The 69,375-nt window shown below is 56.5% G+C and overlaps 1 protein-coding gene and 1 long non-coding RNA gene across 5 annotated transcripts; one reads left to right on the top strand and one right to left on the bottom strand.

The window, feature by feature from the left end:
- Positions 1–18,088: 18,088 nt before the first annotated feature.
- Positions 18,089–21,511, bottom strand: LOC123851994 (uncharacterized). The gene is made up of 4 exons (XR_006792764.3): positions 20,745–21,511; positions 20,367–20,652; positions 20,173–20,269; positions 18,089–19,878 (listed from the first exon to the last, which is right to left on the bottom strand). It is a non-coding gene; the product is annotated as an uncharacterized LOC123851994 (long non-coding RNA).
- A 262-nt stretch (positions 21,512–21,773) lies between these two features.
- On the top strand, positions 21,774–54,339 carry ZNF496 (zinc finger protein 496). 4 transcript variants are annotated; one of them, XM_045890007.3, is made up of 9 exons: positions 21,782–22,168; positions 23,582–23,697; positions 24,020–24,446; positions 24,786–24,969; positions 26,623–26,696; positions 44,141–44,273; positions 44,684–44,791; positions 45,531–45,644; positions 50,824–54,339. In XM_045890007.3, exons 3-9 carry the CDS (start codon positions 24,057–24,059, stop codon positions 51,573–51,575), a joined length of 1,755 nt encoding a protein of 584 aa, XP_045745963.2. In that variant the 5' UTR covers positions 21,782–22,168; positions 23,582–23,697; positions 24,020–24,056; the 3' UTR covers positions 51,576–54,339. The 4 variants fall into 4 exon arrangements, with proteins under 4 accessions (XP_045745981.2, XP_045745963.2, XP_045745953.2 ...); XM_045889997.3 differs by having other exon boundaries at positions 21,782–22,173; XM_045890016.3 differs by lacking the exon at positions 21,782–22,168 and adding an exon at positions 22,196–22,610.
- The last annotated feature ends 15,036 nt before the right edge of the window (positions 54,340–69,375 follow it).

Below are 69,375 nucleotides of genomic sequence, written 5' to 3'. Positions count from 1 at the left end.
CTGGTCTTCTCTTCAAGAACCCGAAGGAGAACTGCGGAAGAGAACGGTGGTGAACACACACCCTTGGTGCGAGCACGTTCCCGCCGCTTGGCCCTGCACGCGGGGCTGCTCTGGGGGCACTGGGCTATCCTTCCTATGCAAACTCCACGTCCTGATGCACTCCATGGGTGAAAAGCACTCCTGCTGTCTTTCCTTATAATCCAACAGTGCTTAGTGGTTCAGGTGGTGCAGTTGGGGCTGCGCAGGGCCTGGAGGATACGTTGTCTTCAGCCATTAGTAGGGAGCCCACAGAGGTCGCTGCAGGGAGGAGAGCCTCCGTCCTGGGACCCACAGATGCAAATCCGGGTGCTGCCTGTGTCCCTCTACCTCCCCCTGCCTCTCAGCCCCGTCAGCTCTGCCTTGCTCCGTTCTCCTGCCTGAGCTCTCTGCTCCAGGACTCGAGGAAGGTGCTCCTTCCTTCCAGCTTTAACCAGATAGGAGGAATACAGACACAAATTTGCTGAGCACCCACAAACCCCTGGATCTGGTAGCTCAGCAAAAGACTTAAAAGGGGGGGGCAGGGGGTGGAGAGAGACTTTCCAGTGTTAAGAAATTGGTTAATCTTGTGCAGTGTTGGTGGAACTGTAAATTAGTACACCCACTAGGGAAAACAGTGGGGAAGTTCCTCAAAAACTTAAAAAGTAGAACTACCATATGAGCTAGCAATTCTGCTTCTGGGTATATATCCAAAGGAAATGAAATTAGTGCTGAAGATGTCAGGACCCCAAATTCATTGCAGCATTATGCACAGTAGCCGGGGTGTGGAAACAACCTAAGTGTCCATCAACGGATGAGTGGATGAAGAAAATGCGGTATCTCTCCCTCTCCTCTCTCGTTCTCTGTCTCTCTCTCATATATATACATATATGACCTTTTGTGAGAAAAACGCCCTGTGGGTGCAAAAGCAGCCAGTCCTGAAATCCGAGTCCTACACATCTCCCACGCAGCTCCCTTCCCCAAGAGCGCACCTGTTTCCAGAAGGGACGGGATGTGACTCCTCCAGGCAGCCCTCCCAGGGGTATGTATGTATATATGTTTTTAATATATAATATATATAGTATTGTATACAATAAAAGTGTATATATTGTATATATATTTTTAATATATAATATATAGTATTGTATGCAATATAATTGTATATATTGTATATATATATTTTAATATATAATATATAGTAGTGTATACAATATAATTGTATATATTGTATATATTTTTAATATATAATATATATTGTATTGTATGCAATATAATTGTATATATTGTATATATTTTAATATATAATATATATTGTATTGTATGCAATATAATTGTATATATTGTATATATATTTTTAATATATAATATATATTGTATTGTATGCAATATAATTGTATATATTGTATATATATATTTTTAATATATAATATATATAGTATTGTATACAATATAATTGTATATATTTTTAATATATAATATATATTGTATTGTATGCAATATAATTGTATATATTGTACATATTTTTAATATATAATACATATTGTGTTGTATGCAATATAATTATATATATGTATTTTTAATATATAATATGTATATTTAAAAAGGGTAATCCTGCCATTTGCAACAACATAGACCTTGAGGGCTTTATGCTAAGTGAAATAGGTCAGACTGAAAAAGATTAGTACTGTCCAACCTCACTTGTGTGTGCAATTAAAAAAAAGCCAAAAAACCATGCAGAAGGAGATCCAATTTGTGGCTACCGGAGGCAGGGGGTGCGGGAGAACTGGATGAAGGTGGGCCAGGGCACAACCTTCCAGGCTCCCCATTACACAATAAATAAGTACCACTGATGGGACGTACATTATGACGACTAGAGTTACCACAGCTCGATGGGACGCTTGGTGTTGCTAGGAGAGTAAATCGTAAAAGTTCTCATCCCAAGGGGGAAAAAAATTCTGTTTTCTGTTTTGTATGTATATGCGGTGATGCATGTTCAGCGACCTCTCTTGGCAGTCATTTCGTGATACCGAAGTCCTCGTGCTGTCCACCCTAAACGTCTGTGGGGCGGTATGTCAAGGGCGCCTCAGTAACACGGAAAAAGAACGGAACCGGTTAATGGCGCTCACCACAGTAATAGGACAAGAGCATGAAAGCAATCACTCCGTCGTCTCCAGGAAAGCTAGCGATACACTTAATAAAGTTCAGTGCCTTTATTGATGTGTTTTATTGATCGATTGCTGATTTGTAAACACTCCTTACGGCAACAGTCACAGGACCAAGTACATGCCGTGATGATGAGCATCTCTCTCGCCCCGGTTACAGATGGCATTGATAGGTCGGAGTCCCAACTCGCAGAAGGTGCTCAGTCATAACGCTAGTTGCAGAAGTAGGGAGTTAAGACAAGGTCGTACCTGAAGAGAGTGGACCCTTAGTCCTTAGACAGAGGGAGAGGACAATGTGAGGACCCGGACACAGGGACAGCCATGGGAGAATGCAGGCAGAGCACCTGCAGGCCAAGGGGCGCCAAGCGTTGCCGGCAAACACCAGCATTTAGAAGCAGCAAGGAAGGGCTCTGCCCTGGGTGTCCGAGTGCGTCGCCCTGTCAACACCGTGATTTCAGATTTGCCCGGCCCTTGGAACAAATAGACAATAAATTTCTACCTGTCCATTCATGTGGTTAGTGGTGCTTTGTTAGGACGGTCCTAGCAAACTGATACGACTCCCGAAAGTCGACCTCACGCAGAATGGAAAAACTCGTAGTGTCTTCGTCACACGTGGGAGCAGGACCAGTCCACCCACGGGTATTTTTAACCCTGGCCCGGAGGTGGCGACCTGCACAGTCAGGTCAGAGAAAAATGAGCAGTATAAGGACCAAACAGGAACATCGCATTGTCATTCTTTCCAGACCATGTGATGGTTTCCTGAGGAAATCTAATTTCCTTGCCCGAGAGGTAACTCAGAAATTGTTGAGAGCACTAGGCAAGTTAAAACTTGCCTCTGAACCCAAAACTGCAGAAATCAGTACATTCCATGTATCAAAACAAATTAGAGGTAAAAAGGAAGAAAACATATTTATAACAGCAAACAAAAAGAACAAACACCAAACAGGCGAATGGTGTTTAAGATGTGAGCCAGGGGCACGTGGGTGACTCAGTGGGTGAAGCCTGCACTCTTGTTTTCGGCTCAGGTCACGACCTCGTGGGTGGTGCGATCGAGCCCCATCGGTCTGCGTTCAGTGGGGAGCCGGCTTGAGATTCTCTCGAAAATAAATGAAATGTATTAAAATAAAAATTGACTGAAATAAATAAAAAGCTTTAAAAAGAAAGAAATGCACAAGCACTTTGTATCTTCATGTGTATGTTCGTTTCAGTTTTATTTACGATGGACCCACCCTATAATTCTAATAAAAGGTGAATGGTTAAAACTCACGGCACATCTAGGTAACAAAATGTTTATAGCTATTAAAACTCAGACTTAAGTGTCCAGGGACATGCTCATTTTGTACCAGTAAGGAGAGCGTTTATATTAACTAATATAAACTCAACTACTTGAAAAGCTATGCAAGACTTTAGAGGACTGTTTGGCAATATTGTGATAAAAGTGACCTCTGGGGAAGACATTTTTAATAATGAATTTTTTTCTGTTCTTTTACACTTTTCTATACTTTCCAACTTGTCTAAAATGAGCATATGTCATTTTTTCAATATAAAGTTAAGGGGAGAAAAAAGAAAGCAATGTGCAGGGACTATATGAAGAGACATCATGGGGCGTAGAGGGGCATCAGAGAAAACTTGAGCCCCACCCTCGGCTAGCAGGACTCAGTACCCTGAACCCACCACTCTCCCCTAGTCAATCTACAGGCCTCCAAGGCTCCACAGGCCCGTGCGTGCCTGAGAAAATGCTCACGTCCCCAGAAGGTCGAGGGATCAGCGGAGATCAACGGGGCCCACCAGAAAGGGATAGGGCAGCGCGGTCCACACCCATGTGCTTGTGCTCGGGTCGGAACTCACACAGCCCGGGGAGTGCTCCCAGCTCCCTGGGACTTCCTGCTGTCATGGGTGCAACAGGAAACACTCTAGAGAGGCTTCCTGATGTGTCCCAGCTGCTTGAACATACGACGCTTTCATACCCCCTCCTCTGTGTTGCGGACCCACTGGCGTTCCTCCCAAATTCCTGTGCTGAAGTCCTAACCCCCAGGACCTCTGAATGTGACCATATTTGGAGATAGGGTCTTTGTTTTTTTTCGGGGGGGGGGGAGTGTATACTTTGAGGGAAGAGGGAATACCGTAATTTATTTTTCTTATGTTCGGTTATCCACTAGACCATGTGGTGATCCACGATCCATTGTTTTCGTATAACACCCAGTGCTCCATGCAGTACGTGCCCTCCTTAATACCCATCACCGGGCTAACCAATCCCCCCTCCCCCCTCCCCTCTAAAACCCTGTTTGTGTCTCAGAGTCCATTCTCTTATGGTTCATCTCTCCCTCCAATTCCCCCCCCCCATTTTTCCCTTCTTTCTCCTAATGTCCTCCATGTTATTCCTTATGTTCCACAAATAAGTGAAACCATATGCTAATTGACTTTCTCTGCTTGACTTATTTCACTTAGCATAATCTCCTCCAGTCCCACCCATGATGATGCAAAAGTTGGGTATTCATCTTTTCTGATGGATAAGTAATATTCCATTGTATATATGGACCACATCTTCTTTATCCTTTCATCTGTTGAAGGGCACCTCGGCTCCTTCCACAGTTTGGCTATTGCGGACATTGATGCTATGAATGTTGGGGTGCATATGGCCCTTCTTTTCACTACATCTGTGTCTTTGGGGTAAATACCCAGGAGTGCAATTGCCGGTTAATAGGGTAGCTCTATTTTTAATTTTTTGAGGCACCTCCACACTGTTTTCCAAAGTGCCTGCAACCACCTTGCATTCCCACCAACAGTGGAAGAGGGCTCGCCTTGGAGATAGGGTCTTTGGAGAGGTAATACAGTTAAATTAGGTCACTTGAATTGGTCCTGATCCAATGTGACTGATGTCCTTACATGAAGAGATTAGGACACCCACTCGCACAGAGGGATGGCCGTGGGAGCCCAAAATGGTGATCAACACGCCGAGGAGAGAGGCCTCAGCAGAAGCTAGCCCTGCCCACATCGTGAGCTCAGACTTCAGCCTCCACAACTGTGGAAACACAAATTTCTATGGTTCTGTTACGGCCGCCCCAGCAAATTCACGCACACCACCACCTGCTTGCCTTCCTGCACCATCCCCGTGTTCACAGAGGGGGTGCAGGGCGCTAGGAGCAGACCGTACCAGTATTTTAGGACGAATGTATGTCTTGAGGCAGAACCTGGCCCACTCACTAAGTGCTGGTGATGCTCCTCAGCCCTCGGGATGACTGGACACACTCACCCCACTGCCCGGCTCGGGCTCCGGGGGGCCCTGTGGGCGCGTGGGAAGCACACGCAGGACAAGGCTGGGCTTGATGATTCGGCTGGTGAGTGGACACACCAGCCGCGATGACGTTCGGATATGTGACCAGAGCCCCGCCCGGTCCCCATGGCCCTCACCCCACACCCCAAATATCCGACAAGAGAGCTCGGGGCGGGGTGCCTCACAGCAGAGCGCTCGGCCTACGTGTGGCTGAGTGGCTCCGTGTGTGGTGCTCCGCTCCCTGCAGAAGGCCACACGCCGCACAACCGGGGACGGGCGGCCTGGCCGTGGGGACGATCACAAGGCTTCCGGTCGGACTCACATGAGCTGTGTGCAAGCCAGTTGTGGACTGAGGCCTCAGCTGGAGCTCTAGCCCCGTGGGAGGGTGTTGGGAGCTGGGGCTCTGGGACACGACTCCTGTTAGATGAGGTCACGGGGTGGAGCCTCAGGCTGGAGTCAGGGTCCTCACAGGAACAGGAAGACAGACCTCCCCTGTGTCTTCATGAGCACCAAGAGGCCGTGGGAGAACACTGCCCGGGAGACATCAGAATGAAACAGCCCTGTCGGCCCCGATGGCAGACATACAGCCCCCAGAACGGCGACCTGTAACCTCTGCCGTAGAACCTGCCCGGCCGTGGTCCTTACAGCGGCCCAAGGTCACCAGTTCGAACACGGCCTGTGTCTCCACAGCCTGGTGGAAGCACAGCCCTGCAATCCCCCCCAGCGCCCCCCAGCAGTGCTCGAGCTTTACCTCCATCATAGACACTCGCGGCAGCTACCTCACATGGTTACCCCTGGACACCCACTCTTCTGGAATGACCCAGAGGAAGCGAGCGTGGAAGAGGCGCCTACTCGGCAGGTGAGACGGGCTTGCCTCCCCGGTTTCTCCGCTTTCCTTCATTCCCAACTATTGGAGCACGTCTGAATGCTCGTCGCACCCGACGGCCCCAGGAGGCAGCCCCGAGGTCTGCAAATACAACCACAGGGTCAGCATCCGTTGACTTACATGCGTTGGTTTAAAAGGACTCAGGTTTGGGGCACCTGGTTGGCTCTCTTGCAAGAGCATGCAACTCTTGATCACAGGATCATGAGTCTGAGCCCCCTGCCTGGTGCAGAGATTACTAAAAAATAAAGAAAGAAGTAAACTTTCAAAAAAATAAAAAATGAGGGGTGCCTGGGTGGCTCAGTCAGTGAAGCGTCTGCCTTCAGCTCAGGTCATGATCCTGGGGTCCTGGGGTCAAGCCCCACATCGGGCTCCCTGCTCAATGGGGAGTCTGCTTCTCCTTGTGCTTTTGTCCCTACCCCCTGCTCATTCTCTCTCTCTCTCAAATAAATAAAATCTTTCAAAAAAATAAATGAATAAAAAATAAAATAAAATAAAGATGGAGAAACCTAAAACTAAAAAGGGGCTTGGTGCCAGTCAAGACAGATTTAAACAAGAGAAAAGGACTCAGTTTCTTCTTTCTCAGTAATTTCAGGATCATCCAGGAAGACTGTGTGTGAGGATGCTGAAAACAGCTAACATCGCCCTATTTAATCCTTCACTTCCACTCACCAATTCCCCGCTAACTCGCTTCTCACCAATTCCCCGCTAACTCGCTTCTCACCAATTCCCCGCTAACTCGGTTCTGACAGATACCCAGAGTAGGTGCCAATCTCACCGGCTCGCTGCTCGGTCCCACACGTCTCATGACAGCTCCTAGATTCAAAGGTTTCTGTGCCCACTGCCCACCTCAAGCTCAGACCTTTCTAGAATGACTCACAGAACTCAGAAAAGAAACTTTGCCAGTTTATCATAAAGGATACAACTCAGTAACGGCCCGATACAGGCCGCACACAGACAAGGTATTAGGGTTGGGGCAGGGGACGGAGCCTCCGTGCCCTCTGTGGGCACGTCATCGTCCTGCCACGGCTCCGTGTTCGCCCTTCTGAAAGCTCTCTGAACCCCCTCACCTGGGGGTATTTACGGAGGTGCCATTATACATGCATGAATGATTAAATGCCTGGGCATATTGGTGATTGAACTCAATTTCCAGCCCTCTCCCCTCCCGGGAGGTCTGAGGATGGGGCTGAAGGTTCCAATGCTCTAATCACATGATGGGTTTGTCCACCAACCAGCCCCCAACCCAGGGCAATGCAGGGGCCCCACCTAGAGGCCCCTCAGTAGCTTAAACTCAGGCATGTTCAAAAGGGGCTTGTTGGGAATGGCCAAAGGTGATCCTCTGACCCATCTCACTCCATAAATCCAAGGGTTCTAGAAATTCTGTGTCAGGAGCCAGGGACAAAGACCAAATATATATTTATTACCAGACACTCACAGCCACCCTGTGTGGCATGCACTCTGGAGGATCGACACCTCCACTCTGTCACCGAGGACACCGAAGCCCGGGGATGATCACAGCGGACACTACACCACCAGCTCCATGAGGCAGAAGACCGCACTCCAAACCAGGGTGTGGAGCCCCCCGTGAGCCGTACCCAGTGGGTGAGGTACCACGCTGCAGCCCAGAGTCCGGGCATCCGTTTGTGTCTCGCATCCTGTAGCACAGCCATTCGGTGTTTCATTCCCACAGGAACCCTGTTTGCTACTCTCACTGGACAAGTGAGCCCACGGCGGGGCAGAGGAGGTCGAGGACATGCAGGAGCGTGCACCCCGCCAGTGGCAGCCCTGCGGCTGATCTGCGCCCGCTGCAAACACTCCCCTCAACCGCCCTCTCGGAGCCTCCTGGATGGGAATTTGTCTCAGAGCTCTCGGTCACCACACCTCCAAGGATCTTTTTCAGTTCGACAGTATTCTCCCCCTACTTCAGTTGGAAACGGTCATCCCCAATCAGCTTCACAGTTCCCAGGTTCTAAACCTTGTATTTGACAAAAGAGCCATAAAGGGTTTTGGTGTTTTTTTTAAGATTTTGTTTATTTGACAGCAGGAGAGCACAAGCAGGGGGAGCGGCAGAGGGAGAGGGAGAAGCAGGCTTCCCGCCGAGCAGGGAGCCCGATGTGGGGCTCGATCCCAGGACCCTGGGATCAGGACCCGAGTGGAAGGCTGACGCTTAACTGACTGAACCACCCAGGCGCCCCAAAAGATGCCATAAAGTTAAAACGTCAAATGATGCAGGATAGCATTGGTGAAAATATTCTCATTTTATACAACAAATTACTAATATCCAAAATGTGTAAAAACCTGCTACAAATAAGCGAGCAGAAAAGCCATACGGGCTGGCTATTGCCATGTGTGTAACAAGGGGCTTCCAGGAGCAAACCCGGGTTAGATGGCATCTGTGCATCTGGGGTGTGGGTTCCGGCTGTGGGTCTGAGGACTCACTCCCACTCCCACCGCCCACCGCTGGTGGGAGGCTGCGTTCCCGGCCACAAGGCCCTCCCCTAAGACTGGTCCTCTACCGCCGGCCTTCCCGGAGCAAGGATGAGAGAGACTGAGGGGGACCGACAGGATGAAAGCCACAACCCTCTGTCACCTCGTCTTGCCGGGAGCTGCTGAGGGGCACACAGAGGGACCCTGCGGCATGGGGAGGGACCACAGGGTGTGAGCAACAGGGGCCGCCTTCGATGCTGGCTGTCATCGACATAAACACGGTTATCCACAGAGAGAGGAGGAGACGCAAATGGGAACAGAAGGAACCCGAACCCACCTCTCACCTGTCAGATTTGCTGAAACTTTAGAAGTTTGATATTATCCGTCACTGACCACAGTGTAGGCAAATGGTGTGCTTTACACCGCATCTGGGAAGCATACACTGAAGGGACAACTTGTAGGGTGCTTGGCAGGAGGAGGGGGGAGGAGGAGGAGGAGGGGGAGGAGGAGGAGGAGGGGGAGGAGGAGGGGGGAGGAGGAGGGGGAGGGGGGGAGGAGGGGGGAGGAGGAGGGGGAGGGGGGGAGGAGGAGGGGGGAGGAGGGGGAGGAGGAGGGGGAGGAGGAGGGGGAGGAGGAGGGGGAGGAGGAGGGGGGGAGGAGGAGGGGGAGGAGGAGGGGGGGAGTAGGAGGGGGAGGGGGAGGGGGGAGGACGAGGAGGAGGAGGAGCGGGAGGGGGAGGAGGAGCGGGAGGAGGGGGAGGAGGAGCGGGAGGAGGGGGAGGAGCAGAAGGAGGGGAGAGGAGGGGGAGGAGGGGAGGAGGGAGGAGGGGGGAGGAGGGGGAAGGGGGAAAGGAGGAGGAGGAGCGGGAGGGGGAGGAGGAGCGGGAGGAGGGGGAGGAGGAGGGGGAGGAGGGGGAGGAGCGGAAGGAGGGGGGAGGAGGGGGAGGAGGGGGAGGAGGGGGGAGGAGGAGGAGGAGAGGAGGGAGGAGGAGGGGGAGGAGGAGGGAGGAGGAGGGGGGAGGAGGGGGAGGAGGGGGAGGGGAGGAAGGGAGGAGGGAGGAGGGGGAGGGGGAGGAGGGGGAAGAGGAGGGAAGGAGGAGAGAGGAAGGGGAGGGGGAGGAGGGGGAAGAGGGGGAAAGGAGGAGGAGGAGCGGGAGGGGGAGGAGGAGCGGGAGGAGGGGGAGGAGGAGGGAGGGGGAGGGGGAGGAGGAGGGAGGAGGGGAGGAGGAGGAGCGGGAGGGGGAGGAGGAGCTGGAGGAGGGGGAGGAGGGGAGGAGGAGGGGAGAAGGAGGGGAGGAGGGGGGAGGAGGAGCGAGGACTACAGAGGAGGAGGAATGGGAGGACTCCGCAGAGAAGCCCCACCCCGCGCTGCGGGGGCGCTCAGCCGGGCGGCCCGGTGCGCGTGGTTGGCGGGGCGCTCTTGCGTCCGGGGCGCGGGGACCCTGGGAGCCTGGCGCGCGTCCCCCGGCCAGTCGCTGTGGCCGCTCAGATGTGAGGAATCGCGTCAGCACTGGGAAGGGAGCCAGCCCCGGGGTTCCCAGGGTGACCCTTCCCAAATCACCTTCTCGCCGGCAGGCTGGAGAAAGCACAACTTGAACCCGAACGCCAAACGCGGCTCCGGCCCCTTCTCTGCCCTCTGGCGGCGACAGCGAAGTAAACCTGGTGGGCAGTCTTACCTCCGCTACGCTCGGGGTGCACCGGGCGGACTTAGGTTGGACTCCACAGCAGTCCCGCGGGAAACGCTTGACCTTGCAATTTGTATAAGAAATAAAATAAAAACGCCCCGGACCTGCGGCTCCACGCGGGCCACCATTTCACCGCACGTGTGCGCCCCAGCGGGCCAGCTGGGCACGCGGGGTCTGCGCAGCACCCGCGCGTCTGGAGCCCCTCTGCAGCCTGAACCCCCGCGGCACGGAGGCCGCGCCCTTGTCACCCCGCGTTTCGTCCCGCCTTGGAGGACCTGTGGTGCGCATTCCCGGCAGGGCGTGCCCCGATGCGCTGAACGCCTCAGGGTAACCTCCGGCCAAGACTGCGGGGAAGTCACTCGCGGCGACAGGCCGGGGAGGCACGGAGAGGCGGCTCCAGGGGATCTCCCGGGGGAGGCGGGGCGCGCAGTACCCTACTTTTTTTATTTCTAGAGAGTCTTTCAGTCTTCCAGCAAGCCACTTTATTTTTAGAAGAGGGCACGATCGCTGATAGCGCTCGGAGCAGGCATTGTGCAGGGAGCTCGCGAACCACACGCCCCGCTCCACTCCCGCGGGTACGCGCGAGCACGTTGGCCCTCGCGTTCCTGCCGAGCGCACCGCGGCGCAGCCTCCCAGCGCGCGTCAAGTCCCCCGACGGAGTTTGGGCAGATTGGCGCGTGGGGCTTTACAGCCCCTCCGCGCCTGGGGAGCTCGTCTTTTGTTCTACCTTAAAATACAGAGCTGGCCCGGGGCAGGGAGCGGAATGGGTGAGGGCGGCCAAAAGGTGCAAGCTTCCCAGCTACCAAGTAAGTCCTGGGAGCATCCGCACACCGCATTTTTGGAGAAATGGAGACTGACGTGCGGTCGCCCTGTGTCTCCTACTGGGAAGGTTTGAGGGGCGGCCGGGATTCGGGTACAACATAGGTAACCCCACAGACTGCTCTTTAGGAACTCAGGGTTTAATATGGCTACTGTCTTTCACCCTTTCCTAAATTGAAAGCCAAAGAAACTCGTCTCACCCTGTATGCATGTGTGTGCAAACGCGTGAAAATGAGAACAAATGTCCGGGAACGACACGCTGACACAGAGCGAGGAGAAGCAGCCCCCTCCATCATCAGAACTACGTCACCTGCTCCAAGAGTGGAAAAACCACAACAAAATTCCTTACATTCTCCTTGTTCTGAAGGAAGCCCCACTCCTCTCACGCCTCTTTGAAATGTATATTTGGGTCGCTTTTTTGGCGTTTGGCGACGTTTCTGGAAGAGGGAGGAGAGGAAAACGCTGCCCCCCCCCCCGCCCCCGTTAAGCAGAACCCGGGGAGCAGCTGTAGTTAATGAAAGAGGATGGAGGTTCGCACCTGCAGGTGATTCCTCCTCCCACGGGTGCGCCCGAGGAGACTCCGCACGTTCGCAAATGCAAACTCGGCTCCAGGGTTGAGAGCCGCCCGCGCCCCTTCTTGCTTTAACTGGTCGCTAACGGTGCGTCCGAACCCTAGAGCGCCGGGGAGCTTCTAGCCTCCCTTCTTCCTCCGAAGGAGAGTCCCTAGGAACACGATTTGCTTGTAAACTCTATTTAAGCCACCTTCCGCCCCAAACATCCGCATGACAATGCGGTTGTGGGCACGCGTCCCCGAAGCCTCTGCCACGCATCTCTGGGGGAGGGCCGGAGCTACCCGAGGCTCCCATTCCACCACCCCACGGACGGTGCTGGAGGCCGAGCGAGCCCTCACCGCCGAGTCCCGACACCAAAGTAGCGCACTGATGGTGGGTCCAGCCAGCGGCCGAGCCACCCGAGAGAGCCGGGCAGAGACGCAGACGTTACAAACTTGCGCCCACTCCCCGACCCTCGGCTTCCCAGGAAAGGCGCGCGGCCGCGGAGAGGGTCGGCTTCTAGACCCTCCCCTGGGGCCGCCCACCGCTGGTTCCGCCGCGGAGGCCGTGCGCCCCAGGACACAGTGCTGGCAGGTGGGCCCCCGGAAACTCCCGAGCGCGGCGGGGACCTCGGCTGTGACCCGGGCGCACGGCGCAGGAACGGCGCGAAGCCGGGCGCCTCGTGGAGAGGGCAGGGCAGAGGAAGGTCATGGCGGGTCCGGCTGGACACAGGGGGAAGGTTCTGGAATCCTAGAAAGACCAGGTGGAAACGGTCCCGGAAGAGAGCCTGGACATCGGAAGTCAAAGGCACTGTGTATCCCCAGAAATTCCTCGACGTTTTCCGGGCCTTGGTTTCAACAATTCAGGAATTTGGTACTTGGATAGTTGCCGAGGATTTATCATTGCCTTAACTCTGTGTTAGTGGAAGCAGGAAATTAAAAAATAATAATAAAATAAAACTGCTTAAAGAAATGATATCAAAGAGTTGTGGGCGTAAATAACTGATCTTGAGACATGCAGATGGCCGGGGGGGGGGGGGGGGCGGGGGGAGGTGATGCTAAAGATACAAGTAAATTCTAACTTTCCACACGAGAATGTGTAAAGAAAGACAATGAGAATACAAAGGCACATTTAAACTATCCATTCCTGGATTTGGAAACCTGAATCATGGAAGTCATGGGTCACACGGAGTCAGTTCTAGCTGGTGCATCTGTCCCTCCTGCCCCGGGGGTGACCAATCCGCGACCCACCTCCCTTACAGGTGCAGAATTCTAGGCCTTACCATTTCCGGGGAGGCCTGGGAGCCAGACCTTTCTCACTTCCCACAATGCAGGCTTCACAGAAGATGTTACTTACAGGCTAAAGAGGTTTTGGTTCCCAGACATCCCACAGATCTGGGAGAGAATTTTTACGGGACACTGTCTTTCCACAGCCTGTTGGTGGCTGAGACGTACGAGGGGCCCCTTCAGCGACTGCTGGATTCAGACACTGGTAAGAGGCAGCTGTCCTTCCAGCCTTCAAGCCCTGTGCTGACAATTGTGTATTTTCTCGTCAGTGAGCAACCCACACTTCTCTTTCCTGGCCTTTCCCAAAATGCTGCCTGAACCAATACCTGTCAGGATCGTCCTAGCTTTCTGAGAACCCTTCATCAACACCCCATTATATTAAAAGGTGCGTTATCGTCTGTGCCAGTGTTAAAGGGGAAAAAAATTCACGACACTTGTTAAAACACCATAATGCAGCCTATTCAAGGGACGAGAGGGATGGTTACAGGGACCAGGCAGTGGAGTCTTGCAGTGGGGCAGAGAGATCAGGCTCAAGTCTGAATACAACAAGGAAAAGTGGGAATTGATGGCCAAAGAGCAGGGTGAGAGTCAGGGGATAGGAAGTTACTAAGAGGAAACATTAGCAGTCAGGGGGATTCTGGCCACAGCAACATGACCCAAGGGGATTCCTGCAGCAGCGTGATCTGATATCACCTGGGGGACCCCTCATCAGGCATCTCCAGGGTAGTTGCTAAAACTGGACGATGCAGACACGAATGGGGAAGCCCAGAAGCCAGGTCTACTTGAAAACATGCTCAGGAAGCCTGAGAGGAGCTGCGTTGAGGAGAGAATGTTTGCCTATGACAGCCCAGCCTCATTCCACAGAACAGAATGGAAGTGCTCGGAGTGCATCGTGAGGCATGCGCCTTGTCCAGGCTGCAGGCAGAGAAGCCTGGGAAACACTGACCCGCAGAGCGAAACCCACGCTCTTTAGCCTGGTGACCTGGTCTCCGGGTTTCTCGCACAGTTCTGTCCAAACAGCAAGTGTCTTCAGGGGACCTCCCCTTTGTGTTAGCTTCCCAGGACCCCTCCCGCCTACGTTTAAGGGGGTGAGGTCCCCTGATAAACCTAAACCAAACGTCCATGAAGCCCCCTTGGAGCTATTATTGCAGGCCGACCACGGAGGGAAGTCTGAAGCTGGGGGGCCCCATTTGCCACTGACTGCCCACCTGATCCCTTCAAAGTGCACTGAGCCCCTGGTCACCCGCAGGTTCCTTCCTGGCGGCGAACACCTCTGCCGGGTGTGGGGCTTCTGCAGACCATCCTTGGGGGGGGGGGGCGGGAGACGGGGCTCAACAGGGAAGGATTTTGTTCCTCTCCCACAAAGGGGATCACCACCCTCCTCGGCTAATGGCCACGTTTTCCCTTAGTTCATCTTTGTGTGGTGCCTATGGGGTTTTCAGGTCGTCCACTCTGAGTTGATGCCCATAAATGACATCCACAAAGTGCTCTGAATTAATCCAAAGAGGAGAGAGATGGGACAGCCGCTGTGCTGGCAATTAGGTCCCTATTCCGAGGAGACGGCTCTCAGCGAAGACGGACAGGCATGCAGAGATGGCCAGGGGAACAGTTCTCAAGTCTGCCTGGTTAGATGTGGCAGATAAAGGACAGGAGAAAGGTGAAGGGGACAAGTTTCAAGTCACATTGAAGGGTCTCATTTATCCACAAGAGACTGCACAGGAGACTGGAAATAATCATTATAAAGAAGCAAGACTGGACACAGTTCCTAATATGGCAAGTCAAGTTAGTGGGTGTGTGGGGGGGGGTCTTTCCAGGCCTTGGAAGCCCATCAGCCCATCACCTCTGAGAGGAGGATCAGGTCCCACAGGGGGTGGGATCCAGGATGGGTTCTGTGCTCTGAGAGGAGGATCAGGTCCCGCAGGCGATGGGACCCAAGATGGGGTCTGTGCTCTGAGAGGAGGATCAGGTCCCGCAGGGGGTGGGATCCAGGATGGGGTCTGTGCTCTGAGAGGAGGATCAGGTCCCGCAGGGGGTGGGATCCAGGATGGGGTCTGTGCTCTGAGAGGAGGATCAGGTCCTGCAGGGGATGGGATCCAAGATGGGGTCTGTGCTCTGAGAGGAGGATCAGGTCCCGCAGGGGGTGGGATCCAGGATGGGGTCCCTGCTCTGAGAGGAGGATCAGGAGCACAGGGGGTGGGATCCAGGATGGGGTCCGTGCTCTGAGAGGAGGATCAGGAGCACAGGGGGTGGGATCCAGGATGGGGTCTGTGCTCTGAGAGGACGGTCTGGTCCTGCAGAGGGTGGGATCCAGGATGGGGTCCGTGTTCTGAGAGGAGGATCAGGTCACACGGGGGTGGGATCCAGGATGGGGTCCGTGCTCTGAGAGGAGGATCAGGAGCACAGGGGGTGGGATCCAGGATGGGTTCTGTGCTCTGAGAGGAGGATCAGGTCACACAGGGGAGGGATCCAGGATAGGGTCCGTGTTCTGAGAGAAGGATCAGGAGCACAGAGGGTGGGATCCAGGATGGGGTCCGTGCTCTGAGAGGAGGATCAGGAGCACAGGGGGTGGGATCCAGGACGGGGTCTCTGCTCTGATAAGGAGGTCAGGATACACGTAAGAGTGCAGGACTCAGCCTGCACTGGGCCCTCCTATCCTGAAGGAGACTATGTGGTACTTTCGGGCTCCAGCTTCCTGGGATTCCAGGGAGCACTGTGATAAAATGCTGGTGGTTCACCTAGCACATGCAAACAGATCCTGTGCAATGTCTCTGGTCCTCCCTCCACCCTCTCACGCACGCACACCCGTCCCGTGGGGCCCTTGAGCTCTTTCCTCCTCCTGAGCCTCAGGGGCCCAGCCTGAAACTGCAGCATCCTGGGATTCACCTCACTTGAGCAGACAGAAAGGAAGGTCAGAACGGGTGGAAACCTTCTCGGAGCCAAAGGGTGAAAATCAGCGAGGTCCCCGGGAAGACAGACCCAGCAGAGCAGCTGTGTGCCTAGCTGTTCCTCTCCCCTTCCGCCATCCTCCCATCCAAGAACCCCACTCTCTGAGGGCATCCACCCGCGGAAGCGTCCCTGGTGCCCCTCTCCTCCTCCATCCTTGCTGGAACCAACCTCACGGGCCACTTTGCTCTGCCCCGTTGATCAAGCCTCACTCCAACCTCTCCAGCTCCTCCCTCAAGGCACCCCCACAAAACCCTGGTTGCCTGGGTCAATCCGATCATGTCAGACTACAGGCTGGCTGCTGGTGGTCTGGCTGAGTTGGCTCCCGGCGTGCAAGGTGAGCAGGGCACCGCGTCTCCTCCTGCACTCACACCTCCACACCCCCGTGCTCACAGACCGCTCCCAAAACTAAGGCCGGGGAGGTCTCAGTTTTTCTGACCACGAATGAGTTCACGGAACGGGATGGCATGTTTCCCGAGGGACCATGTGGCCTTTCCAGAGGTTCTCATCGGAGCCCCTGAGCACCTCTCCGTGTAGTTCTGAAAGTCCTTTCCCTTTCACAGAAGAAAAAAGAAAGCCCATAAAAATGGAGCAGCCATCTTGCAACAAAATTAAGGAAGCCAAATTCCTTCACTCAGTGGAGTCTCCACGGGACATGACCTCTGCTGAGCTGGGGTGCCACGGCAAGCCCCATGTCCTCGCCTCCCGGGAGCCCGGGAATAAGTCACAGTGATACCTGGCACTGTTATTCCTAGGACTCCTTGCAAAGCTAGAGTGACTGAGCGTCTAGTCCGCCAGGAACCACGATGACCCATGAGCGATAGAGCTTCCCAAACCACACGGAGCTGGACGGTCCCCCGGTGCCTGGTTAACCACGCAGGCTGGGCGTGCAGCCTGGGGGCTTCTGTGTCTAACGAGCTCCCAGGGAATGCAGATGGGGCTGGCCCAGACCCCGTGGGAGGCCGCACATCCTCACATGTCTGTATTTGCTGTAGGAATACGGGCAGCCCGTGTGGAGTAGTGACCGGCTCCCCAGGGCAGACCTGGCTGTGTGCAGACTCCGGGTTGGGGCAGAGCTACGCATCATGCCTCACTGTGCGCAGTTCCCACCCCACGGGGGGCGGAATTCGTCACTTCCTTTGCGATATCCCTGCCACCCTCCCAGTGTGCAAAATGAGCCTGTCCCACCACCTCCTCCTGCACTCAGGCCTCCAGACCCTCCCACTCTTCTCTGTAAGCCCAGGGCCCTGTGTCGGCCGGGGTTCTCCGGGGAAATATCCACGGCGTGTGTGCAGGGGGGCGGCGTGAAGACAGAGAGAGTGATTGATTTAGGGTATGTAGGCAGAGGGATATAGGGGGTGCACGTAGAGATACGCAGGGGGTGCGCATAGAGATACGTAGGGCGCATGCGAAGAGATACGCAGGGAGTGCGTGTAGAGATATTTAGGGTGTGCATGTAGATATTTAGGCTATGCATGTAGACGTATTTAGGGTACATGTGTAGAGATATTTAGGATATGCATGTAGAGATATTTAGGGTACGTGTGTAGATGGAGAGATTTAGAGAGATGGGGGACTGGCTCACAAGATCGTGGAGGCTGAAGCCCATCCACATTACGGGCGGTAAGCTGCTTTACCCAAAGTTTACCGATTTCAATGTTAACCTCATCTGAAACCACCTTTGGGTGGCTCAGGTCATGACCTCAGGGGTCTGAGATGGAGTTCCACGGGCTCGTTGCTCAGCACTCGTGCATCCTCCACTCGTGCGGACGCTCTGTCTCTCTCTCAAACAAAACTTTAAAAATACCTTCCCAGCAAATCTAAACCAGCGTTTGACCACAACCTGGGCACCTGGGCCCGGCCAAGCTGACACCTGGAATAGACCATCACACCTGCTTCTTCTGTTAGTGGACTGTGTCCACCTCGGGCTCCCGGACGGCCACACACCCCCAGCCTGTGAGCCGGGGAGGGGGGTGCCCAGAGGCCACCTTCCCTACTCTCCTCCCCTCGCCGCTCCCCTCGGCCCTGGACCCCAGACCCCTCCCTCCCTCAAGATGGGACCTGGGCTGCCCCCACCCACCTGGGGCCCCGTTTCTCCTCACCTCCCTGCTCACTCCAAACGGTGCTCCAGCCCAGCGGCTCCATGGCCTCCAGTCCGCTCAGGGGCGTCTCTACCCAATCCCAGGCCCGTGTGTACATGCACATGGGCCTGGCAGCGGGACGCACCCCACACAGCCCCCCTCTTCCGTGAATCACACACACAAGGCTCAGTACTGCCCAGGTTCCCACCAGCTGGGGAGGGCCCGCTGTTCCTCCTCCTCTTCCTCCCCCTGGGTGCCCTCCGCACCCCCCACTCTCTTCCCAGTGGGGGAGCTGCCATGGCCCAGTTCGGCCTGCTCTTCTCCACCCCTGCGTGTGCATCCCAGGGTCTCAACTCCTGCTACGTATTGTGAGCCCAGATTCCACCTCCAGCCTCTGCCTTCTCCCCCAAGGGCCATCCCTACCTGTCATTTGGGCCTTTCAGACGCAGCACGTCCTGAAATCCACCCTTGTCTCCCAAGCCCTGTCCAGAAACCTGCTCACTGTTTCCTAGACAAGCCCCTCACTCACCCAGTTCGGACCCAAACCACAGCCCATCCTCTACCATACTACAGGACGCCAGTGGGAAACTGCTGCCGCCCGCCTGGGGCACCTCTAGCAGCCACGGCAGAACAGGCACCTCCTGCCCGTGTCTTCCCCGACCGCGTCACACAGCCCCTGCCTCTTCGGTGTCCCTCCAATCCGTTCGGCACAGCGACCGCGGGAAGACGAGGTCCCTGCAGCCCGGCCCCTACTGGACTTGCTGAGTTGAAGGGCGGTCGCTCTGTTCCAGTGCCCTGCTCTCCCTGTTCCCTCTGCTGGAACGCTCTTCCCCACACCCCTGTGCTCTGCTCGTCAGAAGAGCTGCTGAGCCCTCCCCCTGCTCTCCGTCCCAAAGTCTCCTCAGGCAGCTCCTTCCAGTCCTCACCCTGTTGTACTGTACGCCTTTCATCTTCATGGCATCTCTGACCAGCACTTTATTTACTACCCGATGTCCCTGCAGGCCTCCAGAAGGGAAGCCAGGGTCTTCTGTCCACCGCGGTGTCTGCAAGGACGGAAGAATTGGTGGCAAATGGAAAATATCTCGTAGAAATATACACGGTCAGCGGCAGTAATGTAAACCAAAGAAACGCACACATTGGGCCTGAGACAGTGGACAGTCCTCGGGCAGGGTCTCCATGCAGGTTCAGCCCATGCTTGCTGCACTTGACAATCCCGGCAGGGGCCGAAAGAGACGTTTCCACGGCGCCCATGCCCTGGCCCTGCCCCCAACCCCCGAGAGCCCACCCCTCTAGCTCCAGGGCCACCTCCCTGCAGCTCGCCCTCGGGCCTCCACCTGGGACGCTGTGCTCACGCCCGCTTGAGCTTGACCGACTCGGAGATCCCTGCCACACGGGATCCTGCCCTGGCCTCTGGAACACGAACACCGCCAGCCCCTCTCCAGGCGCCGTTCCTCGACACTGCTCACTTCTGCAACACGCATGAGACAGCAGATGGTGTTACAGAGTTTGCTGCCTGCTTGCCTGCACCCTCCCCGGGCGGGCCGGCTGGGTTCCTGGATGTGCCCTGAGTGCCTGGCAGGGGCTCAGTGTGTTTACTGAGTGCCGGAAGGATCCCAGATGCCCTCAGTGAGGTGGACGGCTTCACCTGCGTCTCCTGGATGAAGAAACGAGGCTCGGAAAGGTGGAGGACGCCCGAGATCACCTGGTCAGGACGTGAGGAGGCAGGATTTCTCCCAGCGGCTGGTTCTAACCCCTGTGCGGAGGGAAATGCAGAAGACACGCAACCTAAGGGCCTACTCTGAGCTATGAAGGGTGCACAGCTCACGGGGAGGGATCGTTCAGGGGAAGGAACCGGGCTGAGCGGCACAGACCGATCTGATGCTGTGTGCTAGGCATTTCTAGGCTCCACATTTTATCTGGGGTAGAACCGCCCTGGGCAGGCCATGAGCGCCAGATTCCCAGCACTCAGCTGCTGGCTCCCCAGCTGGGCACAGCAAAAGGAGGGTGTGGACGCGCAGACCCATGCCAGCACCAGAGCCCAGCCTACCTTGGGCGGATCCTTGGTCCCTCCCTGGGGGAATGGCCCCTTAGAGCCGCGGAGCAGGGCTGGCCGGTGCTCCTGAGGTCCGAGGTGTGCGTGAATCCTGCTAACGGAGAGTCTGCTCAAGTCCGAAGGGGGTGGCCCCACAGAAGACCTCTGGGTGGCCCTGCCTGTTTCTGTCATTTGGGGGGAATACTCACTGTTCACAAAAAGCTCCACTCCTTCACTTTGGTGCATCTCCTGCTAAAGTCAGAATCCAGGCGTCTGGCAAATGGCGGCTCCCAGTTACCCCGCTGGTCAGGACTGATTATGGAGTTTATGGGAAATGGGAGGCGCCCGGGCCCACGGACCGAGAACACACAGGTGAGGGCCCAGATTCCTCAAGTCCATTCGCTCTCTGCCCCTCTGTTCAGCCAGGCCACTGTCTTTGGGCGAACTGGTTTTCTTTCCGCTTGGCCTCCAACAGCGATCTGCACTCAGGCGCCCCTGTGGGACACGGAACCTTTCCTTTGCCTCCTCTCCCGCGGGAGAGGCCAGCGTCAGGGAGGAGCAGGGGATGCGGCAGGGTTGGTACCCACCGGGCCTGCGCAGGGACCGGACAGGCTTTCTCCCAAGCTCTGGAACCTGGAAGACTCGAGATGGATCCGGGGAGACCCCGCGGAGCTGCTGGGCTATGTTCAGCACAGGGCAGAGGCCAAGGAGCCCTGTCTGGGGGTACGGTGGCCCCAATCCCCGCTCACCCCTCACTGCCACCGGACTTCAGAGGCCCGTAACCTCTCTCTCCGCCACAGTAGGAACATCTAACTGTGCCCTCCCCTGAGGCCGGCAGTGCGCTTCCTGACCACCCACTGGGGCCGCGTCTGACCCCAGCCCCTCTGCGCATTCCCCAGCGTTGTCCTGATGCTCAGAAGGGCCATACAGCGGGCAGCCTTTCTTAAACTGTGAAACTCCCCAAATGGGCTTCATCCCAAGAAAGCCCGGCGTCCCGGAGTGGATGAGGCGTGGGGGGGCGGGGGGGGTCTCTGCGGCGGCCGCGAGCCGGGCGGAGGGCAGGGTTCTGGCGGCGAAGGGGTTGGGTCCGCCCGGCTGTGGGGTGGGGAGGGTCCCGGGCGGGCTCGGAGATGGAGTGGCCCGCGGCGCGCGGGAGCAGGGCTCGCCTCCTTCCGCTCCCCTCCCACTTCCAGCATCCGGGCGCGGCTCGGGGGTCGCGCTCGGCCCCTCCCGGCGCCCGCAGCCCCGGGGGAGGGGGAGCCGGGCTGGGAGAGCGGCGGCGGGAGGGGCCCCCGCACGGCCCTTGGGCAGCCGCGCGCGCCCCGCCGCCGCCCGCGTCCCCGGCCGCCTGCTCGCCCGCCCCCGGCGCGCGTCCCCCGCGCGGGCCCCGGGTCGCCCAGGCCGGCGCGGCGCCGTGGGCCCACAAAGCCCCCGGCCGGACGCCGAGGCCCGGGCGCGCGGAGCCGGGGCGGGGCGGGGCGGGGCGGGGCGCGCGGGCCGGGCCGGGCCGGGGGTGTCGGATGTCACCCCCCGCGCGCACCTCGGCCGGGGGGCGGGGGAGCGAACCACTGAGATGCGGAGACCTCCCCGGTCCTAGAGCGGAGCAGGAAGTGTCCCAGGGGAGGGAGCCGGAGGGCTCCGGCCCTTCCTTTCCTGCGCGTCCGGCGGGCTCCGCGGCGGCCAGGCTCGCGCGGCCCGCCACCGGGGACGCGCCGCGGCGGTGAGTGCGGCCTGCGCGGCCCGGCCCCCCGCGCGGCGGGGACGGTGCGGCGGGGCCGCGAGGCGACACAAACGCTGCTTCCCAGGCGCCTGCATTTGCCCCCGCGTCTCCAGCCCCGAGCGCAGCCGCGGCTTTCCGGATGAGCCGGGGACGGAGCGGGCCCCGGCGGGGAGCCGGCCCGCCTCCGGAAGGCGCCCGGGGCAGCGGGCTGGGAGGATGAGGAGCTGCTGCCGGGGACTGGCGCCGCGGCAGGAGGGCTTCGAGTTAGACGCCGGGCCGGCGCTCCAGGCGGTGAGGTGGGCGGGCGGCCGGGGCTGGCGGGACTGCGGGCGCGCCTGGGTGGCCGGGCGGGGGGGCGAGGGAGGCCGGCCCCGCCGCCCGGCCTGGCGCGCCACGCTCCTTCCCTTCCGCCGCTCGGGGGGCGTCCTCCCGGAGCGGCTCTCCGCACGCCCCGCCCCTCCGGAATGCGCCCTGGACCCACGGGAGTTCGTCCGCCGGGCATCTCCTGCCGAGCCGCCTGCGTGCCCGGTGCCCGGTGACAAAGAGGGCCGGCTGCGTGCTCGGGGGTGATCCGCAGCGCCCGGCTCCCGCCCGGGGGCCGCCCTGAGCCCCTGGAGGCCGAGCCGGGGGGCGATGGCCGAGCCGCTGCAAGGGGCGGCCGGGCGCGCTGGCTGGGACGGTGCTCCAGCTGCCGGCGCGGACACCCCCAGAGGGCTGCGGTGAGGCCCGAGCGGTAGGCAAGGGGCCGTGCCTCCCCATGTGCCCTTCACTTTCCTGGGGCCCCCCGCCTAGAGGAGGCGCGGCTGCTCTCTGACGTCCCTGGGGAGGTGTGCGCCCCCACCCAGCCCCTGTGCGCCGAGCGCCCGGCCTCTGTCCTGCCTGAGGAAGGGCCGTGAGCTGTGCGCTGTCGCGTTCACCGTGGTTTGGGGAGGACCCGGGGAGGGGTGCAGGCGAGGCTGAAGGCCAGGGAGGGCGGCTCGGGACCCCAAAGTTGTAGTCAGACTTCGGAGTGAGGGGCGGCGGCTGACCCGCAGCGCTGCTGCTTCTGAGAACACAGTTACTTCTCCCTGGTGACACGCAGGGTGCGGCTGCGTCCCTCGCCTCTCCGCGTCTCTCCTGTCTCCCCGTCTCTCCTCTCTCTGTCTCTCGCCTCTCCCTGTCTCTCGCCTCTCCGCGTCTCTCCTCTCTCCCCATCTCTCGTCTCTCCGCGTCTCTCCTCTCTCCCCGTCTTTCCTCTCTCTGTCTCTCGCCTCTCCGCGTCTCTCCTCTCTCCCCGTCTCTCCTCTCTGTCTCTCGCCTCTCCCCGTCTCTCCTCTCTGTCTCTCGCCTCTCCGCATCTCTCCTCTCTCCCCGTCTCTCCTCTATCTGTCTCTCGCCTCTCCCCGTCTCTCCTCTCTCCCCGTCTCTCACCTCTCCGCGTCTCTCCTCTCTCCCCGTCTCTCCTCTCTCTGTCTCTCGCCTCTCCCCATCTCTCCTCTCCCCGTCTCTCGCCTCTCTCCGTCTCTCGCCTCTCCCCCTCTCTCCTCTCTCCCCGTCTCTCCTCTCTCTGCCTCTCTCGCCTGCTGTTCTGTCCGGCTGCCTGGGGCTCAGTCTGGCAGGTCTGGCACCCACCAGTGCTCGCCCGGCCACCCGCGGGGTTGACTTCTGGTCCCAGCTCTGCTTTGAATGCCCTTCCCAGAGGCACGTCTGCCTTTATCTTCCCAGCTCTTTTTGCAAAAGTCTCAAGGACAAGGACGGCAACTTTGGCTCCAAAGCCTCAAGATAACGTCCTGCTCGGCGCGTGCGTCTCAGGTCCTGTTCCAAGAACCTGGCCACCGAAGGTACCACGGCGCCTTCCTTCCCTCTGTGTCCGGCGTGTGGCCCCGTCCGTGTCCTGTCCTGATAGCACTTCTCTCCCAGACTCCCCGCCTTGTGTGTCTGGTCACCCAGCGAGGGGGATCACGTGGTGGTGCGGTGGGGGGCGGGGGTGGTATTTCCCTCGCCCCCTCGTGTAAGGGGCAGCCACGCGGACCCCTCCCGCGCGGCCCAGACCATCTCCCGAGGGCTGGTCTCTGTGGGCTCTGCACACTCCCCAACACCACCCCCAAGAACCTACCACAGCAGACCGGAACATTGAAGCCAGTGATTTCTGTTTGGAAATAGGGTCGTCTTCTGCTGCTGACCCCCATCAAACCCCATCATGCCCACAGCCCTGTGCCCCCGAGTCTTGGCTCCGAAGGAAAGTGAGGAGCCCAGGAAAATGAGGAGCCCACCGGGAGAGAACCCGAGCCCCCAGGGGGAGCTTCCCAGCCCCGAGTCCTCCCGCCGCCTCTTCCGCCGGTTCCGCTACCAGGACGCGGCGGGCCCCCGGGAGGCCCTGCACCGCCTCTGGGAGCTGTGCCGACGCTGGCTGCGGCCCGAGAGGCACACCAAGGAGCAGATCCTGGAGCTGCTGGTGCTGGAGCAGTTCCTGGCCATCCTGCCCCGGGAGATCCAGGGCTGGGTGCGGGCCCAGGAGCCCGAGAGCGGCGACCAGGCTGTGGCGGCCGTGGAGGCTCTGGAGCGGGAACCGGGGAGACCATGGCAGTGGGTGAGCACGGGGCGCTGCGCTGGGCTGGCCGGGGCGGGGGCGCTTGTGGAGAGGGGCTGCCGTGGACGTGGAAGCTCAGCAGCATCATGTGTCCCCTGGCCGGGGGTAGAATTTCCGTCTGGAGCTCCGGGCTTCGGTGAGGCTCACGCTGGAGTTGGTTTCCCAAGACAGTGGGTTCCGCTCCTTGAGGGACCCTGTGTGAGCCTCCCGAGCTCCGCCGGGAAGGGGACGGGCAGGCCCGGGGGGACGGTGTTGGCCCAGTTTCTGGCTCAGCCACCAGCCCTCGCCTGGCCAGGGACCTGTCCACCTGGCCCTGAAACACCCTCCCTGGGATTGCAGCTCAAGCACTGTGAGGACCCCGTGGTGATCGAGGATGGGGAGGGCCCTCCGGACCCGGAGCAGGAACGGCTGCCGGCAGAAGCCCAGGGCGACCTCGCCAAGAGCCAGGACACCCAGCCCGTGGCCCTGGCGCCGGGCCCTGGGCTCCCAAGCAGACCGCCAGGCCAGCTCAGTGGGGATCCAGGTACCGGCCAAGGCGGGGGGGAGCATGCATACCCCACCCTGTGCCCTCACAGCGGAGCCTGGCCTCGGTGTTCCGTTCTCATCCGCCAGACAGCCATGAACGCGCTGTGTGCGGGGTCTGGGTCCTTCCCCAGAGCGATTCGGTCAGACTCTGAGGAGCGCGTCTGTCCTCGTCTCTGTGCTCGGCCCACGCACAGGGACCACTGCCTGCCTGTTGGAGGGTGCGTCTGCGGGCCTTGTCGGCTTGGGGACCAGCCAGGCACCATCAGTGCTCGATTAGGAACCGTATGGCTTTTACTGGCGGCAAGTCCCCAGTGACAAGTCAGTCACCCTTACTGGGTTTGTTGAGAGCAGAGGCCCCGGGCTGCCCATGGTCATCCTGGCAGGTGGCGGTCACCTCCACACGGGACGGTTGGTTTGGGTGGGGAGGGTTGGTTTGGGTGGACTCGCCACGTTGTCCTGTGGCTACAGCGGGGAAATAGCCAGGGGGCATGCTTGTGGTCTTTTGTAATGTAGTAAGGTTTGTAGATAAAACCAAAAAAAAGGCATCTTAAGTTTCTCTGTGTGAAACTCACCCGCCTTCTGTGCAAGTCTCCAGCTTCTCCCTGCTTTAACGTCAGGGCGGCTGGCCGCACTGGCTCGCTGGGGCTTCGGTGACCAGCGTCGTGCCCCGGGCAGCTCCCACAGCAGAAACGCATATTCTCTCAGATCCGGGGGGCCGGCGCTCTCCATCGGGGCGCGGGCAGGTGGCTTTCTCACGAGCCTCTTCTCCCTGTGTCCGTCCGTGTGCTCATCCCTCTTTATCAGGACGTGAGTCACTGGCCCAGGGCCTGCCCGTGGGACCTCAGTGTAGCTCAGTTACCCCTTGGAAGACCTTATCTCTGGGTGCAGTCACACCCCGAGGTTACACGTTCCTGGTTGGTCACTGGGGGGAGCCTGCAGTAAAAGCCATATAGTTCCTCATCGTGCAGGTGTTCCTAAAAAGCTACATTTCGTTGGAGACTGAAGGCTCGCCAGGGCGATTTCCACGGTGTCCATACGCTCCTTTCTCTCGGGCACAGGTGGGGCAGGGCTGTAGACCGTTGCCCAGAATGCAGCAGGTACGAGACCGGAAGCACAACAGGCCCCCCACATGCGAGCCCGCCCAGCCTGCGCGAGGGGCGGCAGAGTGAAGAGGCTGCCTCTCAGCAGGGACAGCCACCTGTCCCTGCTGGCTGAGCTCGCCCGGTCACTCGCCCTCACTGTGGTGGAGGCTCGTGGCCCAGCCCTGCAGGGGACGGACACCGGACTCTAGCGTCAGCTTGGGTGGGGATTCAGCATGTGACGTAGGCTTCGCCTCCTGGGTTGGCCCCGACCCAGCAGATGCAAGCGCTCCAAGCCTTCCCCTGGGGAAGGAGCAGGTTCCTCCTTCTGAGGAAGGAGCTCGTTTTCACGGGGCGGCCCCACGGCCAGGTGCGTGGCTCCCCGCCTGCAACGTGGTAGGGTCCAGGCGGGAGAGGACTCCTCCCACAGCGGCGCGGAGGTGCCAGGGGCCCAGGGTGAGGGTGGGCGGGCCTGTGGTGTCAGAGTGACGGAAATCCCTGTGGTTCGCAGGTGCTCTTCATGGGCCACCTCCTGCGGGTGCGGAAAGACATGCTTCTTCTCTCTTTTTCAGTTCTGCAAGACACCCCCCTTCAGGAAGCGAGTTTGAGGGATGCACAGCAGGTGACGGCCCTCCAGCTGCCTCCGGTGAGTGATTTCCACCAGAGTCCCTGAACCCCAAACCACTGCCCTCTGCACACGCAGCATGGTAGAGCGCAGGTGGCCTCGGATCCCCATGTGCCGTCCTCTGGACACTTCAGGACCCCCCGTGAAATATGGGAGACCGCACAGCGTACCCATTTCTGTCCCAATCGTCACACTGATTGTGTTCCGGAGTGTTGGGAGGTGGACGGAGAAGGCACAGGTCATTGCAGTACCATACACAGCCGGGCACATTGTCCGGGAGTCTCCGTGGTACGTTCCCATGTGATACTGCACACGTCCAAGCAAGGCTTCCTTTCGCAAGCATGTCCCCACGCGATGGAGAGCCTGTCCGACCGGTGGTCTCGCTCCCTCTTTTCCGGCCCTGTTGCTGCCTTTGGCTGCAGCTTCTCATAATGCCTCCTTCAGAAGTTTTCCTGACACATTCCCCTGGCTGGCAGGCGATGTGGTCTCATTCCCTGGGGACGTGGGTGACGTGAGGTGTGGACCTGGCAGGCGGAGCGCTGTCTGAGGGTCCCAGGTGTGCCTCCAGCACCGTGCATCCGACGGGACTTGGGACCTGGGAGTGGGGTCGGCTCAGGGTGGGGAGGAGCTATTGGGTACGTGGCTCGGGACGTCTCCGTCCCCCTGTTCCCCCGTTCTCCTGTTCCCCTTGAGCCTTATCCAGGGGCTCTTGTATCTCAAGCCTTACTCACGGCATTGGCCATGTCTCGTGACAGCTGTGGAACAGACTGACCCAAAGGAGGTGAAACACACGTTTCTTAGTAAAGGTGGACTTCTGACCGGTATGACGTGCAGAGAGGTGCTGTGAGCTCAGCATCCAACGAGCCCAGCACCCATCTGAGTCTCCGTCTGCTCCCGTACAACGGGAAGACGGATTTCGGTGAGTCAGCGCCATCTGCTCGCTCCACCAAAGACAGTTTCTGCTCAGGGCGCTGGAAGTCATCGTCACAAAGGTCTTATTTTTTAGAGTCGTTTTGAAATTTGTTAAGTTTTTAATTGTGGTAAAGTACATATTACATAAAATTTCCCATCTTAACTATTTTTAACGCACAGCAGCATTTTTACGCATTAAGCGATATTAGCTACGTTCCACTGTCGTGCAGACGGTCTCCAGAACTGTCTCATTTTCCGAACTGGAAACCCATTGCTGGTTAGGGAATAACTCCCCTCTCCCCCACACACACACGAAACGGCCCTTCTGCCTCCTCTGTGAATTTGGCTACTCCTCGTAGCTCGTGCAAGTACAGTTACACCTTCACAGCGTTTGTATCTCCCTGACTGGCTTGTTTCATGCACCGTGGTGTCCTCGAGGTTTGGTCACACTGTCACGTGACGGGCTTTCCTTCCTTTCTGAGGCTGAGTAGTATTGCACGGCGTGTAGATAGTGCATTCTGTTGAGCTGAATAATACTACCCGGCTGTAGGGACGCCTAGGTGGCTCAGTTGGTTAAGCGACTGCCTTCGGCTCAGGTCATGATCCTCGAGTCCCGCATCGGGCTCCCTGCTCGGCGGGGAGTCTGCTTCTCCCTCTGACCCTCCCCCCCCATGCTCTCTCTCTCTCTTATTCTCTCTCTCAAATAAATTAAAAAAAAAAAAAAAAAGACTGCCCGGCTATAGATAATGTGTTCTGTTGAGCTGAATAATGCTGCACAGTGTATAGATAATGCGTTCTGGTTAGCTGAATAATATTGCCCGGCTGTAGATAATGCGTTCTGTTGAGCTGAATAAGACTGCACAGCGTGCATGTAATACGTTCTGTTGAGCTGAATAATACTGCCCGGCTGTAGGGACGCCTGGGTGGCTCAGTTCGTCAAGCGACTGCCTTCGGCTCAGGTCATCATCCTGGAGTCCTGGGATCGAGTCCCACATCGGGCTCCCTGCTTGGCGGGGAGTCTGCTTCTCCCTCTGACCCTCCCCCACTCATGCTCTCTCTCTCTTATTCTCTCTCTCAAATAAAAAAAAAAAAGACTGCCCGGCTGTAGATAATGCGTTCTGTTGAGCTGAATAATACTGCCCGGCTGTAGATAATGCGTTCTGGTTAGCTGAGTAAGACTGCGGGCTGTAGATAATGCGTTCTGGTTAGCTGAGTAAGACTGCCCGGCTGTAGATAATGCGTTCTGGTTAGCTGAGTAAGACTGCCCGGCTGTAGATAATGCATTCTGGTTAGCTGAATAATATTGCCCGGCTGTAGATAATGCATTCTGTTGAGCTGAATAAGACTGCACAGCATGCATGTAATGCGTTCTGTTGGGCTGAATAATACTGCCCGGCTGTAGGGACGCCTGGGTGGCTCAGTTCGTCAAGCGACTGCCTTCGGCTCAGGTCATGATCCTGGAGTCCCTGGATCGAGTCCCACATCGGGCTCCCTGCTTGGCGGGGAGTCTGCTTCTCCCTCTGACCCTCCCCCACTCATGCTCTCTCTCTCTTATTCTCTCTCTCAAATAAAAAAAAAAAGACTGCCCGGCTGTAGATAATGCGTTCTGTTGAACTGAATAATACTGCCCGGCTGTAGATAATGCGTTCTGGTTAGCTGAGTAAGACTGCGGGCTGTAGATAATGCGTTCTGGTTAGCTGAGTAAGACTGCCCGGCTGTAGATAATGCGTTCTGGTTAGCTGAGTAAGACTGCCCGGCTGTAGATAATGCATTCTGGTTAGCTGAATAATATTGCCCGGCTGTAGATAATGCATTCTGTTGAGCTGAATAAGACTGCACAGCGTGCATGTAATGCGTTCTGTTGGGTTGAATAATACTGCCCGGCTGTAGATAATGCGTTCTGGTTAGCTGAGTAAGACTGCCCGGCTGTAGATAATGCGTTCTGGTTAGCTGAATAATACTGCCCGCCTGTAGATAATGCATTCTGTTGAGCTGAATAAGACTGCACAGCATGCATGTAATGCGTTCTGTTGGGCTGAATAATACTGCCTGGCTGTAGATAATGCGTTCTGGTTAGCTGAATAATACTGCCCGCCTGTAGATAATGCATTCTGTTGAGCTGAATAAGACTGCACAGCATGCATGTAATGCGTTCTGTTGGGCTGAATAAGACTGCCGGCTGTAGATAATGCGTTCTGGTTAGCTGAATAAGACTGCCGGCTGTAGATAATGCGTTCTGGTTAGCTGAATAAGACTGCCGGCTGTAGATAATGCGTTCTGGTTAGCTGAATAAGACTGCCCGGCTGTAGATAATGCGTTCTGGTTAGCTGAATAAGACTGCCGGCTGTAGATAATGCGTTCTGGTTAGCTGAATAAGACTGCCGGCTGTAGATAATGCGTTCTGTTGAGCTGAATAATACTGCCCGGCTGTAGATAATGCGTTCTGGTTAGCTGAATAATACTGCTCGGTGTGTAGATAATGCGTTCTGGTTAGCTGAATAATATTGCTCGGCTGTAGATAATGTGTTCTGTTGAGCTGAATAATACTGCCCGGCTGTAGATAATGCATTCTGGTTAGCTGAATAATATTGCCCGGCTGTAGATAATGCATTCTGTTGAGCTGAATAAGACTGCACAGCGTGCATGTAATGCGTTCTGTTGGGCTGAATAATACTGCCCGGCTGTAGATAATGCGTTCTGGTTAGCTGAATAAGACTGCCGGCTGTAGATAATGCGTTCTGGTTAGCTGAATAAGACTGCCGGCTGTAGATAATGCGTTCTGGTTAGCTGAATAAGACTGTCGGCTGTAGATAATGCGTTCTGTTGAGCTGAATAATACTGCCCGGCTGTAGATAATGCGTTCTGGTTAGCTGAATAATACTGCTCGGTGTGTAGATAATGCGTTCTGGTTAGCTGAATAATACTGCTCAGTGTGTAGATAATGCGTTCTGGTTAGCTGAATAATACTGCTCGGTGTGTAGATAATGCGTTCTGGTTAGCTGAATAATACTGCCCGGCTGTAGATAATGCATTCTGTTGAGCTGAATAAGACTGCACAGCGTGCATGTAATGCGTTCTCTTAACTCCCTTGTCCCTGGGCACTTGGCCTGCGTCTAGCTCGCGGCCCCCGTGACCAATGCTGCTGTGAACACGGACGGGCACGCACACGTAAACGTATGGTTGATCTTTTTCTTTCTGGGGATAACTGCATTCTCCTGCAGCGGCCAGAAAGAACAGAGCTCCCTTGCACTCATCACACTACACGGTCGTGTCTGGGGAAAATACCGTAGACGGTCGTGGCCAGCACGGTGGTGTGGATGCACACAGATGCAGAACATGCGCCTCACCGGAGCTGTCCTTCCCGTTGCCCTTGATCGCGGGCCCACGCCTGTGTCGCTCCGTCCTCGGGCCCAACCACGACGTTTGTGAGTGGATCCTGCATCTTCGGACTGAGTGCTTTCGTCTGCGCAGCAGTGGAGTGGGGGCGGGCTTTGCAGGTGTCGGTGGCTCGTGCCTTGCTGTGTGCGGTGAGATTCCACGGCTCGGATGCACCGCGGTTTCCAGTCTGGGGTCATTTTGCACAAAGCTGGTGTAGATACCGGCGTGCGGGCCGTCGTGGGAGCGTCACCCTCTTGCTGGGGGATGAAGCCCCAGGTTTGCACTTGCGGGCCTGTAGGGTACTGCGTGTTCCGTGAGAAACTGCCGCGTCCTTTTCCAGAGGGACTGGCATGACATGCCCGCGCGCTGTGTGAGCGGCGCCCACTCTCACGTCCCGGCCACTGTCGGCCGGTGGCACGGTGTCTTCTCTCAGCCCCTCTGATTCTGTGCCGTGCCGCCGGCTTACTGCGGTGTACGTGATCATCGCTGAGGGTCGCGGGCTCGGCCTCGAGTCAGGCGCTGACCCAGCGGCTCTGTGTATCCTCTCCCTTGACGTGTTTCCGTTTGCGTTTCTGCAGGTGTTTGGCAGCTCCGTGTATGTTCTAGAGATTCGTTCTTCGTTGGGTGTGTCTCATTCTCAGGCTTGTCTTGCCATCCTTTTTCACGGTGCTTAGCAGAGCAAAAGTGTCTTGTGTTTTTCCCCCCAGGGTTTCAATCATTTTATTTTACTTTATTTTGTATTAAGGTATGGTGGAAGCGCCGAAGTGTTGCATTTGGATTTAGTCCAGGCTCTGCGGTTTTCCTTTTTTAGGGATCATGCTTTCGGTGTAAAGGCTAAGAACCCTTTGCCTCGTCTTCGATCCCCAAGACTTCCTGCTCTGTTTTTGCCTAAAAGTCACATCATTAAACATCTTGCACTTCAAGTCCATGCTGCATTTAATCCAGGACCGGTGATCGTTCACGTTGGAGCCCGTGAGGAGTCCCTCTTGTATCCGGTGTGGGACTGGGGTTGAGGTGTCTCTGATTTGGGGAGCAGATGCCAGCTTCCTTCAGCCGTGAGTGCTGGAAGGTTCCCTCCTCGCTCGGAGTGCAAACCTCATTTGAGCCCATTTCTGTGGGTCTGTTCCGGGTTCTTCCGTCGGGGTCATCCACCTTTTCGCCTCTTGACTGCTGTAGCCTCATGCACACTGGGTCTTGAAATCAGGTACTGATTCCTCCCACTGTATTATTTTTTTTTAAATTATTTATCTCTGTCAGTCCCACTGCTTTCTGTGTAAATTTTAGAATAATCTTGTCCCTATCCACAAAAACTCTTAACTGAGATTTTGCTGGAATTTTGTTAAGCCTGCATGTCCGTTTGGGGAGCATTGACATTTTTGCCCTCTGACTCATTCTGTCCCTGGATGTGCCGTGCCTCTCCATTTACTTCTCTTTTTTTTAAGATTTTTTTTTTAATGTTTTTAAATAATCTCTACACCCCAGGTGGGGCTCCACCCCACAACCTGGAGATCAAGAGTGAGTGTCGCACTCCCCAACTGAGCCACCCAGGCGCCCTCGTGTTTTGTTAGATTTATACCTAAGTACTTCATTTTTTGAGCAATTGCAAACGATACGATTATCATTTTAGTACTTTGATGACAACATACTCACTTCTTGTCTAAGAAGTGCAGTCGGTTTTTGTAGGTTTCTCTTGTATCTTGTGAGCTTGCTGGATTTGTGCATCCGTTTGTTTTTAAACGGCGTGCTCTAGATTTTCTGTGTTCACAATCACGCTGTCTGCACATAAAGACAGTCGTACTTCTTTCCAGTCTGTGTCTTGTCCCTTTCCCGGCTTCGTTCAGCCGAGAACTCCAGCACCGTGTCAGGGCTTAGCGGGAAAGGGTTCAGTCTTTGACCGTTCACGACAGCGGCAGCCGCAGGGGTTTGGAAATACTCCTCATGCAGTTGGGAAACTTCCTCGATCCTGTTGTCCTGCAGTTTTAATTGTAACAGGTGGCTGTTGAAATTTGTCAAAACTTCTTCTGTTCCAGTTGGTCACGTGGATTTTGTGTAGGCTGTTAATGTTGTGGGTTATATTTATTGATTTGTGGATATCGAACCAGCCTTGCATCCCTGGAATGGACCTCTTCTGGTCACGGAGTAACATTCTGTGGGTACAGTGCCGAATTTGCTTCTACAGTTGACCCTTGAACAACACGAGTTTGAACTGTGCTTGTCCATTTACGTGCACTTTTTACAAATACAGTAGAGTACCGTCTATGTGCCTTCTCTTCGGTATGATTTTCTTAATAATAGTCCCTCTTGTTGCTTCCTTTCTTGTAAGAATACAGCATGTAATAGGAACAACATACAAAATATGTATCTGTCGACTGTCTACGTCAAGTTTGGGGGACGTCAGAAGGTATACATGGATTGTGTGTTGCAGGGGGAGGGTTGTGCCCCTGACCCCCGCATAGTACAAGGGTCGCCTACGTTTCCTTAAGGATTTCTGGAGCCACTGGTCTTCACGGTCTTTGGCTTTGGTATCAGGGTTATGCTAGGTTCGCAGGATGAATGGGGACGGGTCTGCTCTGGATTTCTGCAGGAGATTGTTTAGAATTGGCTTTCACTCTCCGAACTGTTGAGCGTGCGTCCTTGCCACGCGGGGTCCCCTGGGGCTCTGTGGCCGGGCCAGAGCGCGTCCGCGATCTGGCTCGCGGGGCCGCGGGGCTGGGCTCTGTGCGCACTGGGTTTCGTTCGTCTTCCCAGGCCTGGGTGCGTTCTCAGGCGCCGGCCCGAGGCTGAGGGAAGGGGGTGCGCAAGTCTTGTCACGATTCGGAGTCCGTCGTTTCCCCGGAGCCCGCAGAGGCGGCGGGCGCTGCGGGCAGGCAGCTGAGTCCCTTGTGTCCCCAGCGGTGGTGCCGCCATGCTTTCCTCGTCCGCAGACGTCGGGGAGCAAGCCCCTTCCTCTGCTCGCCCGGGTCAGTGCCGGCCTGCGCAGCCGCATGCGGGAGAGAAGGGGGCCGTGCGCGTGTGCGCGCGGGAGAGAAGGGGGCCGTGTGTGTGCGTGCGTGTGTGCGCGTGTGCGCGCGGGAGAGAAGGGGGCCGTGCGTGTGTGTCCGTGTGTGCGGGAGAGAAGGGCCGTGCGCACAGGAGAGAAGGGGGCCGTGCGTGTGTGCGCGGGAGAGAAGGGGGCCGTGCGTGTGCGTGCATGTGTGCGGGAGAGAAGGGCCGTGCGTGCAGGTCCGTGTGTGTGGGAGAGAAGGGGGCCGTGCGTGTGGGTGCGTGTATGCGGGAGAGAAGGGCCGTGCGTGCGGGTCCGTGTGTGCAGGAGAGAAGGGGGCCGTGCGTGCGTGAGAGAAGGGGGCCATGCGTGTGGGTCCGTGTGTGCGGGAGAGAAGGGGGCCGTGCGTGTGTGTCCGTGTGTGCGGGAGAGAAGGGCCGTGCGTGTGTGCGCGTGTGCGCGCGGGAGAGAAGGGGGCCGTGCGTGTGCGTGCGTGTGTGCGGGAGAGAAGGGCCGTGCGTGTGGGTCCGTGTGTGCGGGAGAGAAGGGTGCTGTGCGTGCGGGAGAGAAGGGGGCCGTGCGTGTGCGTGCGTGTATGCGGGAGAGAAGGGCCGTGCGTGCGGGTCCGTGTGTGCGGGAGAGAAGGGGGCCGTGCGTGTGCGTGCGGGAGAGAAGGGCCGTGCGTGCAGGTCCGTGTGTGCGGGAGAGAAGGGTACTGTGCGTGCGGGAGAGAAGGGGGCCGTGCGTGTACGTGCGTGTGCGTGTGGGAGAGAAGGGGGCCGTGCGCGTGTGCGCGCGGGAGAGAAGGGGGCCGTGCGCGTGTGCGCGCGGGAGAGAAGGGGGCCGTGCGCGTGTGCGCGCGGGAGAGAGGGGGCCGTGCGTGTGCGTGCGTGTGTGCGGGAGAGAAGGGGGCTGTGCGTGCGGGAGAGAAGGGGGCCGTGCGTGCGTGTCCGTGTGTGCAGGAGAGAAGGGGGCTGTGCGTGCAGGAGAGAAGGGGGCCGCGTGTGCGCGTGGGAGAGAAGGGGGCCGTGCGCGTGGGAGAGAAGGGGGCCGTGCGTGTGGGAGAGAAGGGGGCCGTGCGCATGTGCACGCGGGAGAGAAGGGGGCCGCGCGTGTGCGCGCGGGAGAGAAGGGGGCCGTGCATGTGTGTCCGTGTGTGCGGGAGAGAAGGGGGCCGTGCGCATGTGCACGCGGGAGAGAAGGGGGCCGCGCGTGTGCGCGCGGGAGAGAAGGGGGCCGTGCATGTGTGTCCGTGTGTGCGGGAGAGAAGGGGTCGTGCGCGTGTGCGCGCGGGAGAGAAGGGGGCCGTGCGTGTGTGCGCGTGTGCGCGCGGGAGAGAAGGGGGCTGTGCGTGTGTGTCCGTGTGTGCGGGAGAGAGGGGCTGTGCGTGCGGGAGAGAAAGGGGCCGTGCGTGTGTCCGTGTGTGCGGGAGAGAAGGGGGCTGTGCATGTGGGAGAGAAGGGGGCCGTGCTTGTGCGTGCGTGTGTGCGCGTGGGAGAGAAGGGGGCCGTGCGTGTGTGCGGGAGAGAAGGGCCGTGCGTGTGTGTCCGTGTGTGCGGGAGAGAAGGGGGCCGTGCGTGTGTGCGCGTGTGCGCGCGGGAGAGAAGGGGACCGTGCGTGTGCGTGCGTGTGCATGCGTGTGCGCGTGGGAGAGAAGGGGGCCGTGCGTGTGCACGCGGGAGAGAAGGGGGCTGTGCGTGTGGGTCCGTGTGTGCGGGAGAGAAGGGCCGTGCGGGAGAGAAGGGGGCCGTGCGTGCGTGTCCGTGTGTGCGGGAGAGAAGGGCCGTGCGCGCAGGAGAGAAGGGGGCCGTGCGTGCGTGTGCGTGTGGGAGAGAAGGGGGCCGTGCGTGTGCGTGTGGGAGAGAAGGGGGCCGTGCATTTGTGTCCATGCGCGGAGCCTCGCGGACGCGCCGGCGGGGGCCCCAGCGGGCGGTCACGTCCACAGAGCGTTGGCCGGCGCGGTGCATTCAGGAGAAAGCAGGAGCGAGCTCCGGACGCGCTCAGGGTTGGTAAAGCGTGGCAAGGCCCGCGTCTGTGGACGGTGACGGACACTAAGGTCTGCCCGGTGACGTTTGTCGTGCCGTCTCCAGGCCGGCCAGGGTGCTGCCCTCTCTGGGGACCACGGGCCCATTGGCCCTTCCAGGCAGGGGAGAGGCGAGGGGGCCTCGTCCAGGAAGAAGTGTGCTGGCTTTAGGCAGAGACGGGCGAGCAGAGCGCCTTCTCCACGGTGTCCTTCCTTGGTGTCCGTCAGCTGGAAAGTCCCGACGCCACAGCGGCATGTTTGGGGATGGTGGCCCTTTGGGGTCCGCTCTGCACCCTGTGCGGCCCCACACGGCCGCCTCCAGCATCCCTCCCGGTGCGTCGCAGCCGGGACCGTCCTGACGGGTGAAGACTGGCCCTCGCTGAGCCACAGCGAGCTCTGCAGGAGATGCACGCACGCCCATGGAGGACGGGTCTCGGGGGGCTGACGCCTCACACCGGCGGTGCGTATAGTGATCATCACACACGTACGGTTTTTCGTGAGCCTCTTCTCATTTTCGCCGGATGGCGGTGGAAAATGCTCTGTGTTTGTACTTCTTAAATCGAATTTTGAGGAGCGCCTGGGGGGCTCCGTGGGTTCAGCGGCGGACTCTGGATCTCAGTTGGGGGTCTCGATCTCAGGGTCGTGACTTCAAGCCCCACGTTGGGCTCCACACTGGGCATGGAGCCTACTTTAGAAAAACAGTCTAATTTGGGGCTGTAATTTGCATACGGGGCACCTGTTTCAGCGTCCGGCTTGCAGAGTGTTTGACAAGTGTGTGCATTGCAGTGTTGGTCGCCCCCTGAGCATGGGGAGCGTCTCTGCGTCCCCCCAGAGGCACCCTGGCGCCCGTGCGCGTGGAGCCGGGCCCTCACGCCCGGGCCTCTCTCCACCGCCGCCGAACGGGAGCTTCTCTCCTGGAATTGCACTAAACGGACTCATACGGTATGCGGCCTCTTACCCAGCCCGGGGACCCAGGCGTCACTCACGCGTGCCCGTTCATCACCGAGTGGCATCCGTGGGTGGTGACAGCCCATCCACGGGCATTTCGCTCACTTCCATTGTTGGCTGTTACGAAGCAACTTCTGGAACGTTTGTACGTCTGTCTGCAGATGTATCTTTTTATTTCTCCTGGGTGTGAAGTTGTCGGAGGGTAAGGGTGTGATCGATGACACCAGGGAGGACGGCTGTTTTCCCTGGGGACTCACCACTGCACTCCCACCTAGGGAATGCCCATCTTCCCCGTTTCCTGCTGTTCTTGGCAAAGTATGCATTTGGCCATTAAAGTAACCGTTACAGTTTTAGTTTGCATTTCCGTGTTGACTCACGAAGCGTGTCACCCTTCCATGTGCTTGTGAATCATTCCTCTCTGTGCTCTGTGAAGCGTCCAGATAGCCTGTGTACTGACTGGGTTCCTTGTCTACCATGTAGGTTTAAGTAAGTTCTATGCCCAGCGTGGGGCTCGAACTCATGACCCTGAGGTCAGCACTCGCCCTCTACCACTCAGCCAGCCGGGCGCCCTTCTGGCCGTGTTTTAAGAACTTTATACAAATCATGTATTCTGGATGAGAGTCGTTTGTCCGATACACGTCCTGGAAGCCTGTGGTTTGCCTTTCCCTTGTTTTAATGGTGTCTTTGGAAGGTCAGACGTGTTTAATTGTCACGAGCTCAAGTTTATCGACTTCTTTCTTTCATCATTCAAGAAATCTTTGTCTACCCCAAAGTCAAAAAGAATTTTCTTCTGGAAGTTTTAGAGTTGTGGGTTGTTACATTTAGGTTTTTGATTCATTTCAGGTTATTTTTTGTGTGTTTGATACGAGTTGTGGGGTTATTTTTTTATCCTGATATATAAAAGATTTTCCTGGGGTGCCTGGGGGGCTCAGTCGGTTAAGCGACTGCCTTCAGCTCAGGTCATGATCCCGGGGTCCTGGGATCGAGCCCTGCATCGGGCTCCCTGCTCAGCGGGAAGCCAGCTTCTCCCTCTCCCTCTGCAGTTCCTCCTGCTTGTGTTCCCTCTCTCGCTGTGTCTCTCTCTGTCAAATAAATAAATAAAATCTTTAAAAAAAAATTTTCCTTTCCTCCACTGAGTGGCCCTGATACCTTTGTCAAAAATCAGTTGTCCACGTACATCTGAGCTTCTAGGAGGCACCGTGGTTGACGCGTGCTTTGATTCTTTGCGCCAAACCACCATAACTTCCTAGTAAGGTTTGCAGCGGGGTCGTGGGGTCCTCCCGTTTGATTCTTTATTTTCAGAATTCTTTCCGCTGCTCTAAGTGCTTTGCTAGTCCATATTAATTTCAGAATTAGTACATCAGTTTTTTCAAAAATGCCCCGTGGGGCTTTTGTGCGGGATCGCCTAGAATCTACAGGTCGTTATGGGGCGAACTGACATTGTAACAGTCTAGAATCATTCGAACATGCTTCCACGTTCGGGCAGCATACGGAGTTTGTATTCATTTTCCTTAGGAAGTCCATGGTTTTGATGTTGTAAGTGGTCTGTTTTGTGTTGTTTTTAATTTCATCTTCCAGTTATTGTTCCCATACAGCTGATGTTTGTAGGTTGGCTTGCTGGCCAGCAACCGTGTTAATTTTACTTACCAGGATAACATCTTTCCAGAAGATCCCAAGGCTTTCCTGTGATTGGGAGGATCCAGCGAGGTGGTGGTTCAGGTGTTTGAGAGCAGATACAGGGTTATCGATTACAGTGCCAGGGAGCGGGGCTGGACGGCGGAGCGGAGACCGTGTGCCAGGAGGCGGTCGGGGGCTGTGGTGCAGGGGGAAGGTGAGGAGGTTTGGGGACATAGGGAATGCTTCCCTTTTTGTGCTCGGTGGTAAGTGGCCTGTTGGTCCGCTCCAGCCTGTGGCTGTTCTGAGCTGGGCTGCCCGATGAGCCTGTCCTACTCAGGCTTCTGAAGGCGGCCTCTGCCCCTCACCCCGGACAGATGGACAAGGACAGATCTGTGGCATTGGGTGGAGGTGACGGTAGCTGCTTCCTGCTGAAGGGGGGGTGGTCCGTCCAGCAGGGGTGCAGTTACGGACCAGAGTGTGGTTTGGTCATTTGGGTGACATTCCTGGGTGGCCAGGGCCATGGGATTTAGGGAGAGGGGCCCCTCTGATGGCACAGTCCTTCCCATATGGAATTGGTGGAATCGAGATGAGACCGACTAACAGATTAAAGAAAGGGAACCAAGAATGAGGGGTATGAGTATTGAGGGCAGCGGTGCTAAGAAGGGAGGGAGTCGGGAGAGCTGTGGTGGGTTTCCCTGAAAACCAGGCAGGTGAAGGACCGGGTTTGCGGTGGATGAAGGTAGGACAAGGGGACAAGGGGCACGGGAGGATGGAGCCAGGCGGCTGGGATCAGCCCGCTCCGGACAGGGTCCCCGCCGGCCGTGAGCCACCTGCTCCGCACACCGGGAACGGAGACTCGGGGGGCTGAGCGGGAGAGCCGGGGAAAGGGGTCCCGACCCCCCAGGTGCCCACAGCCCACCTGTGCACCCTCACACCTTCAGACCACCCCGCAGAGCCATCCTGGCTGGAGGCCTTCAGTCATCCGGGGAGAACGGACGCTCGGCTGCCACAGGGCTGCAGGGGGAAGGAAGGGAGGAAGGGGTCCCCCCGAAGTGCGGGAGGGGACACCCATCATCTTTGTGGGCAGGGGCCATGTGGCAGGTTCCCTCCCGGGCTTCGGGTCCTCACCCAGGAGTCACCTGCATGGGAGGTCATCAGTGCACCAGGGAGAGTCCCCAGAGACCCCCAGAAAATCCGGGGAGAGTCCTGGGGTCAAGGTCCTCTGAAAGTGGGGGGACCCAATCAGATGTGGGATGAGTGGATTGGAAGGAGGGGGACCCCGGCTGCTGCAGGGTGACCCCAGAGGGTGGAGGGGGGCCCCGGTGGGTGGAGGGCAGGCCCAGCGAGCAGAGGTGACCCTGGCTGGCGCAGGGTGACCCCAGAGGGTGGAGGGGAGCCCCGGCAGGTGGAGGTGACCCCAGCAGATGGAGGGGAACCCCGGCTGGTGCAGGGCAGCCCAGGCGAGCAGAGGTGACCCCGGCTGGTGCGGGGTGACCCCAGAGGGTGGAGGGGTACCCCGGTGGGTGGAGGGCAGGCCCGGCGAGCAGAGGTGACCCCCGGCTGGTGCAGGTGACCCCAGCGGGTGGAGGGCAGCCCCGGCGAGCAGAGGTGACCCCAGCTGGCGCAGGGTGACCCCAGAGGGTGGAGGGGGACCCCGGCGGGTGGAGGGAAGCCCCAGCAGGTGCAGGTGACCCCAGCAGGTGGAGGCGACCCCAGCCGATGGAGGGGAACCCTGGCTGGTGCAGGGCAGCCCAGGCGAGCAGAGGTGACCCCGGCTGGTGCAGGTGACCCCAGCGGGTGGAGGGCAGCCCCGGCAAGTGCAGGTGACCCCGGCAGGTGGAGGCGACCCCAGCGGATGGAGGGGAACCCCGGCAGGTGCAGGGCAGCCCAGGCGAGCAGAGTCCAGTGGCGGTGAAAGCCCCTCCCCCCAGGGCAGAGCAAGGGGACAGAGGTTCTCAGGGTATAAGTCCAGGGTCATGGGCTCCTGCCGGCAGTTCCCAGCCCCTGCTGGATGGTCAGAGATGGCTGGCACACCTCACCTGCCTTCCAGTCTGCGTCGGTGAGGACATGTCGGTCTCCTAGCCGTGTGTTCGTGCACGAGTCAAGGTGAACTTGCTTCCCTCTCTCTTTCACGGGTATGAAAGGCTCTCTGATTGTGTGACAGGCGCTCGGTAGATTCTCAGCCCCCTTCCCGTTCATTCCGGGTGCACCTGTGTCTTAATCGCGTTCAGGCTGCATCACTACTGTGCATGTTTCTAAGTTTCAGGTGTCTGCCCATTATTTCTCTGTATGGTCTTCATTTTTATTCCCCAAAAGCCATTTTTCCCCCTTTTGGTACTTTAAGGCTTTTGGGGGGTTTGTTTTGTTTTTTAATTTGTTTCAAGTGAGGGGTACACCCAACATGGGCTGAGAGTCCACCGACTGGGCCTGCCAGGTGCCCCTAAGGGTTTTATATTTTTATATTAATTTAATCAAGGATGAGGATGTCGTTTTACTTCTAGTCAACCAACTCTATCAAATATGTTGGATAGAAATTATGTTTTCCCTTTCCGCACTGATTAGGATTTGGCTTTTTCACGTAGGTTAAGTTTTATCTGTTCAATCCCGTGTCATGACTGCTTCTTCTGTGTGGGTCTGTTTTGTTCCAAAACCGCATGTTTACTTCCAAGTTCTCTTATCAGAATTATCTCTGTGCTGATGTGTTCAGCGTTTTCCTGCAGTTCATCCTATACCGCTAACCTTACCGATTTTTTTTTCCCACCATAAAGTGATCGGAATTTTTTTAATTTTAGAATTAAAATAACATATGCTTTTATTTTAAACTTAAAATAAGAGTGAAGTATATCCACAATTTTAAACGAGCTGGTTTAAAAAACAAAACAGAAAAAGGAGCCATTAGACAATAGAAAAACAGGCCAACAGAACAGAGAAGTCTTCAAAGCAGACAGATGCAGACTGGCTAGTAAGCCGGAGGACAGGTTCTTGGGGAGAGAGCAGGGTGGTCCTCGGTCGGACCCCTGCGCACCGGGTCATTGGAGCTGCAGACCGCGGCGCGCGGTGGGGAGACAAGCAGGTGCGCGGCGCTGCGTGTGTCCCTGGAGCCCCCTGCGCACGGATGGGGAGGCCCCGAGAGCTTGCGGAGCCGCTCCGTAGCCGCGGACTGTTGGGGAGCACTGGAAGAATGGGTGGGTCCGCTGCGCTCCGAGTGACGCCTCAGTGCAGTCCGTGGATTGGACGCGTGCCGGGAACGCAGCTGAACGGGAGGGCGAGCCGACGGGGCTTCGGCGCTGCGGAGCGTGCGTTCCGATCTGGTGGGGCCCCCGAGACAGGCAGTGGGCGCGCAGCTCCGGCCCCGGGGCGGCCTCCCTCTGCGAGGCCTGCGGGTGGGGTGGGTGCACGCGGGGCGCAGACGAGACCCCCGCCGACCCCGATCTGGTGGGGCCCCCGAGGCAGGCAGTGGGCGCGCGCGGGGCGCAGACGAGACCCCCGCCGACCCCGATCTGGTGGGGCCTGCGAGGCAGGCAGTGACCACGCAGCTCTGGGCCCCAGGACGGCCTCCCTCTGCGAGGCCTGCGGGTGGGGTGGGCACGCGCGGGGCGCAGACGAGACCCCCGCCGACCCCGATCTGGTGGGGCCCCCGAGGCAGGCAGTGGGCGCGCGCGGGGCGCAGACGAGACCCCGCCGACCCCAGACCGAGGCTGTGAGTGCCCCTGGTTGTACACGTACGTGCGTGTGTTGTGATGCTGTCAGTACCACGGTGTACGTGGTGAGGAGCGGTCTCGCACCAGAGCCAGCGCGGGAGACGGTGCGTGCTCAGGGTGAGCCGTCAGACCCCGGGGGGAGAAGCGTGCGGGGAAGCTCAGTGGTTCCAGTGGTTCCGCCCGCGGCGTGCTCCGCGCGCTCCCGCCTGCGTCTCTGAACCGCCCAGGAACGGTGGGCGTGCCCCTTACGTCTTCCCCGGGGTCCACAGACGTGCGTTTCTGCTCAGCGTGCACGAGGACGCAGGGGAGCGGGACACTTCAGATGCTCCTGGGCCAAAAAAAACCCCGGAAACAAAACCCAGTAAGTGCGAAGCTAAGACGGTCGAATTTCACTGGGATCCCTGATGCTGGGTGTGTAAAGACGAACTTATGTCCAGCAGGGTTTCTGGGGGCCCCGTTAGGAGGTTAACCCAGCGGTCCCCCATCCTACCTGCACGTCGCGGCACCTCTGCGCCTCTGATTTTTTTTCCTTGGAAAGGGAAGACTGTTTCATAATTCACACAACACGGGATGAGGTCACCGGACCCGGGTGCGGTTTCTGGGGTCCTGCAGTGCAGTCTGCCCGCCGTGGCTCTGTGGACGTGGTGGCCGAGTCGCTCTTAGCTGCGTGGGGCCGTCCGAGGCCCAGCAGTCGGTGCCAGGGGCGCGCGCCCTGCAGCGATGGTAGGCAGGCCCCCGGGGCTGGCGCACACGCCTGTGGTTCCGCGGTGATCCGGGGAAGGAGCCCGAGCACCTAAGTGAGGGCGGGAGGATGCGCCTGACAGACGTGCTCACTGGGTACATCAGGTGTGCCCGTGAGGGAGTAGGAGTCCAAAGGGGCCAGACAGGATTGACTGAGAAAACCCTCCTTCCCAGCCCGGGCCCCCAACGCACCCGGGTGGTACGGACGCTGCCCTTCCAGAAATCGAGGTGGATGCAAGGACATGCGTTGAGAACACCGGGAATTCTTTTTCCTTCTTTTAAAGCAGATGTTCATAAAGGCTGCATTCTTCCCACCAGATTTCGTTTTGAACAGGGCTAACCATTTCGTCAGTGCAAATTGGAATTTTAAGTGCTTTGTGATTGGAAGCCTTTGCAGAAATCCTTGGCTGGTTGGGCGGGTGGATACGCGGTCACTGCGTGGAAATCAGCATTTCTGTGCTTCTGTCCGGACAGAAGTGTCAGCGAGACCGCGCTGCTTCCACGTTTCACTTCTCCGAAACGTTCTCTCAGACACAAGCTCCCAGATTATTTATTACAGACAAAATGAATCATTTTTGAACGGCATTTACAGTTACCGTCAGTCTGTTTGTCAAATTGCTGTTCACAGGAAGCACAAGACCCCCACTTCGTGTTGTTATATGGAAATGCCTTCATGGTTTCTTTTTATGCATTTATTCATGAGAGGCAGAGGGAGAGCAGGGAGCCCGACGCGGGGCTCGATCCCAGGACCCCAGGGTCATGATCTGAGCCCAAGGCAGACGCCTCACCAACTGAGCTGCCCCGGCGCCCCATATTCTAGATTAAAAGGAATTTGACACATTCCCGGGGTCCATGACTCAAAGCCTCCGAACGTGTCCTCGCAGTAGTAACCCCGTGCGGCCCCTGTAGCAGTCACCAGCGGCCCCGACCGCGAGACGCCTCCCCGCGGGGACAGGCAGCAGCAGACCGTGGAGGGATCCCCACCTGCCAGACCCGAGCGGCGGGAGAGGATGTCGGGCTGGAGCGAGGGAGGCCGCGTGGGCTCCGGGCAGCCCTTCTGCTCGCTCGCCTTGCGGGGCCCCTGGCCCTCCGCGTGCTCAGAGCACGCCTGCCTGGCTCGGTCCGGGACTGAGGCGTCCCTGCTGTTCTCCTGTGGTTTCAGAACCGGGTCTCCCCCTTCAAGGACATGATCTTCTGCTTCTCGCAAGAGGACTGGTCCCTTCTAGACCCCGCGCAGACTGGCTTCTATGGCGAGTTCATCATCGGGGAGGACTGTGGCGTCTCGCTGCCTCCAAGTAAGGCTTCGTCCCCTGTGTCCTGAAACCAGAGAAGGGTGGGGCCCGCATCTGCCTCGCTGTCCCCCCCGACCCTGCACATACATCAGGCCTACCTGGCCGCTTTGCCTGCTAACCCTAGTGTAACAGCTTTCCATGCGCCTGGTTCTGTGGTTTGGTGGGCTGTGCTCGTTGGCTTCTGTTCGCCTGATGGTCCTGAAGGAGACGCCCTAACCCCCCTCCATCTCTGAGATCCTGTCCCCTCCCTGCTTGCTCTCAGGAGGCCTGCCTGGCCCCCGTGGGGCCGTGCCCCGGTGTGCGAGCCTCCAGCTCTGTCTTCTGGACCTGTGTGGGGTCCCCGCCCTCCACCTGCCCAGGTTTCCTGTGGGCACCCACGGCTCATGGGTTTGTGTCCTCCCCTTTGTGAACAGACGACCCAGCCGCCCAGCTGGATCTCTCCCAGGGAGAGGAGAACGAGCCCCGGGTCCCCGAGTTGCAGGACCTCCAAGGGAAGGAGGTGACCCAGGTCTCGTACTTGGGTGAGTAATGGTTCCAGAACTGGGTGGAAGGTTGCCACTGGGCAGAGGCAGGCCCGTCCCTCCACCCCTCCCTGCAGCCCGGTGTTAGCCTGCACCCTGTCTGGCCTCCTCCCGGACTCTGGCCAGAGAGCATGTGAGAGGTTAACGTTGCCACCCCCCTCGACCAGAGAGTCTGACAGGAATCCGTCGCTCTGCTGCCCAGGTGGCCCGTCCACAAGTGAGCGCGGATTCTCCCAGAAGTCAGGCTGGGGAGGAGGAGCGGGTGCTGGGACGGTCTAGCTTGCAGCCCCAGGCCACGGGTCTGTGTCGCACAGGGCGGACCTGGGGCTCGGTGGTGGTGTTTTCTCGCCTCCTCCCTCCCCGCGCTGCGGCCACAGAGCTCAGGCCCGCAGCCTCCGTGCCGTGGACATGTCTGCTCCTGAAGGGCAGTGGGCTCTGTGCGGTGTGAGCGGCAGCCCTACAGCCCCTTCCCCCTTCCCCTCGGGACCCTGGGTTTGGGCCCCGTCCCCGCCCGGAACAAGCGTGTGCGTGCTCTGGCTGACTGCAGGCTGCGTGTGTGCACCTTCTGTGTGGGGTGCGGGACCCCATAGACCCCGTAGACACCCAGCACGCACAGTGCTGCCCAGGTTCAGCACCCGTGTCCGGGGATGGCCGCCTGCACGGGAGCCCGGGGCTGCTCTCCGACCATGGCCCACTGGCTGCACGACAAATCAGCTTCTCCGTTTTCTTCTCTGGAAAGACTTTCCGAGCCTCCAGCCATTCCAGATAGAAGAAAGACGAAAACGGGACGAGCTACAGGTGCCAGAGTTCCAGACCTTCCAGCAGCTGACACTCACTCAAAACACCTGCCCAGGTACCGAAGGGCTGGGGGGAGGGGGGCACCTGCCTGAGCTGAGTGTGGCGTGCGTGTGTGCATGCGGTGTGCGTGCGTGTCCGGGTGTTTGTGTGTGTGTGCATGTGCTGAGTGACCTGCGTGTGTGCATGCAGTGCGTGTGCGGGGGTGTGCATGCGTGTGCGGGGGTGTGCGTGTGTGCATGCGGTGTGTGCGTGTGCTGTGGCGTGCGTGTGTGCAGGGGTGTGCGTGTGCGGGGGTGTGCATGGGGTATGCGTCTGTGTGCGGGGGTGTGCGTGTGCAGGGTGTGCATGCGGTGTGCATGTGCAGGGATGTGAGGGGGTGTGCATGTGTGCGTGTCCAGGGGTGTGCATGCGTGTCTGGGGGTGTGCATGTGCGGGGGTGTGCGTGTGTGTGCGTGTGCATGCAGTGTGTGTGTGCAGGGGTGTGCGTGCGGTGTGCATGTGCAGAGATGTGCGTGTGCGGGGTGTGCATGCGGTGTGCGTGTGCAGGGGTGTGCATGCGGTGTGTGTGCGCGGGGGGGTGCGTGTGCGGGCGTGTGCATGCAGTGTGCGTGGCCGGGGGTGTGCGTGTGCGGGGTGTGCGTGCGGTGTGCGTGTGCGGGGTGTGCGTGCGGTGTGCGTGTGCGGGGTGTGCATGCGGTGTGCGTGTGCGGGGGTGTGCATGCGGTGTGTGTGCGCGGGGGGGTGCGTGTGTGGGCGTGTGCATGCAGTGTGCGTGGCCGGGGGTGTGCGTGTGCGGGGTGTGCGTGCGGTGTGCGTGTGCAGGGGTGTGTGTGCGGTGTGCATGTGAGGGGGTGTGCATGTGGTGTGCGTGTCCGAGGGTCTGCCTGCATGTCTGGGGTGTGCGGGGTTGTGCGTGTGTGCATGTGCAGGGGTATGCGTGTGCATGCGGGGGTGTGCATGCGGTGTGTATGTGCGGGGGTGTGTGTGTATGTGCGGGGGTGTGTGTGCGGTGTGCGTGTGCGGGGGTGTGCATGTGCAGGGGTGTGCATGTGGTGTGTGTGTGCGGGGGTGTGCGTGTGCGGGGGTGTGCATGTGGTGTGCGTGTCCGGGGGTGTGTGTGCGTGTCTGGGGGTGTGCATGTGCGGGGGTGTGCGTGTGCAGGGGTGTGCGTGCGGTGTGCATGTGCAGGGATGTGAGGGGGTGTGCGTGCATGTCTGGGGGTGTGCATGAGCGGGGGTGTGCGTGTGTGCATGTGCGGGGGTGTGCATGCGATGTGCGTGTGCAGGGGTATGCGTGCGCGTGCGGGGGTGTGCATGCGGTGTGTGTGTGCGGGGGTGTGCGTGCGTGTGCCTGCTGCTGGGAGGGGCTCCTAGGGTCTCTGAGACCCATACTGATTGCTCCTGTGGATTATTCGCTGCTTACGCTGGGCTTGTTGCTCTAGGACCCCTCCCACTCTGGGACCCTCCCCTCCGTGCCTTCTGTCTGCGGGTTGGGGGGGTCTGCGTGCTGAGGGTGGTCACGGCTTGAGGCGTACCCGGCTCCGCTCGGCCGGGATTCGGCTCTGAAACAAGACGACGCTGAGTGCTGCTGTCTGAGAACAGGGAGGGATGCTGGGTCTCCGAGCGGTAGGCGGCCCGTGGCCCCTGAGCAGGGACGGGCTGCACCGCCCGCGGGGGCCATATGCAGGCTGCTCCCAGCCCGGTCGCCGTACGGCCGCACCGAGACGGCCTGTCTTCCGGCTCAGCGTGCTTTCTCTGCGGCCCGGTGCGGCCTGTGTCCCCTCCCACGGGCTGAGCTCTGCTGGGGCCCCAGGCCCTGCAGCAGCACCAGGTCTGTGCCAGGCGCTGTGTGTGCGTCCTGGGCTGACGACACCTCCGCGGGGCCTGCTAAGACGGCAGGACCCTCTCCCGGTCCTGGAGGGGCTCCGCGGCCCGTGAGGGCGCTCCCTGGCTTGCAACGCCTGCCTTCTCCCCGCGTGCGCGCGTGGCCTTCCCTCTGTCGGAGACAGGGCGTGCCGTCCCGCCTCTCCTTGCCTTGTGAGTGCTCAGCCAGCACAGGGGTCCCACCGTCAGGACTGCGACTAGGCCCAGCTGCCCCCCAAAGGCCGCCCTGCCTGGGGCCCTCACGCGCATTAGGGCTTCCGGGCTGGTCCCTGCACCTCACCGAGCTTGCCCTCTCTGGGAATCTCCTCGAAATTCTCAGTTATGGGCCTGGATCTGTTGCCTCTTATGTATTTGCAGTTCCTCCACTTCTTTTAAACTTTGTATGTCAACCCATTTTTTTCCTACATTTTATTTTTTCTTAAAGATTTTATTTATTTGAGAGCACACACAAGCAGGGGGAGAGGCAGAGGGAGAGGGAGAAGCAGGCTTCCCACCGAGCAGGGAGCTGATGTGGGGCTCGATCCCAGGACCCTGGGATCACGACCTGAGCCGAAGGCAGACGCTTAACGACTGAGCCACCCAGGAAAGCCTTTCTACCTTTTAAAAATGTGGATTTTTTCATCCTCTCCTTTCAGGTTTTATGTTTTGTAAGAAAGGCTCCCCGTTCCAACAGGACAAGCATGTATTTCTTAGGATGCCTGGGTTTTTATTTATTTGTTTATGGTCACGTCTGGCTGCCCGCCCTCGCCGTGACTCCGCCCCCCATCCGGCGAGCGCTGCGTTTGCAGGCCGCGGGTGCCCTTCCCGAGGCAGGAGCCCCCAGCACACCCCGCGGGCTGGTTTCCCACCTGCAGCTCACCAAGCTCGGGCTCCGGCTCCGTCTCCTGAAGCCCTGGGCAGCATTGCCTCTCAGAGGGAACGGTCTTGGCCACCAGTGGAGTCACTCCTGAGGGTTAAATAGTTCACGTAAGAGCACCTGGACCAGTAATCCTGTAATCCTGCCCACCCCCACGCACAGCGAGTGACTCCTCCGTGCCCGGCACCGAGCTCTGATGGAGGGCATGTCGCCCTGTAGGCGTTATGTTAGTCTCCTAGGGCTGCTCCCCAAACACCAGAGACGGACGCATGACAAGCAGCAGACACCGATTTTCTCAGAAATCTCGGGGCTCGAAGCGTAGGCTGCAGGCGGGCGGCCTGGTGTCCTTCCCCTGAGGCCTCCCTTCTTGGCCTGTGGACAGAGGTCTCCCCGTGTCTGCACATGGCCCGTCTCCAGTTGTCTGTGCCCCGATTTCTTAGAAGGATACCTGCTGGAGGAGGGCCTGCCCTGATGACCTCATTTTAACCTCTTTACCCCTTGAAATGCCTAATCTCCAAATACAGTCGCCTTCGAGGTACCGGGCTTAGGACTTCAACATACGAATTTTTCAGGGAATGCATCTCAGCTTGTTGCATTCCACCCTCAGGTGCCCCAAAGCTCCTGTCCTCTTCACGTAGTTTCATGCAGACACTCAGCCTCTCCACACATCCCTCAGTGTGTTCCAGCCTCCGTCCTGTATCCAGCATCTCACCCAAACATCCTGTAGAGTGGGCGTAGGGGACACCCAGGCATGTTCCTCTCCACCTGTGAACCTGCAGGACCACACATCACGTTATGTGCCTCCCAAAATGCAGTGGTGGGACAGGCATAGAACAGACCTCCTCGTTCCAAAAGGGAGAAACTGGGGGCTCAGTCCGTGAAGCCTTCGGCTTCAGGTCGTGACCCCAGGGTCCCGGGATCGAGTCCCGCGTGGGGCTCCCTGCTCCGCGGGGAGTCTGCCTCTCCCTCTGCCTCTGCCCCTGCTCGTGCTCTCTGTCAAATAAATAAATAAAATCTTCAAAAGGGAGAAACTGGGAAGAAGAAAGGCAGATGGCCCCCAAGCAAGGGTTGGAATTCAATGAGCCATGAGAATATGCGGCTTGCAGGGAACGGTGGGCTCAGGGCTCCATCCCCGTCGGCCTGGCGTGTGGTGGGAGTCCGGCCTCCGGCGGGACGGCCTCTGCAGCCGGCCTGCCCTGGGCATCGAGGGTGAGGAGCTCTGCTGGCCTGTTGTGTAGATGCCGGTGGCCTGCACCCCAAGGTTCATCCGTCTCTTGCCCTTCAGCCCCGGCTAGCTGTGTTTCCGCTCAGACACGAGTCTCAGAACCAGTGTTGGGCCCCGTGCAGTCCCCGGGAGTTCAGGCCGTCCGGCAGGAGGGTCCTCCAGGGTCTTTCCCGCCTCATCTCCACTGCTTGACTGGATCCGGGCCTCACACCCCTGATCCCTTCACCTGGTGGTTCTCCAGCCTCTCGTGTGTGTTCTCTCCAGGGCACGCTTTGTCGCTTTCTCCCATGTGGGTGAAACTGGGAATTTTCCAGATACTCAGATCTCCTCCCATCCCCCAGCCTCATATCGTGCTGAGGCCCCAACCCTTGTCTTCTGGGGAGCAGCTGTTCCCGTGGCTCTCGTTGCCTGCAGTCTCCTGCTCTGTGCGGCTTCCCGGTCTTCCTGCCCTGCTTCCGTATCCAGCTCCACCTGCCCTCGGGCGCCCGAACCTCACAGAACTCTCCTTCCTCTGGAGATTGCATCCGGAACCACCTTATTCCTGCTTCTGTCTCTGGGGGTCTGGCACCACTAGTCCCTGTTCTGGACCCGAGTCCCACGTTTCGCAGAAGTGAGGAAACCGACCCAAGGGGGAGCTGTGTGAGGGCTGTGGGCTGGGACCTCAGGCCAGGCACCCCACTGGCCCCCACATGCCCCCCAGCATCGTAGACTTGGGATTCACGGAGTCTGCTTCCGACTAGGTTGTACAGTCCAGATCCACTACCCAGCCGCGCTGGTGGGCCTCAGAGGGGAACGCGGGTGACCTGGGTGGTGGGGGTGGCCGGACAGCCCCGAGGTCAGCACAGCGAGCTCCCTCTTCAGCCCTGAGCCCGGAGCGTGTCACCCAGGTTGGCTTGGTGTATAATTGGCAAGTAACAGGCCACGGGGTTGTGCCTGGAGCACATGGGGCTGTGCGACTTCAGGCTCAGCCTGTGGTCGCCGAGCCTGCCCTGCCTTTCTCGGGTGTGGGGCCTTTCTCTCTGGGGTCTTTCAGGGGCCCGATGCGGGGTTAGGTAGGGCGCTGCTGCCTGATGGGTGCGTGGCCAGGACTTGACGCAGAGAGACCCGAAGTCGTCAGATTGTGGGGTCTCGGTGCCTAGAGAGGAAAAACAAGGAGCGGGGCCCGGAGCGAGGGCGGAGAGGACGAAGCCGAGCCTTGCCGAGTCGGGTCTGCAGGTGCGGGGCTGTGGCTGGCGCCGCACGGCCGACCCTCCCCGGGGCTTTCCCGCAGCCGGAGCTGACGTGCTGACCCCAGAGAACGGCCTGGATGAGGAGGTGACCATCGAGATCGTCCTGTCCAGCTCCGGGGACGAGGACTCCCAGCTCGGCCCCTACTGCGCGGAGGAGCCGCGGAGCCTGCCCGCCTCCCGCCGGAGCGGCGCCGAGGCCGCGGGCGGGGTGCAGACGTCGTCCTCGAACAAGTCCTACGTTTGCCCGAACTGCGGGAAGATCTTCCGCTGGAGGGTCAACTTCATCCGACACCTGCGCAGCCGCAGGGAGCAGGAGCGGCCGCACGAGTGCTCGGTGTGCGGGGAGCTGTTCGGGGACAGCGAGGACCTGGACGGGCACCTGGAGAGCCACGAGGCGCAGAAACCGTTCCGCTGCGGCGCGTGCGGGAGGAGCTTCCGCCTCAACTCCCACCTGCTGTCGCACGGGCGCGCGCACCTGCACGCAGGCCGGCTGCCGCCGCTGCAGAAGCGCGAGCCGGGCGCGGGGGCCGCGGGCGGGGGTCCCGCGGGCGGGGGTCCCGCGGGCGCGGGCGACGGCGCTGCCAAGCTCCGCTTCCAGTGCTGTGAGTGCGACAAGGCCTTCCAGCGGCCCGACCACCTGGCGCGCCACCGCAGCAGCGTGCACGCCAAGGACAAGGCGCGGCCCTTCCAGTGCCGCTACTGCGTCAAGAGCTTCTCGCAGAACTGTGACCTTCTCCGCCACCAGCGTCTGCACATGAAGCGCCGCTCCAAGCAGGCTCTGAACTCCTACTGAGGAGGCCCGTGGGGGTGGCGGCGCGCGTCCGCCCCGGAGCAGGGCGCATGTCGTCCCCGCCCCGGAGCAGGGCGCCCTGCCACCCCCCGTTCCCCGGGCAGGGCGCATCTCCCCGGAGCAGGGCGCCCTGCCACCCCCCGTTCCCCGGGCAGGGCGCATCTCCCCGGAGCAGGGCGCCCTGCCACCCCCCGTTCCCCGGGCAGGGCGCATCCCCTCGGAGCAGGGCGCACTGCCACCCCCCGTTCCCCGGGCAGGGCGCATCTCCCCGGAGCAGGGTGCGCCTTGTCCCCAGAGCAGGGCACACGTCCCCGCCCCCCCAGCAGTGCGCACTCCCACCCACCCCCTTCCCCGGACAGGGCGCATCTCCCCGGAGCAGGGTGCCCTGCCACCCCCCGTTCCCCGGGCAGGGCGCATCCCCTCGGAGCAGGGTACGCCTCGTCCCCAGAGCAGGGCACACACCCCCGGAGCAGGGCGCACGTCCCCGCCCCCCCAGCAGTGCGCACTCCCACCCACCCCCTTACCCGGGCAGGGTGCAACCCCCAGGCAGGGCAGCATCCCTCCCTCCCTCCCCGCCCAGGGCAGGGCCAGACCCTTGGTACTGACTGGTCCCACCCCCCGCCCACCATGCACCTCCCCCAGGACAGAGTCACAATCCTCCTGCCCTTTGCTCTCAGGTAGAAACGAGGTAGTGGCCGATTGAGCATCTGTTCTGTCTCTGCTGTGCCAAAAAGCAGGGAGGGCTTGTCTCCACCAGCTTTGACTCTTCCATCTTTCCAGGTCTTCGAGAACCCCCTGCACTGCTTTCCAAGCAGGGAGGGACTGGGATGCTCCCCACCGTGGTGACCCCCCAGGGCCGTGTCCCTTGCCAACCAGTCTAAACACACACCCATAAAGCCCTGTTCCACATCGTCCCTTCCCCCATCCTGAGGTTGGGAGTAACTGCACTTCTGTGTGACACCAAGAAGCTTTGGGGGTGGGGGTGGGCTGGGGGGAAGGCTGTGGGCAGGTGTCCCCCTGGGGCATGTGGGTGGCAGGGCCAAATACCCCGAGCGTGTCCTGTCCTCAGAAGTCACCATCTGGCCCATAGGAACAATCCAGTGTCACGAGGAGCCTCGGTGGGGGCCGATCGCTCCCTGCACAGGCAGAGGGTCCTGCCATTTTATTTGTCATGGTGTCTGGTTATTAGGGAATGTGAGATCATTGAAGGCAAAGCCCACATTTTACACTGTTGCACGCCCTCCCCAAAATGTGTCTGTAACCTGGGAGGCCCTTGACAAATGGTCACGGAGGGGGGAGTGTGGTCCCCATCCCACCGGGCCTGGGAACGGGGAGCTCAGCCCCCAGTGTTGTCCGGGCGACGTAGGCAGGGGACACGGCGTTCCATGAGCATTGACTCAGCCTGCCGGTCCTATTTGTTCGCTAGGGTTGCTGTAAAAACGGGATGGCTTACATGTCCTCTGAGATCGGGAGGCGGGAGTCAGACGTGGAGGTGCCCGCAGGGTTGGGTCCTTGAGAGGGAGCGTCTGTGTCCCGTGTCTGCTCTGGTGGGCGGTTGCAGGCATTGATACAACATGACTTGTGGAAGCATCACCCCATCCGTGCTTCATCTTCACATGGTGTCGTGTGTGTCCGTCTCCACGTCTCCCTTGCTCCCACGACATCAACCATGTGTAAGACCTACCCTTCCGACTCCTGTCTGTTACCATCTTCACTAATGACATCTGCCATGGCTGTATGTCCAAATAGGTCACACTGACGTACCCGGGTTAGGACGTAAACCTACAAGTTGTGGGCTTGGACACAGTTAAACCCACAATACCGGCCAGTCCCACAAGGCTGCTGTCATTCCCAGGTCATGGGAGAATCCGTACAGACTGGCTGGATTCAGGCCCAAGCTCCTGTTTCCAGGCTGGGTGTCCTGTGTGGTCATATGCCCAGGCCCCTCAGCCGCCCGTTCCCCTTATCGGGTGACACTTCACTGCCACGTCGAGACACCACTCCCCCAAACCCAGTGAGAGCGTTACGAGGTCCTGCCGTCGAGCTCCGTAACTGCATAGATGCATCCACCTACCCGGGGACAGTAAATGCAATAAAGCCGTTTGGTCATACCCTCAACAGAAAACTGTTGGGGCTCTTTGTTTCTAAATAGTTTGCCTCTTGAAAGGGGAGAGGGAGCCCCCAAAATCTTTTAAGCCTAAGAGTGGAAATTCCAAGTAGAAGCCCGACTCCCATCCACCCGAGCTCTTGCCCAAAGGTTCCGTTGGTGCTGAGTGTGTATTCACCCACCCACGTCAGAAACTTGCCTAAAAAGAGCATTGTTCAGCTCACCGTGCATTTTATGTGTAAAGTCAGGTCCTAAGTAAGAAACAAACGGAATGTAACAGGCTGTGCATTTCTTCGGGTGCCCATCAAATAATGTGCAGCGTCCTTGCATTCACTGACCCAGAGCTGACTGGGGCGCCTGGGAAACCGGGAGCTGACGTTGACCCGGGAGACCGTCCTGGGCGATGAAGTTCAGGTCCCAGGTGCGTGCCACGCGTGAGAAGCCCAGGCTGCCTGCACTGCGGAAAGCTCCGGAGAGGAGAGCTGGCCCCCTTGGCTCGTCCCTCTCTCTGTGGGGGCTGGGCCGGCAGGTGAGGGGTCCGCCTTGCCATGAGGTTCAGAGACCGCACATCTGAGGAATAGCTGCCCTCCCTGTTCCTCTCATCCCTTGGCATTGTTCCCACCAACTTAACAGGTGCATAATAAAAACTCACTGAAGTAGCCTTCGTGTTAGACTTAATTGTATTCAAAACCAAAGTAAAAGCACAGCCTGGGAGAGGTGGTCACTGGGTTGGAGAGCTGGAGGTGCAGGGGTACTGGAGACGGTCCTTCGGGACATCAGACATCGCCTTGGGAAACTTGGGTCTCAGCTTCAGTCGCCTGACTGACCCTGTCTGGAAGAGAGAGGGTTCCCTACACCGGGCGGAGCTTACGCACCTGGTCACAGTGATGAGGGAACGGGAGGGTCGCTGAGGACCGAGCAGAAGCTGACACCCCACAACCCCCCCACTTTGGGATATGTGTGACATTGCTTGGGGGCCCTAAAGGAAGAACAAACGGTTAACTTACAGAGATCACAGCCCTACAGGACCCGAGCCTCCCGCAGCTTACAAATGTCCTCGTGGTTGACCTGGAAGAAGCTTTCTTATCAATAGCCTGACCTCCGGAGACCCGAAACTCAGTCCCCTGAAGCCCTAACATCACCCACCCCTCGATAAAGTTGAGGGAGGCTGAGGCAGAAGGAAATGTACATAAAATTAAATCTCTTTTAAACCTACGGCCCATTGATAAGGGCGTGTGACTGGGGGAATGTGACACTCCTCCTGGAAGCTCTCAGCGATCCCACTTTAATGGCTTCCTAGAAGGGAAAACAACCTTAACTTGACAAACAACAAAGCCTCCGATATCCTCCTGTGTGTCTTCTTTAATACGTGAAAGTGCTTTCGGAAACCTCCCCTTTTCCTCACCTCCCCAGCCCCATAGTACATAATGAGCCACCCCTCACCACCCCGGGGCAGCAGCTCCTTCCGCCCACGGGCCCCGTCCCTGCGCTTTACTAAACCACCATTTTGCACCAAAGACACCTCAAGAACTCCTTCTTGGTCGTCGGCTCCGGACTCCACCCCACCGAACCCCACCTGTATTCCAAAACCACATCAACGCCATAGCCACTTGACCCAGGCCCGGCCAGGGTTTGGTGTATCCTCGTCTCCTGAACTCTTGCCCCACCTGGGCCAAACAGAGAGGACACCAGGGCCGGGGGGTCTCTTGCCATTCCCAAGTCACACCTTGACACAGACGAAAGAGAAGGTGCAAGCGCCCACCTGCCCTAGACTTGGGCATTGGTACACGGTGCTCTCCCCCGAGATGGTTTCCCTCCTCCACCAAAAGCAGGGACTTGGACCAGGCACAAGCTCTTCTGCTTGCAGAGTAGTGTAGGGGAATCGATGGCCTCCGATCCCAACAACTAGGCCCGGCACATTTTTCACTAGCAACGAAAAAGTGGACACTCGGGGCACCTGGGTGGTTCAGCCGGTTAAGCCGCCCACTCGATTTCGGCTCAGGGCGTGATCTCAGGGTCCTGGGATCCAGCCCCGTTGGGCTCCACGCTCAGAGGGGAGTTGGCTTGAGGATTCTCCCTCTCCCTCTGCCCCCCACCGTCCTCACATGCTCTTTCTAAAATAAGTACATGTTTAAAAAGATAAAGGGATGGTCAGTGCCCACCAGGGCTCCATGCACCGAGGCTACAAGTTAGGAAGGGGGGATCAAGAAGGCAGGCTGGGCGGGCGCCTGGGTGGCTCAGTTGGTTAAGCGACTGCCTTCGGCTCAGGTCATGATCCTGGAGTCCCTGGATCGAGTCCCGCATCGGGCTCCCTGCTCAGTGGGGAGCCTGCTTCTGCCTCTGACCCTCCCCCCTCTCATGTGCTCTCTCTCATTCTCTCTCTCTCAAATAAATAAATAAAATCTTTAAAAAAAAAAAAAAAAGAAGAAGGCAGGCTGGGCAGGAAAGGAGCAGTGGGGGGAGACTGGAGGATCGGGCCTTCTGCTGCCCCACCCCACTCGCAGGGCACCCAGCCTCCAGACGTTGGTTATTAGAGATCACGAGTTCATCAAGGGCAGAGCCCTGGGGTCCATCCACACCTGCGCTGACCATCCAACCCCCACTGGGAACTCAGTGCTCTCTGGAAACCGTAGCCTACAACCAGGGCACCATGTTTAATGTGCGTATAATCACCACAGTGCATTGAGGCAGCAGAAATTCCACATAAGAGGCAGGACTCTCTGCAGAGGAGATGAGAAAGCGGATTCCTCGGGAACACACAAGTGTGACGAGCCAGGGGCTTACCCACAGCGTTTTCGCTACAGCCGAGGGGCTCACAGGCAGGCGGGCGACTTCCTCAGGCTGTCTCACCACACAAGCGATTGGCAAGGGATTGCCCTTGTTTTTCGTGTTCTGCTTGAAAAAAGAACGAGGTATGTATACAGGTCTTGCTCCATCTTGTCAAGATATGGAGGGACTGGGACGCCTGCTCGAACCCATAGCAGGTCAGAAAAGACGGCTTGTAGCTGGGACAAACTGATCCCACCCAGAGTAAGGTGGAGCGCTCCTGAAAGTGTGGCTCTAAGGAGAGACGGCCCTGCCTCCAGCCCACTGTGAAGGCAAATTCAGTGAGATTTCTGGATAGTTGTGTTTTCCCCGGGTGTTTCCCCAGAAGACGATCTGCAGTGGGAAAGTGTATAAACTCAGGTGGAAACCATAGCAGCACTTTGCATCTTCAGCCAACACTGAGTCCTCTAGTTCTGGGGTGGACAGGGTAGCGACGGGAGATGGGGACGGAGGGTGGCTGGACCATATTTATATTGTGTCCCTTTTGGCTACTCATGTTCTAAAATGGCTTGGCTGCTGTTAGGATGATGTTCTGTGGTCAAGATCTGCAACCCTCACTACCAGCTTCCTTTAGCCTGCGCTCAAGAAGCCCAAAGTCTGCATGTGCACTCACCAAATTTATAGAAGCAGACCAGGTGTTCCAGCAAATACAGCCACCCGGACAGGGGTGCAGGGCTTGGGGGGCAGCATCCTGAGGCAATCTCCAGTCCCCGTGTAGCTGCCCTGTCCTGTGAAGAGCTGTTCGGCAGATAGGCAGGTTTGGGGCTCAGCGAAGGTGAGCACAGACCCACGTTGTAGCTGGGAAGAAGAGGGCACGTAGATAATGGTGCATCTTCTCAAAATGTTCTCCACAGCTTCTCACCAAAGGCAGGGACCTCAATGTGTTCATCCGTTTATGTCATCAGCTCCATGTCTGTTAACAAAATGGGACTTTGATGTGTGCCATATAAGCCCGGACCCCATCGTTTCTTCCCTCTAGAAGCTGACATGGAGGCTTGGAAACCAGCTTGTCCAGGTGCCCAGGACCGCCTGCCACTCGGTGTCCTAATGCCACTTCTTTGACCCCGAGTAAGCATCCAACAATTCAGTTCTATCCTGACTCTAACTAACTGGGGATTAACATCAGATCCCACAGGTTCAAGGGCAGAATCCTGCACCAGACGGTCCCCACTCTGGGTGTCAGCCACATTTCTCAGGCCACTCTTACTTCTTCTGGGCTGGCTGCAAATCGGGGCTCAGTGACCCCTCATCTTGCACCGAACTCACTGAGGGTACTGTCTTTACAGTCAGTTCCTATTATAAAGGATACAATGGAGGACCGGCCACGTGGAAGGCATGCACAGGCAGGGGCCGGGAGGGTCAGAGTGCAGAGCTCTGTGCCCTTTCTCCGTGGAGTCAGGGTGCATCCGCCTCCCAGCACAACACTGTGTTCCCCATCCGAAAGCTCCCCGGAGCCGAGCCACCCCGAGTCTTGTCGGGATTTCATTACAGTGCCCCGTGTGACTGACTGAGGCCATCTCCAGCACCTTCCTCCCCCTCCCCGCCCCAGAGCTGGGTTTGGCCCCAGGTCGCAAGCCTTTCGTCAAGTGCTTGCTTTTCCTGGTGACCAGCCCTTTCCTGAGGCTACACCCCCGACCCCCAGCACAAATCGCCTCATCAGCATGACAAAGACATTTCCGCCTCTCCAGATAGTTGCAGGGTTTTTGAGGTTCTGTGCCAGGAACGGGGAAAAGAGAGCAGATTTACTCATTACGGTGCCTCACTGTCTCGGGGAGGTGGCCCGTTCTGCTCCTGTCCTGTCCCCACCGCCCCCTGCCCCATCCTGGCCGCACCTGCTGGTTCACTTACCGATGTCAGCTTGCGGGCTTCACAGAAACGCCGCGGGTGGCCGAAGCCACTGGACCTGGAAGCCCGAGGAGAACCGCCTGCCGGACAGGCGCTTTCCTGGGAATGGCTGGTTTTAGTAGTACTAGCTAGTGCTTCTGATCGACCCCAGTTTCAAGCAGGTAAGAGAATCACACAGTCATACACTAGGAGAACAACAAAGCGGCCTTGGCTTTGAGGATTTACTCAAAGATGGCGGGCTCCTCCCTAAGGACATGACCTTGTTTTGACCGATGCCAATCCCCCGCACCGCCATGATGCATGCCAAGGTGGCTGGCACCGGGCGGGCCGGGAGATCAGCCCCATTGATGTGGGAAACGGGCAGAAGGAAATGTAGACAAAATGAAATGTGCTTACAACCTGCAGCCCATTGACAAATACTTGGGATCGGCAGTGGACACTCCTCCAAGATCCTGTGAGTCTTTAGCATAGGAAAGGCCTTTGGGAACTTCCCTTATTTTATTCCCACCAACCCCAAGAGCAGCAGCTCTTTCTGCCCATGGGTCCTGTCCCTGTACTTTTAATAAAACCACCTTTTGCACTGAAGCCATCTCCAGAATTCTTTTTTTTTTATTCTTATGTTAATCCCCATACATTACATCATTAATTCTAGATGAAGTGTTCCATGATTCATTGTTTGTGCATAACACCCAGTGCTCCATGCAGAATGTGCCCTCCTCAATACCCACCACCAGGCCAACCCATCCTCCCACCCCCCTCCCCTCTAGAACCCTGTTTGTTTTTCAGAGTCCATCGTCTCTCATGGCTCGTCTCCCCCTCCGATTTCCCCCCTTCATTCTTCCCCTCCTGCTATCTTCTTTTTTTTTTTTTTCTTAACATATATTGCATTATTTGTTTCAGAGGTACAGATCTGAGATTCAACAGTCTTGCACAATTCACAGCGCTTACCAGAGCACATACCCTCCCCAGTGTCTATCACCCAGTCACCCCATCCCTCCCACCCCACCCCCCACTCCAGCAACCCTCAGTTTGTTTCCTGAGATTAAGAATTCCTCATATCAGTGCATCTCCAGAATTCTTTCGTGGCCGTTGGCTCTGCACCCCACCAAAACACCAACACCACCCCCGCAAAAAAAAACACGACATGGCCATGACTTTAGTCTCCAGATGGAGAATCAAGCTCAAATGCCTGCAGGTGAATGTTCTCACACATCAGACCTTCAAATCCTAAACATTTGTAACCAGAGGCAACTCCGAAAAGAGAACTTGTTGAGAAATCCTTCGTACTCAGGGAGTTAGCCCTGGTGTGGTAAAGGGTTGCAGGTGATTGGGTTTAATACCATGTGATTTTCGAGAAGGTATTTCTCTGCACCCGCCCCCTTTGTATCTACAACAGGGAAAGCCTGTCTCTACCTGTCTGGGCGGACTCCCAGATGTGAAGGAGTGGTGAAGGGGGGTATGAGCGCGTCAAACACTAGCTAACAAATACGGAACTCTCTGTTGCTCCAGACAGACTCCTCCTGGGGCCACGGGGGAATACCGCCGTTCCCATCCACAATTACCTTCCTCGGTTCGTGTTAAACTTCGCATTCTACGTGTTAGACGTGGGAACTGGAAGCCGCAGCGGTCTATGATGACAGTGACCCAGTCATGCTTCCTTCAGTTCGCAGCTGTGGAAACTCCCACCATGTGACCCCCTTCCTGCCTTTTCTTAGATGGTTTGCCGCCCAGGTGCATATTTGCAAATTCTTCATTGGCCTAAAGAAGAGAAATGCTTTGAGCGAACACACTGACTCACTTCGCTGCATTCACTAAGCCGTTAATACGACTGGGGCGCTTTCCCAGGAGGCTGGCTCCTTGTCACCGTCCATGTGGATTCTTCCGGATGCTCCATTGGCACAAATCTATCAACAAAATAGCAGAGTCACAGGAAAGGCAGGCCCCTGCCCCCCAAAGAAATGAGGGTCAGGGGGGCTCTTCTAGCCCCTCATTTTGAAGCAGATCAGGTAGGGAGTCTCAAAAGACATGAAATAATTTAGGCTAAAGTATGTCTATTTGACTGTTTCCTATTCCCAGGAAACCAGTCTTCCAACACATTTTTGTAATCACAATTTATCCACACAACCCTTGGAAACAGGAGACCAGCACAACCCCAAGCACAGAAGCAATTATTAAAAGTCAAGGGATAGAAATAGTAGGAAGGACATAAAAGGATTCTGCCTTGGGCACCTGAGCGGCTCAGTCCCTTAAGTGTCTGATTCATGATTTCAGCTCAGGTCATGATCTCAGGGTTGTGATTTCACGCCGTGGGTCAGCTCTGTGCTGGGCATGGAACCTGCTTAAGATTCTCTCTCTCTCTCCCTCTGCCCTCCCCACCCCTCTCCCTTTCAAGAAGAAGGAGGAGGAAGAAGAGGAGGAAGAAAAAACAAGGAATTTCCCTCATGGAGAGCCAGCTTTAGAGCTTTAGAACATGAGACTCATGAACACCTTGGTCAGGGTCCCGATAGTAAGACCTCAGGGTTGGCCAGGTGGCTAATTTAATGCAGAACCGTTCAGACCAATGGCCGCATCTCCTGAATGCTCTTCCTGGGACTCTTGGTATGAGTAGCCACAAATATCCATTCCTCACTACCCAATGGGGCACTGTAGGTTTCTTTCTTTTCCTTTTTTAAGTTTTTATTTAAATTCCAGTTAGTTATTACAGAGTGTAATATTAGTTTCAGGTATATGCTCATCACAACAAGTGCCCTCCTTAATGACCATCCCCCATCTAGCCATCTCCCAACCCGCCACCCCTCTGGTAACCAGCAGTTTGTTCTCTATACTTAAGAGTCTCTTTCTTGGTTTGTCTCCATTTCCCCCCATGCTTGTTTGGTTTGTTTCTTAACTTCCAAATATAAGTGAAATCATATGGTATTTGTCTTTAACTAACTTATTACACTTAGCATAATATTCTCTAGCTCCATCCACCTCATTGCAAATGGCAAGATTTTATTATTTTGGATGGCTGAGTAATATTCCATTGGTTTTTTGTTTTTGTTTTGTTTGTTTGTTTGGTGCAAAAAGGTGGTTTTATTAAAGCATGGGGACAGGACCCGTGGGTAGAAAGACCTGCCCTGAGTAATAGTCCACTGCATATGTATATCACATCTTCTTTATCCTTTTGTCTGTTGATGGACATTTGGGCTCTTTCCACAGTTTGGCTATTGTGGACATTGCTGCTATAAACATTGGGGTGCACGTACCCCTTCGGATCCCTACTTTTGTATCTTTGGGGTAAATACCCAGGAGTGCAATTGCTGGATCATATGGTAGCTCTATTTTCAACTTTTTGAGGAACCTCCATACTGTTTTCCAGAGTGGCTGCACCAGCTTGCATTCCCACCAAAAGGGTAAAAGGGTTCCCCTTCCTCCACATTCTGGCCACCATCTGTTGTTTCTTGTGTTATTAATCTTGAAACTCCATAGGAGACTTCACTACTAAAAGTGAAATCCCAAGTTAAACAAATATTCTTGGGAGAAAGAATGTTCATTAAAGATTGCTGAGAATCTGGTATAAGCAAGACAACAACAAGCTGCAAATAAAATGGGCTAAAACATGGCCCCAGGGGGGAGTAAAAGAAGACACTGAGAAACTGGATGGGAATGAGAGGGTTGAATTCCGTCCCTCAAAAAGGTCATGTGTCCATGTCCTAACCTCCAGAACCTTTTTTATTTAGAAAAAAAGGGTCTTTGCTGATGTAATCAGGTTAAACATTTTGGAATAGGTTCTCCAGCATTACCTGAAATGAATGACAAGTGTTCTTATAAGAAGAGACACAGAAGAGGGGACACACGGGAGCAAGCTCTGTCAGGACAGAGGCAGAGATTGGAGTGAGGGGCCACAAGCTGAGGAAGCCTCGAGCCAACGGAAGCTGGAAGATGCAAGAAATGATCAGACCCTAGAGCCTTCAACACCTTGATTTCAGACTTCGGGCCTCTAGAGCTGTGTCAGAACACATTCTGGATGTTTTAAGCCACACAGTTTGTGACAATTTGTTGTGACATCCCTCCATTACACCAGCTTCTGGTGGCTCCAGGCATCCCTTGGCTTGTGGCTGCAGGATCCCAAACCCTGCCTCTGTCTCTTCACCACATCTTCTGTCTCATTGGAATTAAGAACAACCCATAATCCTTGATGTTCTCATCTCAAGAACCTTATTTTAGTTAATCCACAGAGTCCCTTTCTCCAAATAAGGTTACATTCACAAGTTTCAGGAAACAGATCTTTGAGGGAGCCCCGTTCAACTCGCTATGGTGATTACTGAGGATCTGATTCTTTCATGGGAGGATTATAATCAAATCCAGCCAGTTAATTAGTAATGTTCTACCACGCTAATTAAAACCACCCTTGAGAGTCGGGTTTTCCACAATAAAGAAATGCTCCCCCAGGAAATGATTCTCTTCAGTCAAGAGTCCAGAGTGTTAAACCTGAAAGAACCAAAAATAGTTACCTGAACCCTCCTTGGTAGGAGGGGACAGTTTGGCTTTGTGTGAGATCCTAGACTAGGGGAAAGAACCCAGGATGTCAGCTGGTGGGCCAGGATCCCAGTCTGCAACACAGGGTTGGTGAGAAGACAGGATGATACCTCAGTGTGTTGATAAAAAGAATCAACAGGCCCAAAGTGGAGTCCCTCTTGCTAAGCCCCATCAAGACTTAATAACTAACCCAACTGCAGTTTCAGCCTCTCCTAGAGTAGAATTTTCAACCCCTCCACCAGAAGCTGGTGTAACGGAGGGATGTCACAACAAATTGTTGCAAACTGGAATTTCCTGATCAACACTCGTAAGGTAATCTGCATGATAGATCCTCACCCTTACCACAAAGGAAGGTGACCTCGCCTGAAATAATAATTTCTTTTGCTTATGACCTCCTTGTCCCTGCCCCTCTCTGCCTATTAAAGCCTTTCATTTTATACAGCGCCTCAGAGTTCCCTTCTATTCATTAGATGGAATGCTGCCTAATTCATGAATCATTGTATAAAGCCAATTAGATCTTTAAATTTACTCAGTTGAGCTTTGTTTTGTTTTGATTTTTAATGGTCTCTGTCAAGAGGGGCACCCGGCTCGCTCAGTCAGTGGAGTGTGCAACTCCTGATCTTGGGGTTGTGAGTTCGAGACCCACGTTGAGTGAGTGTAGAGATTACTTAAATAAAAAATAACAATCTTGGGGCACCTGGGTGGTTCAGTCAGTTAAGCATCTGCCTTCAGCTCAGATCATGATCCCGGGGTCCTGGGATCGAACCCTGTGTCAGGCTGCCAGCAGGGAACCTGCTTCTCCCTCTCCTTCCCCGCTCTTGCCCTCTCTCGCTCTGTCTCTCTCTTTCTCTGAAATAAATAAATAAATAAATAAATAAATAAATAAATAAATAAGTAAAATCATTAGAAAATTTAAAAATAATAATAAATAAAAAATCTTAACAGTATCTATCAGGATTTTTCACAGAAATGGCACCAATACAGGATGTGTATAGACAGAAAGGAAAAATAGAAAGGAATTTATTTCAAGCAAATTGCACACATGATTGTGGGGGCTGGCAAATCTAAAATCTACAGGGGGCACTGGCTGGCTGGACGCTCAGGAAGGCTTGCATTTATAGTCTACAGGCAGTCTGCTGGCAGAATTCCTTCTTTCTTGGGGAAGGTCAGGATTTTATTAAGGCTTGTGTCTTAGTTTGGGCTGCAATAACAAAAGTGTCAGAGACTGGGTGGCAAAACAATGTTTTTTAAACATCGCTCACAGTTATGGGATTTGGGAAGTCCAAGATGGAGGCTCCAGCGGATCTGGTATCTGGTGAGAACCCAGTTCCTAGTTCATAAGCAGACATCTTGCTGTGTCCTTATGGTGGAAGGGGTGAGGGAACTCTCTGGATCTCCGTATAGGGGGCACTAATCCCGTCAGGAAGCTCATGACCTAATCACCTCCCAAGGCTCCACTTCCTCATAGCATTACACTGAGGATTAGGTTTCAACATATAAATTTGGGGAGGATACAAACATTCAGTCCATAGTAGCCTTCATCTGATTGGCGGAGGCCCACCCACATTACGGAGAGCAATCTGCTTTATTCAACGCCTACTGATTTGTTAGTCTCATCCAAGAACACTTTCCCAGAAGCATCCGAAAATTTTTTGACCAAATATCTGTCCACCATGGCCCCGCCACTTTGACACATACAATCAACCATCACACTTAGATTCCCACTTCTTTAGGTGACCAATTCTGTGCCACAGAAGCAAAATCCCCACTTTCTCAGGTAGCTGGTGACAAGAAGTCTTGAGTGAGTTAAAAATGTGGGTTCCAAATTAGCCTTATGACCAGGTTAATGGCTGGCCAGGCCTACAGTGGGCTCTTCATCATGTAAGTAAATTTAGGTCTGGTCAAGACAGAGCTCTGTTCCAAGCTTCTCAATTTGTGCTGAAATTCTCAGAGTCACTTGAGTGTCCTGAGCATTGTCATGATGGGGTGAGCTAGAACCAACCCTAGGCACAGCCAGCGGAAGCCATGGGTCAGGGCTATGCACAGCTCTGGACACCCCCATTCTTGTGCTCCTGGCCACTCACCAGTCCCACCTCTTGCCAGAGTCCTGCCATTCCCCTCCCTGCTGACTTTGCTCCACCATTTAGGGAAGGAAGAAGGGGGGGAGGAATTGTATGTTATATATTATCTCTGCACAATCTACAGGGGCTTCTTAGGATGTGACTTTTCAAAGAATGACTGAACCTCAAGAGGGTAAATAATTGGGAGCCAGGAAGATGACCTTTAGAGGTGAGATGAACCTTCGTTGAGCTTCTGACATGCTGCATGGGTGAAACTGACCCTGCCCCTGGCTGGCAGAGAGGCCTCCTTCGTTTCTCTCAGGAGGGTTCTGGACAGGCCCAGGGCATCCCTGGCTCCCCGATGGCACCCATGCCATGGTTTGGGCAGTACTCAAGGCAGCCTACAGGGGACAGGTGGACATGATGTCCCCTGGTGAGCACCTGACCTATGGGCTCCAGAAGCCGGTGCCCCTGATCATCTACCCTGCTCCATACTTGGGTGTCCACCCAGAAGCCTAAACAAACACCTGCCCTCTTCTCTCTTCCACAACTTCCATAACTCACTGCCTCAAGTTGACAGATAGAAAACAGAGACCCCATGGATCTGTTTTCTTCCTTCCCTTCCTTCCTGCCTCCCATGCCACCAGCTGCCCCCCATCCTGATACCTCCTATTCTGCATCTCCCTGCTCTGGAGCTTATCCAAACCCACCTACTAGAGAAGCAGGAAGGCGGGCTGAGAAGAATATTGTCGTGGCCTGTTTTTTCCTCCATTCAGAGACTGCTATGCTCCAAATCAGGGACCTCTCTCCCAACTCTAGGCTCAACCATTGTTTCTACTCTGAGTGGCAAGGTTGAAACTCCATGCCACCACCCTCTTCTCCTACCTGACATCCTGAGATTAAATTGCCTAGACTATGAATGCGCCTTTCACAAACTGAGCAAAACTCAACATGAGGAGGGGATGATGTGGGAAACAAAGGCAGAAAAACAATTATTAAATTTCCTCACTACCTACAGCCCATTGACAAGTCCTTGAAACAGGCAGAGTGACCTTCCTCTAGGGACTCACCTGCCTGGATGTTAATACTTTGCTAAGGGCAACAGGCAATCTTAGCCCAACCCCCCAGGATCCTGTGAGTCTACTTTATCGTATAAAAATTCCTTTGGAAACTTCCTTTATCTCTAAACCCCCCAAGATACATGTTTGCAATCCCCCAAGCATAGGACCCACCGATATACATCTGAAGGGTCTCATGACTCAGGTTTTATTAGACAGTAATAAATGACTTTTCCTAACAATACTCAGCCCCTCTCAGGATCCTGGAAATCTTGCTTCCAAAAGGACTTTCATATGTTAAAGAAGACTCCCAGGATCCTGGAGGCCTGGCTATTGTCAAGCCAGCTTTGCCTCCAGCAAAGCATTAATAAGAAGGCAGTTGTGAGTTCCTGGAGGAATGCCATACTCTTGCCTGTCTCAAGTACTGCTCAATGGGCTGCAAATTGTAAAGAAATTTCATTTCATCTGCATTTCTTTTGCCTTTGTTCTTCACATCACTTGGTGCAGGTTCCCCTAGCTTCAGAGCACCTCTGTGGCTTGCAGCTGGGGCATCTCTTCTTGAAGCTCGGTTTCCCTCACGCAGGGCTGGCACCTGCTGTGGGTACATGGTCATCTGTACCATCCTGTTCTATTTGGGCCCAATTTCCTGTCACACTTCCACATTTCAAAGCCCGGTTTCTGTGCCTGGTCTCAGCTGGTCTTCACTGAGCCCTGCTGGGGAGAAAAAACTCTTTCTCTACCCTCTACTATTCATTAATTGGGAACCTCCAAATTAAACTGGCAAAAGATAGATAAACAAGAGAAAAGACAGATTTTTATGCACATGTAGACAGAAATTCATAGAGAAATGTGATTCCAGTTGGTGGCTAGAGTTTGGGGCTTATATACCATCTTAATAAGTGGTGGGGAAGGCCAGAGGGGAGAACAAATGACTTCTTAGAAGGGTGGGGAGAAAGGGTACTTATGGAAACACAAAGGACTTTATTGAAAGACAGGGCCCTTAGGAGAACAGATGGGAGGTACTATAGTTTACAACAAAGTCTGTGTGGGTGTGGTGCTGACTTCTAGTCGCCTTTCCTGTGATAAAAGTCAACCTTTTATGGACTTTTGGTGAAGCTCCCAGGAGGGGAGGGGATTTAGGATATCAGTTCATTTGGGAGGCACTGCTTTTAGGCAAATAAGGAATTCCAGGAACTCAAATGCCTTTAGCTCAAAACTGTACTTACCCCCACAGTGGCATATTTGGGGGTGTCATGTCCTGATGCCCTTCAGTGCTTCCTGTGAATTGCACCTGTGTGGGATTTCCATCATTCTGCTAATCCTGATGTCCCAGTGTGGGGGCTGCAAAGTGCCTCACCCATGCCCTGCTTTACTAGCCATGTTGAGCAAGGTGCTGGGTGGCAGAGAAGGCCACTGCCTCCACCCCACCCCCAGGAGTCCCCTTGGAGGGGGAATAAATGTAAGAGATGCAGTTCTCTCCTGCTAGGCTGGACAGTCTGAGAACATGGAACGCATGATTGTTGTCACTATTTTTTTGGTGGAGGTGAGATTTTGAGCTAGGTTTTAAGAGGCAGAGGAAAGAAAATTGCTTTTCTGCATCTTCATGGATGATGTGGGAAACAAAGGCAGAAGAGAAATGATTAAATTTCCTTACTACCTTCAGCCCACTGACAAGTCCTTGAAACAGGCAGAGTGACATTCCTCTAGGGACTCACCTGCCTGGATGTTAATACTTTGCTAAGGGCAACAGGCAATCTTAGCCCGACCCCCCAGGATCCTGTGAGTCTACTTTAACGTATAAAAATTCCTTTGGAAACTTCCTTTACCTCTAAACCCCCCCAAGATACATGTTGGTCATCATTCCCCAAGCATATGGCCCACTAATATACATCTGAAGGGTCTCAAGACTAAGGTTTTTTTTAGACGGTAATAAATGACATTTTCCCAACAATAGCTAACCCCCTCAAGGTCCTGGAAACTTTGCTTCCAAATTCCTTAGAGACTCACGCTATCCCTAATCCCCTCCCAACTTGAAAGTATATACTGGGCCACTCCTCATGACCCCGGTGCCACTCTTTCTGCCCATGGCTTTAATAAAATCACCTTTTTGCAACAAAGACATGTCAAGAATTCTTTCTTGGCCATCAGCTTTAAACCCTAATGTTCTTCCCTACATCAATGGACACTGGGAAGGAGAAGTCTAAGACAAATGCTTATCTGAAGCCAGAGAACCTGCTCCTCCCCCAGTCTGAGCTCATCCCCCTCAGCCTGGGGGAAGGTCCTCCTGGAGAGAGCTGTGTGTGTGTGTGTGTGTGTGTGTTGGGGGGGGCGCTGCTCTGGCCAGGGAGTGTCCTCCAGGCAGGTCAGTGCCCAGGTCACAGGGTGTGGCTGAAGATCGAGCTGCAGCCCTGGGTGAGCTTCAGGCTCTGGATAGTAAGGGTGTAGTCATGATAAATCCAGGGAAGGAAAAAGACAAAAATTGAAAAAAGATAATGTCTAATCAGAAGACCCCAATGTACTTTGAATGTGAGGGGAGACTATGGGAAGAGAGGACTGGTTTTACCTGGAAGACTTAGGAGCTGTCCTCATTGCCTATCCCTCAACTTTGCCACCTCAGCAGCTGGCCAGGTGGTGAGGAACTTATAAAAGGCCAGGACCCCTTGGCTTGGCTACTGTGTGCTGGTAGATGGACATAAACTCCCGGATGCCATCTACTCTCTACTCAGAGTGGCAGCTCTTTCTGGAACTCCAGAGCATTGCTTTCAGGGCTACAGCAGAAGCTGGGTGTTGGTGCCCATTTCTGGGTATCTTGTATTCTGGTGCACCTTTTGTCGTGATGGAAATGCTGACCGCAGATACCTTGAAGGCATGCAGTTCTCCCACCTCTAATTTCCTGCCCCTCCCCAGCCTCTGTCTTTTCATGTTTTCCGGAAGGACACCTGAGTGCAGAGGAGAGACCTAAGAAGGAGAACTGACTGGATTCTGGTCCCACTATTTTCTGATGGCCCGAAGTGGTTTCCTGGGACTCATTTAACTTCTCTGAGCCTCAGAGGTCTGCTCAGTAACAGCCTCCTGGCCTTGGGTAGACAGAGGTGCAGCGGTGACTGCAAAACCTGTAAACTGAGCTCGGCCCTAGGTTGGGGTCATTGGAGCTAGGGAGAGAAAGCCACCTGCATTGTGCAAGACTTTATCTAAACCACAACATGCCCCTCCCTTTGGTTGATGAACTGAGAGACAGAAAAAGAAGTTCAGGCACTTTCCTATGACCTGGAGGAAACTTGTGTATTTACTTCTCCCGGCAACTGCTCCATGTTGATTAGAAAAGCTTGGAAGCTCTTTCCACATGCCAACTCAAATCTGTGTGTCATCCCGCAGAGCAGGCACCATTA

This window comes from Mirounga angustirostris, unplaced genomic scaffold (genome assembly GCF_029215605.1).
Source record: "Mirounga angustirostris isolate CCGP_5_RB_7025 unplaced genomic scaffold, mMirAng1.0.hap1 SCAF_7, whole genome shotgun sequence".
In the NCBI taxonomy this organism is placed as follows: Eukaryota; Metazoa; Chordata; class Mammalia; order Carnivora; family Phocidae; genus Mirounga; species Mirounga angustirostris.
Note: the sequence above shows the minus strand (reverse complement) of the source record. Positions and strands in the feature narration are given on the sequence as shown.

Coding starts and splice junctions, on each gene's coding strand:
- ZNF496 (XM_045890007.3), top strand. CDS start 24,057: ATGCCCACAGCCCTGTGCCCCCGAGTCTTGGCTCCGAAGGAAAGTGAG. Junction 26,697..44,140: donor CGGCCCTCCAGCTGCCTCCG/GTGAGTGATTTC, acceptor CTGTGGTTTCAG/AACCGGGTCTCCCCCTTCAA. Junction 44,792..45,530: donor GACCCAGGTCTCGTACTTGG/GTGAGTAATGGT, acceptor TTCTCTGGAAAG/ACTTTCCGAGCCTCCAGCCA.